The sequence below is a fragment of the Xiphophorus hellerii genome, chromosome 23 (assembly GCF_003331165.1).
Source record: "Xiphophorus hellerii strain 12219 chromosome 23, Xiphophorus_hellerii-4.1, whole genome shotgun sequence".
NCBI lineage: Eukaryota > Metazoa > Chordata > Actinopteri > Cyprinodontiformes > Poeciliidae > Xiphophorus > Xiphophorus hellerii.
The window spans coordinates 30238154-30299101 of NC_045694.1; the positions used below are offsets into that span (position 1 = coordinate 30238154).

Here is a 60948-nt window from a genome sequence, read left to right on the forward strand (position 1 = left end):
TGAGGACACAATGGAGCCAATGTTCTGACCACACACAAAGATGAAATAGGAAGAGAAACAGCAGAGGTGGACTCACTGATGGTACTGTACCTGCTGTTACGCCGTTTATCCAGGAGGAGGAGGAGGAAGTTCAAATAATCTCTTCCAACCGTCGTAACGGGACGTGTGGAGATTCTTTACGAAATGATGAACATTATGAACAACCTGGAGCATCCTCATCATCAAACTATCATACAACAGTGTCTTCAGTCAGAGGCTTCTTCAGATCTGCAGTAATACAGACTGCTACAGGAGTTAATCCCTACACAGCCATTAACATGTTAAATAACCTTGGATGATATACTTTTAAACAGCATTTGATCTGTTTAAAGTCACAGTGTTCATGAAATGTGGCCTCAGCCCAGACACATATTAAATTGAAAATTATGAAAATTTTCAATCATGAAAGTTGAGTTTTCATAGTTAATTGCGGTAATAATTAATACTATGATTAGGCCTGTTGCATAAACGATAAATCAATTAATCATACGATAAATTAAAACCATCGACATCATTTTAATTATCGGCACTATCGTCTCTTTCTGTTAATGACACTAAATGAAAAAAGGCTCAACTCCGGTGCTCTCCACTGACTCCTCCCTTCCTCATTTCCTTAGTGTAAAGCCCAGCGGACACACGATCTTAGAGCTGCCCATTGAGAGACAACACATTATTAGCCGACAGAAATCCTAGGTATAACGGTTCGTTCCTGCCATGTGGTGTCCAACAATGGGCACAAAATAATGGCTACAAGTTCAGTGAACTAATTTTAAAACCAGGCATTAATCAATGCTTTACTACAATCTACCTGCAATGCATGTGGCTAGTGTCAGCGTAAAGTCCTGACTGAATGAAAATCATTAGAACCTATTAATGTCACGTTAACGAAGAACAGCTGAAAAGTTACCGGGTTTATCAACTGCAGTAGCAATTTAGCTCCAACTCCTCCCCTTGTCATTTCTGTATTGTTTGGACAAAATGTTGAATAAACATTAATGTTGTTTCCACATATCATCTCCGATGTCCGCTGGACTTCGGGTTGCGCCGTGTCAGCTGTTTGGGATTCCCCTCCGTAATTTCCCCTCAGAAAGCACTGAGTAGAATCCACTCTTTCTGATTGGCTACCTGTCACATTCAACAGGCTGAGTTAAATCGTGCCGTGTGAACCAGACCTAAAACTCACAAGCTCTACTCCTCTCATCTAGTCTTGACCACCGCCCTAACGCTCTCTGACTCTGGTCGAGAGAGGAGATGACCTGAGGTCATGCCGTACCAGGCATATAGATGGATGTGAATCTATCTATACAGACACAGAGAGAGATGTTTGTATCTTTCTCTTGGTGTATAAATATGTGTTTCAACTGTATCTTTTTTTTTTTTTTTAAGGTGGCCATGTTCCATGTTTTGTGACTTCTGTGGTCAACATCCAGGACAGTTCAAGTGTTCTGTTTTTCATGTGGGTAAAATGTGCAGTTCTTGGCACAAGGTGAAGAGCAAATGAAAGAAAGTATCAATTTTATGGAAACCAATGATGCCATTCTAGACTGTTTGTCTTTCCTGCTGAAATTTTCCTTCATTTGTTATAATTTTGCTTTGTTGTTAGTCCCAGTTCTGGATGATCTGAAGCAAAGACACGTCTTTAGTGGCAGTTATGAGCAGATGTGTCTAGTGCGGTTTGTGTTCATGGGTTTGCTGCAATGTGACATTGATGAAAGGAAAGATGGACTACAAATACCATCAGACCTGTTCAACAGTCTCACTGGTAAACCGGATGTCATGTACCACCTACCTAACAAGGTTGTTTTTGTTGTTTTTCTTATTTATTTCATTAACATCTGGTTAATTTGTTGCCTGTTTGGCAGCTTTCAAAAATAATTTGTCAAAATAAAACAAAAATCAGCCATGTGTTAATAGTATGTCAATTTTATTTGCAACAATTTTTGATGACATAAAAATGTTCATTTCTAATATTTACATGTAAATACAATGAAGCATTACAACAGTTTTCATAACAGTTGGTAGTGACAGTTGAACAGAGCAGGTTTCACAAGTTAACATCTGCCTTCACAGGCCAACATCCACATTTATGTTTTGTGATTCTGTATTTGAACTTAATAAAGTCCAAAGAGTTTTTATCCCAAAGTCCATGTTTTTTTTGGAATTGATCATTTGTTTTGGGCTTTGGTATCTTGACAGTGTTTGAACAGGAAAGCGAGGTTTGGTCTGTCTCAAGGAGAATCCTAGCAGTCTGGTTTCTTCTTGTCGTCTGGTGCTGTCCTTTTCGCTGAGCTGAACTTCAAAGATTTCCTCTAACATTTCTGATGTCAGCTTTTCCACCCTTGTGCACATAAAGGGCCTGAACACAGAAGCATGAAGCTCCGAAGCATAAATGACATCCAGGGTTGAAAGGCCATCCTTGAATCTAGAAAACATTCAGAATAACCATCACTTTAATGATGCTAAAAAGAGCATGATATTAAATTGATGTTTTACAGTCACACATAAACATTAATATCTCTAATCTTGTTTCTTGTTTAGCACAGGTAATATTGCAAATCCACTAACTGGATAATTATTTGTCTGCTGGCTACTGTCAATTCTTACCCTACATTCGCTTGTTTTAACTGCAACAAAACAGTAACTAAATTAACATAGTTGGCAAATGTTAGTTTGTTATTGAAGGACCTACTTCACATGATCTCCGTCTCTTTATTCTGCGTCTCGTCCTCAGCTGTCCCCCTGATGCAACAGGAAACATCTTCTCTGGATTCCCAGCAGGATTTCCTGCGTCTCCTCAGTCCTCTGTGTCTTCTCTCTCCTCATTGGTCCAGTGATGTTGACTTGTCTCAGTCATGCTAGTGAACCAACACATGATCAGACACGCATTCCTTAATTTCTGTCGAAATAACAGATGACTGAATCAGACTTTCTGATCAAGTCATAATCATGGCCTCACCATTTATAAAATCTACTAGAACCAGTAGATCAGCAGGTCCTCTGCTCTATTCCTGATCCTCCTTCCATCAGCACAAAGCTCATCAAAGCTCTGCTGTTATGAAAGGACTCAATGAAAAAAATCAGACAAAACAAAAGGGTCAGTGAGGAGAAAGTACAGCAAAAAGTAGGAATCAGATTTGAGCATCAACCTCAACTTCATGCATATTGAAAACTTTTGGTTGTGTAAAAGTAAATGTTCTTACTTTTTTTGTCCACTGGGTTCTCTTATCTTCCTCCTGACTGGTGGTGTTGAAGGTGGAGGATTCCAGGTTCAGGAGATCCAACCTGGGATGATCAGAGACATTATTGATCTGCAGAATCTGAATCCAGGATCAGAAACCAGCGCTGGCTATAATGTTTCTAAAATTCTTTATTATTCAGTGTCTGACTCATAAACAGGTGAATTTTCAACATAAGATTCTGTGGCAATGCTTGGTTTGTTATTGAAGGACCTGCTTCACATGATCTCTGTCTCTTTATGCTGTGTCCCGTCCTCAGCTGTCCTCCTGATGCATCAGGAAACATCTTCTCTGGATTTCCAGCAGGATTTTCTGCGTCTCCTCAGTCCTCTGTGTCTTCTCTCTCCTCATTGGTCCAGTGTTGTCTTGTCTCGCTGATGCTGGAGAATCAACACACATTCAGTCTAAATAACAGATGACTGAAGGAGACTTTCTGATCAAGTCATCATCATGTCCTCACCTTTTCCACAATCTCTTCCAACCAGTAGAACAGCAGGTGGAGCAGGTCTTCTGCTTTAATTGTTGGTCAACTCAAGTCATGTGACATGAGTTGACGGAGAAATGAAAAAAAAAGAAAAGACAAAAGAGTTAAAAAGGAAAATAATCACGGACAGCAAACAGAACCGGTTTCTAACTTTCAGCTCAACTCTGCGCAGCTCCATCTGAAATGTTTCGTTATGTTTTGTAGATAGAAATGTTCTTACTTTTTTCGACCAACTGGGTTCTCTTATCTTCCTCCACCTGACTGGTGGTGTTGAAGGTGGAGGATTCCAGGCTCAGGAGATCCAACCTGGGATGATCAGAACATCAGAGATCTGAGCAGTCTGGACCTGGGATCAGAAACTAGTGTCAGTATTTTTTAAAGTCTATTCTCTTTTTGGGATCTTTCTGTGTTGTAACACATGAATATGGCCACATAAACTATTTGTTTTATGAGATTAATAGTTTATCTTTACTCCACATCCTCTCTATTTCCTTCCCTCCGATCCTGTTCTCTACTTTCCCTCTGGATAAAAGCTCTTAATTAAATCCCTCAATCATAAATTCTGTCTTCCAAATTTTTATTGACTTGCTGCTTTCATTTGGTCTCTAATACAAAATATTGTCAGGCAAACTTTCCTCACTTAATGTAAATTTTAACTCTATATGGAGGAACACTTTCTACTAATAGTGAATTTCTTTCTATATTTATTTATTAAAGCTGATGGTCGCCAATGCCAGCAGGAGGCCAGCAGTATTATGTGTTGTTGAATGCAAAAACTTACAAGCAGGAACCACATGGACAACGATGAAAGAATCCAGCGATGAGCAGCTAAAACCTGAAAGAGTAGAACTGGGAGAGTGGATTAGTGGAGGAACAGGTGAGAACAATTTACTATATTAGAGAGCACCGTGTGGGGAAGCACCGCTACTACACCCTGAAACATGGGAGAGTAGAGAGGAAAACAGAGACAGAAGCACAGAGAGAATCTTGGAAGAAGCAGTCTCACTGCCAGCTGCTCTGTCTGGGACTGATACTTACTTTTGCCTTAACCTGAAAGGTGACTGCAGCTCCTGGTGGTCCTCAGAATATGTCTATGGTGGTCCAAGTCACTGGACCAAGCCTTAACCAAATATTTATCTCTGTCTCTTTCTTTTATCCTTAAAGATTTTAATTTGTACTCCGCGGGTTGTTTTAATTCCTCTACATTTTAATTTGTCCACCATGACATCATATTAGTCCTAAAAGATTAAAATTCCTCATTACTTGAAAGATTTCATTTGTCCACAGAAGCGTTGTCTTCGTCCTTAGAGAGATGAATTTGTCCCGCAAAGCGTTGTCTCTTCTCGGTCCTAAGAGATTTTATTTTTGACACCCAGCAGCATTACCAACCTTTAAAACCATTATCACCCGAGTTTAAATGTTTTGCTCAACGACATTTTAACATGTGGACTTGAAGGTTTAGGAATCCAGCCACCAAATGATTGATCCGTGGATCAACGGTTCATATCCGGGATCCAAAGGTCCTGCCTATTTCTCTCTTCCTCTTGACATCTTTGAACGTTTGAATTAACTTCCGTTTTTACTGTCGCTGCCGTTGTTATTTCATACGTAAATTCGCGTCATTTCGTGTGGATTTTATAATGTCCAGACCAGAATGGTTATAACTTTAAAACTGCTGTTTCAATCCGTTTATACCGATTATAACCGATTATATTGTGTCTCCATTTGTGTTTTTTCATGTCTTAAAAATTAGAAGTGTCAGAAACGTTATTTAAATTTTAAAGAGTTTAATTTGCAGCAGTGATGTCTCAATTGTATTGATTCTAGTGTCCCGAGCCGCGTTGTCTTAATCGTTTTGAGGTTTGATTTTTACCCAGCAAGATTGTTTTAGATTTAGTATTAATCATTGTCTCATTCCTTTTAGCATTTATCTTTTACGCACCAGCCATGTCCGACTCCTTTTAGTGTTTTTTGTTCAGCAATATGGTCTTGTTTGTCATAAATTTAAATTAGCCTCCTCCAGCATTTAGTCATTAATTGATTAACAGCAAAAAAGTCAGCATTGCCTGTCCTGCTAGAATCCTTAACATCTAAAATAAAAAAATCTAGCAGCGGGATAAAGAAAAGCCCCGGCGCAAGTCGCTACCTAAGGCATCCTCGGTCCTGCTAGAATCCTTAACATCTAAAATCTAGCAGCGGGATAAAGAAAAGCCCGGGCGCATATCGCTACCTAAGGCATCCTCGGTCCTGCTAGAATCCTTAACATCTAAAATGAAAAATCTAGCAGCGGGATAAAGAAAAGCCCCGGCGCAAGTCGCTACCTAAGGCATCCTCGGTCCTGCTAGTGTCCTTAACATCTAAAATCTAGCAGCGGGATAAAGAAAAGCCCCGGCGCAAGTCGCTACCTAAGGCATCCTCGGTCCTGCTAGTGTCCTTAACATCTAAAATCTAGCAGCGGGATAAAGAAAAGCCCCGGCGCAAGTCGCTACCTAAGGCATCCTCGGTCCTGCTAGAAAGCCATTGGCTTTAACAAAAACAACAGAGAAATGATGATATACCAATGGGACTTCTCAGGTAGGTCTTCAGTTTTTCAAGATCCCAATCTAATCAGAGTCACTTGACAAGTCGTAGTGAGGTCTAAACCACGCTTGTCTGAAACTCTCTCTTACTCTAATTCCGTCTGGTCCAATCCCAGCTGTTGATGGTATTGGTTCCTCTTCTGTGTCCTCTTCAGACTCCACCCAGATACAGTCTTCAGGGGATGACAAACTTGAATCATTGCCATGTGCTGATGGTGAGAGACCAAGAACAGGGAAAGACAGAATGGGATCCTCAAATGCCAATGTAGGTGAAGGACTGAAGACACAGGCTGGCAAAATTAGATCCTCAAAAATTGGTTCCAATGGTGAGGGACTAAAGACAGTGGAGACAGTGGGTGACAGAAAAGGATCCTCGGGCAATATGTACTGTGAGGGACTGATGACAGGGGATGACAGAATGGGATACTCTTCAGCAACACTGTGCCTAGTCTTCTTGCCAGGGGGCTCCTCTTCAGCATCACTGCCCTTTGTCCTCTTTCTGCAGGTCACAGATGTCACATGACCCGGTTCCTCTTCCAAACCTAGCCTTTGTGGAGGACTGATGGCAGGGAATAACAGAAGGTAATCTTCATATGGAATTGGTGAAGAACTGAAGACAGAGGGTGGCAAAATTGGATCCTCCAAAATTAGATCCAATGGTGAGGGACATAAGACAGTGGAGGACAGAAAAGGCTCCTCATGCATTATGTACTGTGAGGGGCTGATCTCAGGGGATGACCAATCAAGATCCTCATGTGCCAATATACATAAGGGACTGAGGAAAGGATGTGACCAGATGGGATCCTCATGCACCATGTATTGTGAGGGACTGGTGACAGGGAATGACAAAACGGGATCCTCATGCGCCATGTATTGTGAGGGACTGGTGACAGGGGATGACAAAACGGGATCCTCTTCACCAACACTGTGCCTAGTCTTCTTGGTGGGGGACTCCTCTTCAGCATCACTGGCTTTTGTTCTCTTTCTGTTCATGCCAGTCATCACATGACCCGCGTCCTCTTCCAAACCTACCTGGTAAGGTTGAGAGGTCCCAATTTGTCTGGAGTCCTGTAGACGCAAAATGGGCTCTTGAGGCTGCTGAGCCATCCCGATGTCCCATGTGTATTTCAATTTTGGAGGGAGAACCTCAAGCAGCTCTAACACAGCGTAAGAACGGTCCACTGTCGGACTGGAGCTGGTAGTACAGTCATTACCAACCTCGTCTTCACTGGAGCTGCTAGTACAACTATAACTAGAGCTGCTGCTACTAGTACTGCTGCCACTAGAGCTGCTAGTACGGCTGCCACTGGACCTGCTAGTACGGCTGCCACTTGACCTGCTAGTACGGCTGCCACTGGACCTGCTAGTACGGCTGCCACTGGACCTGCTAGTACCGCTGCCACTGGAGCTGCTAGTACGGCTGCCACTGGACCTGCTAGTACCGCTGCCACTGGAGCTGCTAGTACGGCTGCCACTGGACCTGCTAGTACCGCTGCCACTGGAGCTGCTAGTACCGCTGCCACTGGAGCTGCTAGTACCGCTGCCACTGGAGCTGCTAGTACCGCTGCCACTGGACCTGCTAGTACTGGAGCTGCTAGTACTTTTATTACCAACCTTGTCTTCACTGGAGCTGGTAGTACTACTCACCGTGATTGGAGGTGAAGTCCTGTGTGACTCCTCTCCCTTGTCTTCAGAAACTGATGGGGAGTGAAATGTGAAATAGAATAAATAAACTAATCTTTAGTAACAACAAAACAGCAACAAAAAAAATCAACAACAACAACATATTTTTACATAAAAACAAGAACACATTAAAACTAATGATCAAACATTGTATGGACAACCTCCACTCTGAGAAACAAACTTTGGTACCAATCAATCATTAACAACAGCTAATCAAATTTAGACTTGTTGATAGTTCATCTCTAATCATAAACTCAACATATATTGAAGAGCTGTAGACTGTGTTGAGGACTTTTTAATAGCTAATAAAACACCTTTAATCTTAGATTGTACCATTAGTGTGAATAAAATAAAACACTTCAACAAGTTACTCAGTTTACCCTTCTGTAACAACCCATACTCACAAATCTTTGATGCTGCTGAACAGATATGTTTTATCTTTCTTAATAACCAAAATAAGATACACGATGCATTCATTACTATTAAACTTAAACTGTTACTTACATAACTTTAATATTTTATATATATTTTATAAGTATTACAATGGTTTCAAAAATATGTCTCCATTAGCATTTTTAAATGACTAAAATGTTAATAGTGGTTAATCAAATTAAATCCCTTTGACCTCAACAACTTCTCAGACTCTCAGTAAAAGCTACTCGGACAACCAGTCAGTAAATCCTACGGTATGAATAAATTCCTTCATACTTCCACATATTGCCAACAGCAGAAATGTATGTCTATAAAACTCAGAGTTTAAGGACTGGGGACCTAAATAAACAGCCTTTCCCGAGTTTCCAGTAACAAGGGGCTCCTACAAAAATAAAACTGTTTATCTGCTCTGATTTTTAAATCACAAAAATCCAATTAACTCACAAATATGTTTCATCCCAAAAATGCAAATTATACCTTCCTAAGCTATGTTTTCAAAGAGTCACAATTTCCTAAATTGAACACCAAAGTCATCAAAATTTATTTTAACTTAAATGTTTTTTCTTCTTTTCAGATCAGTTCACCAATGTAGGAAAACTAAACACGCATATTGAAGTCTATCATTAGAAAAAAAAATGTGTTTATATATTTTAAGTAATAAGCTTATTTATTGTATTCAGATCAGTGCATTCATGGAAAACAAACATGTTTGTCAGGGTGTATAAAAAAATTAGGTAAAGAACAATCTAGTTTTGCTTTTCTGTTTAAATCATTTTAAAAATGATTAAAAGTAATCTGATTAATCTTATTTTGTCTTCAAACAAAATAAGATCATCACCGTACGCATTCGTGACATTTCTAGAATTAGAGCTAAATAATTTAGGGATATTATAGAAGGTACATGTGTTTCTTTAAGTGTTTCTTAAAGAAACACATGTACATGTGTTTCTTTAATTTTTTATTGAAGTCATTTTACCAATGTATCCTTGGAGACTAAATACATTTGTTTGGGCATTTTTCAAAAAATGGACAAAGAACCAACCAGTCATCCAAGAACTGGACACCAAAGTCATCAAAGCTGATTTTCACAAAGAAATCATTATTTTGTTTGTGAAAACCAGCTTTCACTGATGATCACTACGACTAAACATGATTCATTGCCGAATGCGCACACACACAACCCCCCCCCCCCCCCCCCCCCCCCCACACACACACACACAACGTAGTGGTAGGAGTTTGCCCTGCAATGGCCCATCTCTGTCCTTGAGTCCTTGGTCAAGACACTTCTCCCACCTTTCCTGCTGGGTTTGGTCAGACGGGCCAACGGCCTGATATAACGGCTGTGGCTACAATCCATTAGCGTATCACCATGAACGTGTGCATGAATGCAAATTACTGATATTTTGTAAAGCCTCTTCCAGTGTCCTAATAAACCGGTTATTTCCATGGAAACCAAATATGTTTATGAGGGCATTTTTCAAAAAATAACATAGTAATGACCAAGAACCATCTATTTTTCCAAGAATTGGACATTTAACTGTTTTTTCAAACCAGCATAACATTTTATTCAAACACTAGTGTGTTAACATCACAGACATTTATCCACAAATTTCAGTAATCTAACACAGAAATTTTAAAAAATAAAATTAAATATTTAATATATTTCATTTAGCGTATCCATGGAAACTGATTGTTTATCACGCATTTTTCAAAAAATAACGGTCAAATTATAAGCTTAACATTAATTCAACTAATTTGACCATAATTAACTAAAAACATATATTTTCTAAATCACTACATCACAGTTGAACATTCCTGACATTTACAGCGAATTTCAGTCAAGAAAAAGGCTCATTAGATAAGAAGGATTTATGCTAGCAAAGTAATTATATTTTTTCTATATAGCAGTCGGAATTTCTTTAAAAACACACACAAACACAAAATAAACTAAACAACTCACTAATTTCTTAGTAATAACTTGCTTTCGTTTATTAAAAATAGTAGAAGAACGACATTAACCTTCCGGGTGGTCACCCTGCTGGTGCTTGTCCTGACCAGGATCCATCTTTCGTAGGTTTTTCAACCGCAGGCTTCGTCAGCAAGTGCGTTTTCAGCAAGTGCTTCTTCAGCGAGTTTTGCTAAGCAGACTTTCTCAACAAGCTCAAACCTTCCGGGGCTGTTAAGGCTCTTTCAGGCGTCTCCTTCAAAAGTCCAGTCGCAAAGGGGAAGAATTCCGACGGTCACGGCGATTTATAGGGTTGCTAACGCTAACGTCGTTTCCATGACTATCAGTGACGAACGCACGCGCTGCTGCGTGAGAGATATAATACAAGTATCGAGGTGTCTATGCTGCCACCTACTGGCCAACCAGTTTGAGTCCACAGTCAAATCTTTAAAACTCACATTACTGGTGCGATATTCTAGTTCTGCTTTCATTCTTAACTATGTCAGTTTCGGTCCTTCAAATTGGAAAACTTCTCTCTGCCGATGTAAAATCGGACATATTCAATAATGTCGTGGCCCGATTATCGCAGCCTGTTGAATGTGACAGGTAGCCAATCAGAAAGCGCGGTGACGTAAGAACGGAGGGGAATCAAAAACAGTTGACATGGCAACTGAGAGTCCGGTGGACATCGGAGGTGATATGTGGAAATGTTTATTACTATATGTAAAGGTCATTTTTATATATGTTTATTATATGTGGTTATGTTTATTCAGTTAAAAATGTTAACTATGAAAAAAACATAATTCACCTCCAAGTTATAGTGCAGCAAATAGAGCGGCTGCTCCCGCCATCTTTTATCAACCGCCTTTACTTTTTGTTATGTCTTTTATCCTTAAAATGAGGTCACAAACTATCACTGCTGCTTCTACATCGTCATCCGTGTTTGATTATTCTAAATCCATGTATGATATTGTAAGATGATTTATTTTTCCTTTTCAATTAATATGGTTTTATGTGAGATTGGTTATTTGCTGGGGATGTTGCATGGATGAGTGGGGGCGCTGTGCCTTCCAGAGGATATATTTCTTTCTTCTTCGGGGGTTTTTTCTGATGAGGGGGGGAGACGTTAGGCTGTTCGGTTAGACGGTTGAATAAAAGTCTGCAAAGCTACGCTATTCCCGCTCAGTGTCTGCTCTTTCTCTACCCACGACCTCTTATTTTCTGGTGACACAGTTCGAGATATCACTACGCAGTGTTACACTGGTGGCAGCGGGTTGTGGACGCTTTCAGCGATTGAAGAGGTGAGCACATGCTACGCATGCTAACCACAGATAGCTCATGCTGCACGTGCTGAGCGGCGTATATAGCGGCTGCTGAAGACGGACTTTTTTTTTTTTTTTTTTGCCCTGTCTCTCATCCTACTGCCGGTTACGGAGACGAATACACAGCTATGGCGAGTACTTTTTGGGATCAATTACCTTTTCATTCTACAAGTAGCCGCACCAGGCCTCACTACAGCCACATTTTCATGGGGGATGGAAAAGAGGATTTTTCAAAATGGTGCAGACGTTTTGAAGTGACTGTTGCTGCTGATCCTGATACCACTGAGGATAGTTTGGTGAAGCTGCTACCTACATGTTTAGGAGGTGCTGCTTTTAGTTACTGGGATAGCCTGTCTGATGCAGTAAAAGCTGACTATTCCGCCACAAAGGAGAAGCTGAAGAGCGTTTTTGGACAAACTGCTTATTTGTCGACTTTCCAGAGCTACATTAATGCACGCAGTCGCCTTCCTGGTGAAGCCCTTCCTGTGTTTGCTGCTGAGATTTGCCGTTTGGTTGAAGAAGCTTTTCCGACTTACGGTGATAATGCTAAACAGGGCGAAAAATTTCGACGCTTTATTGCTGGTCTTGACCCATACCTTCAGCTGCGATGTCACGAGCAGGGTGTTGATACACTGGAGACTGCTCTAAAGTTTGCTATGCAGATTGAAACTGCTCACCAGGCTAGTAGAGTGTTCACTACCACACCTCCTGTGCAGTCTTTGTCTACATCATCAGTTTACCCTGCTGTGTCACCTGTGTGGTCTACTCAGGTTCCTTCACCCACTCCTCTAGGAGTCCACTCAGCTACTGCAGATGATTTAAAGACGATGGCAAAGACTATTGAAACACTGTCGGACAGAGTTCAACAGCTGCAGCTGGCAGTTGACCGCCAGCGCGAGAACACACATCGCCAGGACAGGCGAGACTATGGATTTCGTCATCGGAGCCCCACTCCGGGTGAACGCCGGGGTGACCGATATTCATCAGATGGCTACTATGGATCTCCTCCACGACGTAGAGACTCATCAAACGACCGAAACACACCTAACCACAGTTCCAGTTCATATGTGAAGGATGGACACAACCAGCAGGGTCCACGTACCCTATCTGGATCATCTGAACGCTACACGCAGGGCTACAGCTCTTCAAACAGAGGCCGCTCTCCTGACCGCTATGAAAGGGGCCGACGTAATCACTCTCCCAGCCCAGGGCGAGTACGTTTCCGGTCTCCTTCACATTCGAACCATGATCAGGTAAACTAGGAGTAGCTGACAATGAGGGCAAATTGCCAGCTACTGACTTCGCCCTAGCCCAGACACACAATGACACCTACCATGACACCGTTACTAGTGACGTTACAGGTTTGGCTGATGTAGAGAAGAGATATGTGTCAGTGGTTATTGAGGACACTGTAGTGCATGCTTTTCTTGACACTGGAGCGGACGTTTCAGTCATTAGTGAGGACTTTAGAATGGCTACACCTGCTCTTCACAGGAAGCCCATTGTAAAACGGTTTATTCCTCTCACTGGTGTCACAGGTGACCCCCTTGACTCTGTAGGCTCCATTTATGTGAACCTAACTATTGCAGATAAGCTCATGACACACACACTTCAAGTTGTCAGAAACTGTACAAAGCCAGTCATTTTAGGTTGGGATTTTATGGTGGCAAATGGCATTACAGTGGACACTCGAAACATGACTTGCAAGGTAGCAGGTACAGCTCTGCCACTAGTTAGTCCACATCTGTATGTTCCCTGCCTGACTGCTGTTTCAGTATCATCCACTGTTAGCATTCCTGCTATGTCTGAGAGGGTCATCACTGCTACTCTGGATGCACCCCAGAAAGGGTTGTTACCTAGCGGCTACATGGGTGTGTTTGAACCACATTATACCGACCAGTCTGCTGCGGGTATTGCATGGACTGTGGCCAGGGTAGAACGAGGTTCTATTTGTGTTAAAGTAGCTAATGTTTCACATAGTGATGTCATGTTACATAGTGGTACACAGGTGGGCCACTTTCATGCTGTCTTAGCAGAGGGCCAGGGTGAATTCACCATTATGGACAGTTCTATCTGTAACATTAATACTCAGACACCTGACGGTCCCAGAATAATCCCTCTTACAGATAGTACAGACTCGGATCTGACACCTCTGCAGAAAAAACAACTGACAGAGACTTTGACTTCTTTTGCAGATGTTTTTAGTCAACACCCACATGACTTTGGCAGGACTGACATAGTGACACACAAAATTACTACGAACGGTGACACCCCAATCTCACAAAGAGCCTACCGCACCTCTCCGGCCATGAAGGCAGAAATTCGCCGTCAAGTTGAAACACTTAAATCACATGATTTGATAGAGGACAGTTCAAGCCCCTGGGCCAGCCCAGTAGTTATGGTGAAAAAGAAGGATGGCTCTTACAGGTTTTGTGTAGATTTTCGTAAACTGAACTCTGTCACCATTACTGACGCTCACCCCTTACCGAGAGTTGATGACAGTCTAGATGCGCTTTCTGGTTCGCAGTACTTTTCTACCATGGACATGTCTAGTGGGTACTGGCAAGTACAAATGGATCCAGCAGACAGACAGAAGACTGCGTTTACGACAGGTGACGGCTTGTACCAATTTAAGGTCATGCCAATGGGGCTTAAAAACTCACCTCCGACCTTCCAAAGGCTCATGGAGCTGGTTCTGAGAGGACTGCACTGGACGACTTGTGTCATTTATTTGGATGACATCATTTGCATGGGAAAAACCTTTGAAGATCACCTAGGCAATCTCACAGACATTCTCACTCGTTTTCGACAAGCTGGTTTAAAGCTAAACCCAAAGAAATGTGACTTTTGCAAACCTGCTGTGAAGTACATGGGGCACATTGTGTCTCGGGATGGACTGGCATTGGACCCTGTAAATAGTGAACGCATCAGAAACTGGCCTGTTCCACGCTCTCCAACAGAGGTACGTGCTTTTTTTGGGACTGTGTTCATATTACAGACGTTTTGTACATAAATATGCCTTTATTGCTCAGCCTCTGCATAGGCTTACCCAAAAACAAGTGGTGTTTGAATGGACAGATGACTGTTCTGCTGCTTTTCAAGCACTTAAGGATGCACTGACTTCTCCTCCAATAATGGCATTTCCCAACTTTGACCAACCATTCATTTTGAGTACGGATGCATCTAATTTTGCAGTTGGTGCTGTACTGTCTCAGACACAACAGGGACAAGAAAGGGTTGTATCTTTTGCAAGTCATGTACTTTCAAAAACAGAGAGAAAGTGGTCTACATATGACAAAGAACTGTATGCCATTGTGTGGTCAATTAGACACTATAAACATTATCTGAGTTGCAATCCTTTCACAATCATCACTGATCATCGTCCTTTACTCAGCTTAAGGAAGATGGACGTCACGCATGACCCTACCGGACGCAGGGGTCGTTGGGCATTGGAGTTGGACCCGTATCAATGGAAAATCACTCACAAAGATGGCAAGAAACACACAAATGCCGATGCCATGTCACGTATACCATTGGAGCAGGATTCAACTGAGGTGACAGTTTCAGCGCTGCCTGATGGTCACTCTCCTCCTTGCGATACAGAAAAATCTGTTTCGCCGGCTGAGTTGCCATGTTCAGGCCCTGAACGTTCAGAGATGACCAATGTTGTACCACAAGTGTGTTGTGTGGACAATGATAGAACACATGTCAATATGGGGTTTGCCACATTACAACAGACATTATCCAATCAAAACATGGACATTGTATGTGCACAACTCTCTGATCCTGTTTTCTTTGAAGTGTATACCTGGGTGAAAAACAAGAAACGTCCCTACCTCAGACAGGTAAAAGGTAGAGTTCAGAGAAAACTTTGGTGGCAGTTTCCTAAGTTATTACTATGTAATGATTTGCTTTGTCGCAAAGGTCAGAGTGCACCGGGGAAACCCGAGGTCTATCAAGTGTTAATTCCACCTGCACTTGTTACAGAAACAATGCATTTTCTGCATGGTAATCCTTGTTCTGGTCATTACAGTGCTGAGCGTACATTTAAGAAGGCATTGACAGTGTGTTATTGGCCAGGAATGAGATCTGATATTGAAAACTTCTGTAATCTGTGTAAGACATGTGAAGCTTTCCGAAAAGCTGTACCAAAGCACAGAGCCCCTTTGCAATCTATCCAGACTGACAGACCATTTCAGTTGGTCTGTACGGACATTACTGAACTTCCGGTTACCTCTCTTGGTAATAGATATGTGCTTGTGGTACAGGACCATTTTACCAAGTATGTAAACGCCTATGCTATGTCTGACCAAAAAGCTGCCACAGTAGCACAGTTACTGTGTGAACGGTATATACCTGAACATGGTGTACCTGAGGAACTGTTGTCAGATCAGGGACGACAATATGAATCTGAAATTATTCACACAATTTGTCAGAGACTACAAATGACAAAAAAAAGAACCTCTCCATATCACCCAAGAGGGAATGGTATGGTAGAACGGTTTAATCGGACTCTGAAAGAGCAGTTGGCCCGACTCATTCAGGACTACGGAGGCGAGTGGGACCACTACCTCCCTGCTGTGGTACTTTCTTTCAACTCTACTCCTCACTCGAGCACAGGGTACTCACCATATTTCCTTGCTCATGGACGAGAACCCCGACTACCTGCTAATGTCCATATTTCATCGCCAAAGGTTTCTGATTGCCCACAAAACTATGGTTCAGAACTGGCTACACGGATGGACGCTGCTTTTGAGACTGTTCTTCTCCATCGCGAAGAACAAAAACAAAAACGAGAGTACTATTACAACAAGGACACACGGTTTAGGCCTTATGCTTATGGTGATCTGGTATGGATAGATGACCCCACCACACAACGACAAAAGCTTTCTCCAAACTGGACTGGTCCATTTAAGGTTGTGTCTGTGGATGAAAAGGGGCTCCTTTACAAGCTGGTGGATGTAAAATATCCTCAGGCTGCGACCAGAGTCATTCACTATGATCGTTTAAAACCTTATCGTAGCTCCACAGACACATTACCCACAGATGTCTCCCAGTCTGTATTTCCTCCAAACAGGGACACACTGCCGAGGTATACTGCTTTGTCTGGTTCATTGCCCTGGCTTTTTGGCCAAACAGCGGCAGCCCAGACATCAGGAACCACTAGGTCGTTGCCATCTTCACCAAGGAACCCAACAGGACTCATTTCCCATCAGCCTACACAACCACCCCCCAGCTTGCCGCCTTCTGGGGGTGCAGTTATTACCAGGCATGGGCGTACTGTGCGGAAGCCACAACGACTGCTGTTATGAGATAAATGATCTACAGTTGTTGTTCTTATTAGGGGGGGTTAAAAAAAAAAAAAAAACTGGTTCCGTTAAACCCAAACATGTTGACCGTTGTTCTTTATAAAGGTCTTATTGTGAGTTTGTGTCCTTGGTTTTGTAACCCCCCCAGGTGATATGTGACAGTCTGGAAGGATTGTGCTTTGGTGAAATTATTTTTTTTTATGTAACAACTTCATTTTGAAATGAGGACATTTCATTTAAAGAGGGGGAAGTATGTAAGATGATTTATTTTTCCTTTTCAATTAATATGGTTTTATGTGAGATTGGTTATTTGCTGGGGATGTTGCATGGATGAGTGGGGGCGCTGTGCCTTCCAGAGGATATATTTCTTTCTTCTTCGGGGGTTTTTTCTGATGAGGGGGGGAGACGTTAGGCTGTTCGGTTAGACGGTTGAATAAAAGTCTGCAAAGCTACGCTATTCCCGCTCAGTGTCTGCTCTTTCTCTACCCACGACCTCTTATTTTCTGGTGACACAGTTCGAGATATCACTACGCAGTGTTACAATATGTTGGGAGTTTTACTGGATTTTTTTCCTGGAATCAGGATGTTGGTGACTGGAATCGGTTCGTGTGGTGGTGTGTTGCTCCTGCCGTGTGGCTGGACACACGAACCGATCGAACCTGTTGGACTTTTATCGGCTCTGCGGTCACAGAAGTTTGGAAAATCGTCCGACAATCCTTAAAGCTCCCAGTCGGTGAAAACCCCTGATTTAGATCGGAGCGGCAACGACGATCTACCGCAGGGTGCTCAAACTTTTCTAGACCAAGATCTACTTTTTCTCTCACCAGCCGGCTGAGATCTACCTCTCATGACAGGAAGACATAAAAATTGTAAATTAAACTTTATTGACTTATTTTATATGCGAATATACATCAGTTATAGCAGAAATAATAAAGTGATAGAAAACCTAATGCAGTATATTTCTTCCTCAGTGAGATTCTCCTACCGTTTTACACTCTCTCTCTCTTTTGTCGTTAAGCACGCCCGTTGCCGTGGCAACCGCCTGCGCCCCGCAAGCGGAGCTAAGACGTTAAAAACATAACATTCAGTCCGTTACGATGTCAAGTTTCCAGGCTTGATATTTATTTCTCGATTATTGGTTGATTAGCTAATGTAAACTCCTGCTCTGCTAGTCAGTCGGTCTTTGAGTCGCTTTTTTTTTTGCTAATGGAACTGAAACGCACTGAATTGCGCAACACGTTGTTGAAACAATAATTACTGAGAATATAAATTTTAACAGGTTTTGTTGATTATTATTTGTTGATATAATTCTTTAATGAAGCTACAAACGTTTAGGACCTTAGTGAATATTTTGATAAACGTGTCAGAAGAGGAAGTTCTGGTCTCATCGTCCTGGCGGTGTTCAGTTTGTCACCAACTGTCGAGATCAACTCAAAACCTTCCAGTGATCGACGTATTGAGCCCCCTGATCTACCGTAACACACCAAACACTACAGGATGATCGGTTACGAAATCGTAAGCGACAATGTTAGAACGGCCGGCGTTCTAACATTGTCTTAAGGGGAAAAATAGGGGCAAAAAAACCTTGTAGTGTGAATTATTGCATCAGGTAGTCGATGTGCCCATTTTCTCTATTTAAATCTAATTATTACTGAAGGGCAACATAGTATACAGACTTCATAATCTGCACTCTTTTGGTTGAATGCAGTATTTATTTCCACTTTGGCTTTATGTTGTTTAGTTTTTTTTCAAGTAAATTTTTTGTTAATGGAGACTGAGAATCCATTTTATTTTTGTTTTTGGTTGTTTTGTTTATTTTGTTTATCAGTTCCAGTGTTTAGTGTTCTTTTGAAATTAAAGTGTATCTATCTTTGGCAGGAAATCGCATGCATTATTACGTCATTTCCATTACATCAGTGAAAAAAGGTCTTCAAACAATATTATCGTTCATCGCAATAATTTCTGAGACAATTAATCGTTGAGCAAAATTTGTTATCGTGACAGGCCTAGGAATACCAAAGAATGACACGTGCCAGCTATGCTAACACTGATGTTTGAAAGCAGCCTAAAATGAACAGTAAAGCTCCTGTATCTGCGATGATAATAATGCTCCATACTCTAAAGTTCAACATTGAATTTCCGCCACTTCCTGGACACACAATTATCACGTTTAGACAAGGTACGTATCACGTCTAAGATAAGTATCACGCTATAGTGTGATAGCATTGAAAATATTTTTTTTCCTGTGTGATAGCAATGCGCTGCCATACAAATCAAACCAAAATTAATACTGTTCCATCTGAGGACAGTCGGGAATAAAACCCACTTCCGTTTTTCAGTTGAATGTGTTTGGCTCATTTGTCTACACTGGGCCACACATATATACAGGCATGAACAGCAGCACACGCCTAATAGGATTAAAGATAAAAAAAAGTGAGCAACACCCCCAGCCCCAAATGAAGGATTGTTTATTGGAAGTAAACCCTGAGTTTCACTGTAATAGCTGTATGCACAAACACACACACACACACACACACACAAAAAGGACAGTGTAAGCTACAAAAACACACTCTTACAACCAGAACGTTTCAACTAAAAATAATGTTCGCCTCTAAAAATATCAACTCTAATTCAAAACTATGCCCTAGTGTTTATATACAACAAATTCACAATTTCAATCGATTAAAAAATTAGAACCATCCTCATTTACAAAAGAAACATACCTTGTGCCTCTATCAATAGGGCCGCTAATCTTCTGTTCCTTTCTGCCGTTAAGCTGCCATTCTACTGTTATGAAGCGGTGTGGTGGAGTGGTGAGGCAGATGCAGCGGACCCAGGTATGATGAAAAATGATTAATTTAATGGATAAACTCAGTCCAACAACGAACAGCAGGCACAAGGAAACACTGACGACAAATAAGCTAACATTGACGAGGATCCGACGAGGAACAAGGAACACAGGTGGAGTTAAATACACGGGAGGGTAATCACAGAAACGAGACACACCTGGGAACAATCAAGGGGAGGACAGGACAACGAAGAGACTTAAGGACACAGAAAACTCTAAATAAACACAGAAAAACACAGATCCTGACAGTACCCCCCCCTCAAGGGCGGCTACCAGACGCCCACAAAACAAAAACACAACAAGGGTGGGCGGAGGGGCGCCGGACGGGGGGGCCAGAGTCCAGAAAAACAAAAAACAACCCACCATCGTGGGCGGAAACACAAGAAGGGCCAAGAGTCCATAAACAAACAAAAAACTACCCACAGGGTGGGCGGAGGCAAAGGAGGCGGGAACCACGGAAGTGGTCTGGCGGTCGTCCGCGGGAACCACGGAGGCGGTCCGGCGGTCGTCCGCGGCGCTGGAGGCGGGAACCACGGAGGCGGTCCGGCGGCCGTCCGCGGCGCTGGAGGCGGGAACCACAGAGGCGGTCCGGCGGCCGTCCGCGGCGCTGGAGGCGGGAACCACGGAGGCGGTCCGGCGGCCGTCCGCGGCGCTGGAGGCGGGAACCACGGAGGCGGTCCGGCGGCCGTCCGCGGCGCTGGAGGCGGGAACCACGGAGGCGGTCCGGCGGCCGTCCGCGGCGCTGGAGGCGGGAACCACGGAGGCGGGAACCACGGAGGCGGTCCGGCGGCCGTCCGCGGCGCAGGAGGCGGGAACCCCGGAGGCAGTCCGGCGGCCGTCCGCGGCGCAGGAGGCGGGAACCCCGGAGGCGTGACCCCCGGAGGCGGTCCAGCGGCCATCCGCGGCGCTGGAGGTGGCAATGGGGAGTCCCGGGGACCGCCCACAGACGGCGATGACGAGCCCCCCGAGGTAGGGTCTCTGGTGGAGCACAGGGGGTCTCGGTCAGAGCACAAGGGGTCTGAGTCTCGGGTGGAACACTGGGGGTCTGAGTCTCGGGTGGAACGCAGGGGGTCTGAGTCTCGGGTGGAACGCAGGGGGTCTCGGTATCGGGTGGAACGCAGGGGGTCTCGGTAGGAACGCAGGGAGTCTCGGTCGGAACACTGGGGGTCTCGGGAGTCGGGGTCTCGGAGGGAACGTAGAGGGTCTCGGGAGTCGGGGTCTCTGGAGGAACGCAGGGAGTCTCTGGAGGAACACAGGGAGTCGGGGTCTCAGGAGTCGGGGTCTCAGGAGGAACGCAGAGGGTCAGGGTCTCAGGAGGAACGCAGAGGGTCAGGGTCGGAACGCAGGGGGTCTCGGTAGGAACGCAGGGAGTCTCGGTCGGAACACTGCGGGTCTCGGGAGTCAGGGTCTCGGAGGGAACGTAGAGGGTTTCGGGAGTCGGGGTCTCGGCGGGAAAGCCGGCTGATTCGGCCTCCGGTGCGCCGGCTTGAACGCCGGCTGATTCGGCCTCGGATGCGCCGGCTGGAACGCCGGCTGGAACGCCGGCTGATTCGGCCTCGGGTGCGCCGGCTGGAGGTGAGCCGGAGCGGAGCCTCGGGGCCGGCTGCGGGGGCGAGCGGCAGCGAAGCCTTGGAAGCGGCTGCGGGGGCGAGCCGCAGCGAAGCCTTGGAAGCGGCTGCGGGGGCGAGCCGCAGCGAAGCCTTGGAAGCGGCTGCGGGGGCGAGCCGCAGCGAAGCCTTGGAAGCGGCTGCGGGGGTGAGCCGCAGCGAAGCCTTGGAAGCGGCTGCGGAGGTGACAGCTCCGGAAGGCGACGAGGGGCCGGGTCCACCGGCGGCTCACGTCGCTGTCTCCGGGCTGACCGTGGAGGTGGCGGCTCCGGAAAGCGACGAGGGGCCGGGTCTGCCGGCGGCTCACGTCGCTGTCTCCGGGCAGACAGCGGAGGTGGCGGCTCCGGAAAGCGACGAGGGGCCGGGTCTGCCGGCGGCTCACGTCGCCGTCTCCGGGCTGACAGCGGAGGTGAGGGATCCGGAAGGCGACGAGGGGCCGGCTCCACCGGCGGCTCACGTCGCTGGCTTCCCGGACGAAGGAATCGACGGGGGCCATATCCGGGGGGTGCTAACACCAGCCTTGTTCCCCGGAAAAGCTCCCGCTGCAGGTCGGCGAGAGCTTCAGCCAGCTCCCTGTCCTCCCTGCCGGACCTCCGCCTCGGGCCGCTCTTCCCTCTAGGAGGCAACCTCGCTCCAGCTGGGTCCATTTTAAGGCGAGCCTCACCGTTCGGTTTGGTCGGGTCCTACTGTCATGAAGCGGTGTGGTGGAGTGGTGAGGCAGATGCAGCGGACCCAGGTATGATGAAAAATGATGAATTTAATGGATAAACTCAGTCCAACAACGAACAGCAGGCACAAGGAAACACTGACGACAAATAAGCTAACATTGACGAGGACCCGACGAGGAACAAGGAACACAGGTGGAGTTAAATACACGGGAGGGTAATCACAGAAACGAGACACACCTGGGAACAATCAAGGGGAGCACAGGACAACGAAGAGACTTAAGGACACAGAAAACTCTAAATAAACACAGAAAAACACAGATCCTGACATCTACAACATATATAGAGCAAAATAAAAATAAAATAACATCAAATCAAAAACTGGAAGTCATGTGTCATACAAAATAAAATGAGATAAAGGAACAAAGCGCTAAAGATGTCTAAATGAGAGACAGTTTAACCTGAGTTCATCCAACACTTTTCCTCATCAAAAATGTCTTTTGATGAGGAAAACACTGTTGAGCAGATTTAATGGGAAACCAGGTGATTGTTTTTTGCATTGTTAAGCCTATTTAAATTACAGCCACATTGGCAGAAACTAGTCTAAATTGTTGGGAAAAGTTTCATCTGTCTTAATATGAATGAATTTATTTGGAAATGTTTTAATGGTTTGAAACATCTCCTTTACTAGAAGGTCTGAATCACTTCAGAGCTTTTCCTGGTTACCATAGCAATAGCAACTAATGTTACACTTCTACCTAACTGATGATGTCATTAGGATCAGATGCTTTGTGTCATAGGTCTATGACATCAGCTCTGAAACCTCTTAAATAGTTTGTCACTTGTGTTCTAGAGCCAGACCTGCAGAACCCAGCGGATTTATAGTGAATTGTTCTCTTTGCACCGTGAGACAGAAAAGGAAGATGGACTCCCCTCGTTTACCCAAGATTATTATTCCTATGGTAAGGACAAAGAAGATACAACCAAATGAAGAACTGTACCAAGCTTTGCGACTTCGAGAGCAGGAAGAATCTTCAAACACCGTTGTTTCATACTGGACCATACATACAAAACATGCAGAACATGAACGAAAAATGAGACAAAGAGCTGTGTCCACAGCTAATTGCAATGAGGTTACTGGGAAAGACAAACATGACAAACAGTTTAAGAAGCCTTTGTCATGTAAAAAGGAACAGAAACCCATCGTACAGGACCTGAAGAAAAAAGAACTTGCGAAAGACACTTTAGAGGAGAACATTTTTTCTAAAGAAATGGCTATGCGGGAGAAAAATGAAGACTTTCCTTCTATATCTGTGTTTCAACACCAGCGTGAGATGAGGCTTCCTGAAAAGGTCCTTTCGCAACAGGATTGTAAAAAGATTGTTTACGACAATCTAGACAAAATAAAGAGGAAAGAAGCTGCCAATTACATTCTTCTGGAGAACAAGCGTTGTGCAGAGAGGGCCAATCAGCAGTTACTCCAGAAGTTGCAAGACGAAGAAGAAAGGAAGAAGAAAGATGAAATGAAACAGTCTCTGACTGATACCTGGGATGCTCAAATTCTATATAAACAACAGAAGGAGGAGAAACAAGCTAAACTTGAAAGGCAATACAGGGCTGCCATGATGGAGTCAGATAGATTCCATCAAACTGAGGAAATTGAGACGAGGAGACGGAAGAAAGAGCAATGCCGGAAATTTTTCAGACAGAATGAGACTCTGCGTACCAAAGAAAAAAAGAAATCTAGTGATTACAGTTTAGAGGACGTACTGAAGAAATGTGATGTTCTTTTACAGGAAAAGCGTTGTGACATGTTTTACGAGGATGAGACTGCCACATTGTCACATAAAATACAGAAGCAACAGAAAACTCCAACGCAAAACCCTCTGGCTGATGAATTGGCTGCCAGACATAAACGCAAAGAGAAAAAGAAGAGGGAAATGGACAGGGCTGAAAGGCAAGGGATTCTTCCTGGATACCGAGGTGAGGAAAGTAGACAGAAGAAGGCGGCTCAGCAGAACCTGAAGACACAGAACAACGTTACTGAGCCAGGAAGAGCTGTTCATCATCAATCGGTCGTTCTAGATTGTGACAGTCACTGTGACATTGCTGACAACAACACAAGTCTTGAAATACGTAAAAAAATCGTGTACGACCAACTTTCACTGATAAAGAAAAAAGAAGATATGAAAAGGACTTCTATGGAGGAAAAGGTAATGGAAGACATTAAACATCGGGAAGCTGCACAGCAGAAGGTTGAAAAACTGGAGAAGGAGAAAAAAGCTGCAGCTAACATTTGTCTGATTGATTCGTGGGGTTCCCAGATACGACGCAAACAGCAGGAGAAAAAGGAACTTCGTGAGGCTGAGAGGAGAGACATGCTGTCCTTAATTGAGCTGGACAGAGTGTGTGGAGGTGAAAGAAGAAAAATCAGCCATCAGAAATGCAAACAGCCTGTTCAGGGGACTCTGCCAGCAGCAAGACCAGGGAGAAGCAGCTCCAAGTCCTGTGAGGGAAAAACCAGCAATGCTTGCAGATCTTCAATGAGTCGTCAGAAGGTTAGCAGTACCACGCCTGCCAGACTTCCCTCACTGGACTCTAGCTCTATACACCTCCCTGAGGATTGCCAAGAGACTGAGAATAACATTGTAAAACTCCCATCCATTCCCATACAAAATGAATAATTGTTTCTCAGCTGGCCAAGGAATGTGAGGGGATTCCCCTGGAGCTGAGGAGAGGGAAGTCTGGGCCTCCATACTTAGGCTTCCGCCCCCACGACCCGACAAGCAGAAGAAAATGGATGGATGGATGGATGGATGGTTCTTCAAATTTGTTTACATAACATCTTTGTAAGATTGTTAGCTACGTCAGACATATGAGGCCTTATCTTTGAAGGTAGCATACACGGTATTAGTAAGTTTAAGTTATTGGTCGTCATTTTAACAAAAGGTTTTCTCTGGGTGCTCCAGTTTTCCTACAAAAACGATAGACAGACCGATAGATAGATAGATAGATAGATAGATAGATAGATAGATAGATAGATAGATAGATAGATAGATAGATAGATAGATAGACCGATAGACAGATAGATAGATAGATAGATAGATAGATAGATAGATAGATAGATAGAGATAAATAATTGTCTTTATTAGTAAAATTAAGTAATCCTACTTCAAATATAAGTTTTCTCTGGGTGCTCCAGTTTCTCTAAAAACACAAGTCACAGACAGACATTGTAATTTGCTCTCTTAGTAAAATCAAATAATCTTGCTTTAAACAAAAGGTTTTCTCTGGGTGCTCCAGTTTTCCTACAAAAACGACAGACAGACAGACAGACAGACAGACAGACAGACAGACAGACAGACAGACAGACAGACAGACAGATAGATAGATAGATAGATAGATAGATAGATAGATAGATAGATAGATAGATGTGAGGCCTTTTAATTGTTATAATTAAAAAGCCTCAAACTTATGACATTAAAAGTGTCATAATAATGACACTTTATTATGTCATTATTATGACATAATAAATCATTATATATATATATATAATGATGTCATCATTATATATATATATGTAGACATATATACATATCACTCTTTCCAATTCTATATATATATATAGATATATATATATACATATATATATATATATGTATGTGTATAAACACATATCACTCTTTCCAATTCAATATATATATATATATGTATGTACGGTGGCCCTGAGGTGCAAAGCACAACAACATTAACGAAAACAGAACGACATTAACGAAAACACAACACATTAACGAAAACACAACGGAAAAGGTATGTCCCAGTGGGAGACCTAAGAAATCGCTGATTGGACTACAGCTCGTTTTACTTTTGAACCGGAAGTTATTCTGGCTACAACGTGTTTTTTAATAACATGAATGTTCTCGGTGATCCAAACCTTACTACTGCTATTCGAGAGTCTTTTGACTCAGGACATACATATGAGGTGATACTGGACATGCTTCGGACCAACCACAAAGTGTCAGTTAGTATGCGTTCACTAAAGACTTATTTAAAAGAAGTGGGGCTACATAGAAGACACAACTACTCTCCACTTCGGGAAGTGAGGCGTGCCATTACGGCCGAGCTGAGAGGACCAGGGCAATTATTTGGCTATCGGACCATGTGGCAAGTTCTCAAACAAAAACACAACCTGTGTGTCAAACGTGATGTTGTAATGAGACTGCTGAGGCAGCTGAACCCTCAAGGCATCGCTCTGAGGACTCGCAGGAGATTTACAAGGCGCACCTATCACTCTATGGGGCCCAATTACATATGGCATGTAGACGGCTACGACAAACTGAAGCCATTCGGCTTGGCCATCTCAGGATGCATTGATGGATTTTCGAGAAGAATGATGTGGCTTGTTTGTGGGGCAACAAACAACAATCCTTCTGTCATTGCCCAGCATTATATAAACTGTGTCAAGAGTCTTGGAGTGATACCAATGAGACTACGAACAGACCTCGGCACAGAGAACGGGACTGTGGCAGCAATACAGTGTACCCTCCGCCATGCGCACACGGATTATTATGCTGGGTCATCAAGCCACAGTTACGGATCATCCACAGGGAATCAACGCATCGAGTCATGGTGGTCTTTTTTCAGAAGAGGAAGGTGGGTACATATCTGTGTTTTTCAGATGTCAAGTACAGCGAAAGCTGATCACGGTCTGAAATCCGTGGAAGCATACAGTCTGAGTTTAAAAAGGATTTGTAAAGTAGGTCCAAACTCTTCGTGTGAAAAACAAGGTTCTGGTGACTTTAGTAACATACAGTACACGTAAGCTCTATGTTAGTTAAGCAAATTTTGCAGGTTCTGCAGTAAGTACTACAATACATATTTGTGATATTAATTTTAGTATTACACACAGGTGGGTAGAGTACTCAAAAATCGTTATGGAGTAATAGACGTTACATACTTTTACTGTTTATAAATAAAGGATGAGGTGAAAGCTACTTCTAAGCTTGTGGTTTGTTTATTGTTGTCATGGCAACTCCATAGGAAGTGCCTATGGAGTTGGCAGTCACATAGCTGTCGTTTTGCCAGTTAACATGCCATATTGAATTAGTTTCAAACATTTATTTTCATAAGGCTTTAGCAAATATTTTGTTTCCAAATTAGAATTTTTCATTGTTTGGTTACAGATGCTATACAAATTTTTAGTTTGTACTTGGAAAATTAGGATGCGATATTCAGTTTGACATAGATTTAGAGCATGCTTTCAATGTTATGGACATGGAGAAAGACAGACAATCTTTTAATCATTTTAAAATGAAAAAGAACAGAACCGTTTCTAATTCAATGTATCCTCAGGTCTCAGTTTTGGATGGACTTGTTTGGAGATTTAAGAGACTCCGGAAACTTCAACGGAAGCGTTGAGCACCAGTGCTTGCTCAGATTCTGCTTCACCAGAGTTCTGCAGAAAGACCTGGATGAATGCAAAAATCTCTGGAATAACCACAGGATCCGGCCAAGCAGACTTGCATCATGTCCTGGGGGGATTCCAAACGAACTCTATCTCTTGCCTCACAGGTAATTGACATCTTCACAAATAGAAATAATGCTTGACATTACATAATAATGCAGAAGTGTTGTTAGCACAAGTTAGGATATCTATTATCTATGTACAAGTATGTACAAGTAACCTATAGCTGTTAATGTATAGTGTATCACAAAAGTAAGTACACCCCTCACATTTCTGCAGGTATTCAAGTATATGGGATGACACCAACAAAATGACACTTTGACACAATGAAAAGTAGTCTGATTACCAAGCATGTCTCCAGACCTAAACCCAATAAAACATCTTTGACATGTCCTCCAAGCCCAGGAGAGTTAAGGCAGTTTTGGTAAATAATGGTGGCCACACCAAATATTGACACTATAGAAATCTTCACTAAGGGGTGTACTCACATTAGTTGCCATTAGTTTAGACATTAATGGCTGTATATAGTTAGTTTGCGGGAAGAATAAATGTACATTCTTACATAAGCTGCACTCAGACTACTTTTCATTGTGTCAAAGTGTCATTTTGTCAGTGTTATCCCATGAAAATATATACTTAAATATCTGCAGAAATGTGAGGGGTGTACTCACTTTGTGATACACTGTATAAGCTGTCACTGATAGTGCTCACTTATACTGTGTCATATAGCCAGCAAACCCCCCCCAAAAAACAGACAATTACAAGTACTTGTACTAAATATATAAAATATTTGTCACAATTCTATTACTAATTATATTCTGACTTTGCAGATATGGTTCAAGAGATTGTGGATTTCCTGTTGAGGACAGTGATCTGGATGTTTTCCCAGAAGCAAGTCAGGTGACAGATTTGTGTGGTGATAAAGACATCGAGGAATACCTACAGCAAGTCATGCAACAACATGGACAACAGCAGTCACAAAACTGGGAGTCAGCTATGGAACTGTATTTATTCCTCAAACACATAGCAAGGCTGTAGACACAAACAACCTGAATAAATTTTTTTTTATATTTTGTGTCCTGTTCATTTTACTCAAATGAAAACTCATTGTTATGGTAAGAACATATAACATAAAATATTATCTATTTTTAGATATTTTCATATGATAGCAAAATCATATGAAAATCATATGAAATCATGCTGATAACTATGAATAAACTGCCACTTTAGAAGGATAGCCCTTCTAAAGTGGCAGTTTATTCATAGTTATCAGCTCATGAAGTCAACAATCCCTTTGGGCAAATTCTGTTATTTGAGACTGGTGTATGTCTGGTTTAGGCTCACGATACGGGCATTTGTCAAAGCTCTACAATATAAAATTTTGTATCATTTTAAAAGGGAATACACTCGGCTTTCATTTAAGCCAAGCTTCGAATCTGACCAACTCGGAGGTCACCACAGCTTGTTAAACAGAAATAACACAAACTCTTTTTGCCTTACCAAGAAACATTGTTTTTAGTCCAGTGGTATCCAGGGACATCAGGGACACAAGAGTTGACAACTGAAATACTCAGACTAAGAAATCTGGAAATGTATACCATATACTGTTTTTTAGATTAGTCCACCATTATGTAATCCATAATAACCACATAAAAACATGACTGCATGGTAGTATAGATTTGGTACATTTCAGGATTTCTTAGTCTGAGTATTTCAGTTGTCAACTCTTGTGTCCCTGGATACCATTGGATTACAAACAATGTTTCTTGGTTAGGCGAAAAGGATTCATGTTATTTTGTTTTAACAAGCTCTGGTGACCTGAGTTGGTCAGATTCAAAACTTGGCTTAAATGAAAGCCGAGTGTATCCCCTTTTAAGATGATACAAAAAACTATATTATGGACATATTAGAAATGCCCGGACCGTGAGCCTAAACCAGACATACACCACTCTAAAAAAAAATACAGAATTTGCCCTAACGGATTGTTGTCTTCATGAGCTGATGTCCCTTTCAAAGCTATCACTTTGAAAAGGACATCATATTATCTAATCTTTTCAGAAATTATGGCAAGGCTTTGCCACCCAGAAATGGAGAACAACATGGACCCATGGAGCAACCATCACAAAATTAGCTGAATGCCAACAGCATTAGAACAAGACTGCCAAGAAATCTCTTCTTTCAGTTTCAGTAGCATCCGAATCCCGGAGCATTTTGTATTCCAAAGTCCATGTTAGCCCTAAAAGCAGCGTAAGATTCCAAAAGTGGCAGTTTCAGTGTATTTGCACAGGTGTTTGCAACAGGAAAGGGTGAATCACTCAAAAACTCAAGATGTGGGGATGGCATCATGCCTGCTGGTGGAATCGCTGTCAGACCTGTAGCAAACATCAGGACTTCCTCTAGACATACAGCAGTGTTTTTCTCTGAAAAATTAAAAGCAATGTAGTTAATAGATAATGCATTGCACAAATGATTTATTTTTATGTATGCTTTCCTCCTAATAAAACAAAGGAAAAAAAACAATTTTAGAATAAAACACAATCCGTCCTTACTAACCTTCGCAATCAAGCAAATAATCTGCCCAGAAGACGATAGTTTTGCCCTCCTTTTGCCGCCTATTGGTTCCTACTGGGCTGAGATCTGGTTTGAACATGGTCTCCAAGTCTGAAGCAGTCAGGGCCTTGGCAGAGAAACATAGGACTGGGGACAGGACACTGGAATGCTGTTGCAGTGCAGCGAAAAACCCCAGACTTGCCAGTCCATCTTTGAATCTGTTAAGGATAAAAACATACACACTGCACTTTATTCATAGCATAGATATGAGGTATTCTAAGTCCTGTGTAAATGTGAACCACATTGTAGTACAATATGTCTAAAAAGAAAAGAAAATTAAATATACAAAGTAAAGCTAACCTTTCACAGTGCTCAAAAATCATCATTAAAAGTAAAAATTTATCATTTCAAACTTTAAAAAAAAATGTTTTCACTGTGCAAAAAAAAACAAAATTGTGTCATGCAACAGTATATTTTTAGAAATCACATTGAAAAATTATTCATGTGCCATACCTATGATTAATCTGACAATGATTAAAAAAAAATATATATATATTTATGATGACAAAAGAAGATTATACCTATTGTACATAAAATTCTGAATGGATGATAAAAGTGGTGAAACTCAGAATTTGGAAAGTATTGCTCAATATATTACAACATTTCACATAATTATTCAGAAGGACACACAAAGATGTTACCAACCAAAGATAAAAAACAAAATCAATTAAGGAAAGAAGCTTGTTAAATTTGATATCTGATCAAGTAATTTCATATCTATAATTTGATCACAATTTTTTATACCCAATTAGTTTTTCATAATAAATTACAACGTCATGATATCAGTGGCAGGTGTGAACAACTGGAAATATGTCATTGATCTTGAGTATTGAGCATCGAATTTTAGAATAGTTTTAAAATCTTTATAACATAATATAATATTAATAGCTCACTGTTTAGTAATTACCGTTGAATGGCACTGTGGTTTCTGTCAAGGATGTACCATCTGAGATACTCCTCTACAAAAGTTTTCTTCTCAGAAATCTTCACACTTCTGAAGCAACCAGCAGTTTGGAACATCCCGCTGTTTTGAAAAATTATATTTAGCAGAGATTCATCTGATTCAGCTTCCAGGACCTATAAAACAAGCAGTTTATTATAAGAAGAAGTACAGAACTATCAATTTGACAACTTCTTCGTTATGAATACAAAAATAGCATAAACATTTTGTGCATTTGTGATTTCACATTTCTTGAGATAGGCTGAAATCAGGCCTTTCAAAACAAAAAGATTTGTCAAGCTTTGAGAAAACGAAATTACTATTTTGTTATAATAATTTCCTAATCTTAATCTGAACGTGAAAATAATCTCCAGTTGGCATACAATAAATCTATTTCCTAAACCTAGGTCATTTCCTACCTGCTTTAGAACTTTCCCTATCTCCTCATCTTGAACATCTTCAACAGTGGCGCTGAAACTTGGATTCCCTATCATGTAGTTGACCAGGTTCTTTGAGAGAAAATGTGGTGCCGGTCCCCCATGTACAATCGATACAGCAATCATCTTTCCTGCTAAAAAATACTCATCTTCCCTGGCAGCTGTTGTACAGAGCAAATTATTACTGTGGGTAATTAAATCTTAGATCTGCTTATGACAGACACATAAGCACATGTTTCTGCAAATTTTTATTTTAGAAGTACTACCACTTCACTAACTAAGGCTAGGGTTAGGGTTAGGGAGAACATTTTCAGTTTTTGTGCTCTTAGTCGACTACTATGGTTTTATTATTTGCTTATGTTGAGTTTGGATGGTACATTTTTTAGATATATAATAGTATTAGACAAAATGATATATATGGAAATTTAAATAAATCCTACTTATAGATTAACAGTAAATAAATAAATGTGAAGAAAAATTTTTGTTTGTCCTACATTTCACATTTTTTTAGGGATTTCTGTGTAGGAAATTTTTTATCTTTTATAAATAGTGTTCTGTGATCAATATTATTTCACTATTATTTTGTTAATGTGGGCTGCCAGTTAAGCTATAATATATTCCTATCTTATAAGTAGCATATCTTATAGGAATATTAAGCTATAAGAAAGAAGGAAGAACATGCTAACAAAAATGCACCAAACAAATTCTCTGTAAATGTGGGTATTTTAGTACAAAAAACTTCTCATGAATTCAATGCTTGAGTCTAACGCAACCTCACCTGTTCTTGGTCAGGTGCTTCTGTCATGACATGGGGGTGAAGATGGTGAGGATAAAGCGGAGAACCCATGTGATGTGGTTTAATGATGAAAAAAGGACAAAACTTCAGGCAGCACAGAGGAGCAAACGCTAGTACCTAGACTCTGGTAGCAACTGGTAAACAGTAATAGGCCGACAGCAGACACAAGACAACTACAGTTTAGACAAGGACCTGACAGAGAACAAGAAACACAGATGGGTATAAATACACAGGGGGTAATCAAGGGAACTAGACACAGTTGGGATTAATCAAGGGTAGACAGGACAACATGGGAACTCAACTGACACAGATACCTATATAAACACACAGAAAAACTAATCCTTTCACAAAATTTATTTACAGAAAATGAGAAATGGTCAAAATAACGAAGAAGATGCAGTGCGTTCAGAACTCAAATAATGCAAAGAAAACAAGTTCATATTCATTTAGAAATAACTATATTAATGTTTTAATTCAAGAAGAGTTAATAAATCAATATCTGGTAGAATAACTAAGGTTTTCAATAGGGTTCAATGCAGTGATCTATGAATTTTTCCAGGGCTGTATATATATACACATTTACAATAAAAATCTTATAAGCTGGTATGTATATTTGATCATTTGAAACTCATCATCAGTAGTGAACCGCAGGATCCCGGGGTGTTTTGGCCATTACCACAATCCCCCTCCCAATGATAGTCAAACCAAGATTGATCAAGGTTTATAACAAGCCACTTAGGGGTCTATACATTAAGTTAAAGCATTGTTTAACCCTCATGTGTATCAGTCTGAAGCAATATACACTGCTCAAAAAAATAAAGGGAACACTTAAACAGGTGTTTAACACTTAAAGTGTTCCCTTTATTTTTCTGAGCAGTATAGTTGATGCTGACTCAGGGTCCGAGCAGACCCCACCAAAGCGAAAACGACAGTTACTTCTGATGCTGGGTAGAGAAGTGGGGCATGGTTGAGCTCCTCACTGAAGTGAAAATGACACAGTTGATGCTGACGCTCTGGTGTAAGGGTCCGATTGGACTCTGAGGCGAAAACGAAACAGGAGCTCTTGCATCCCAAACAGTGAAAAAACGTACTACTACATCTTCTGTGTTACTGGCTGTAACACAGAGGAAGCCAATCTGCTGCTGCAACACTGATGTAGTGCAACACAAAATACAAAGACCAGAGTTTACGTTAGATGCCTTCATGCAGTCGAGTGAACACAGTTAGATAGCTCCTCTGTGTTCCTGGCTGTAACACAGAGGAAGCCAACCTGATCCTTGTTATGAATTAATACCACCACAACACATAACAGCATGCCAGTAGGCCGTGTTAAGTGGGGTTTGATACACCACCAGCATTGTTAAGTAGGATCTGACCCTCTGTAAAACAGAAGGAGACCTAACACAATCCCAAGTGGACGGATTAGGGTAAATACTGAAGAATTAAGCGGTTATGTGAGGATTTGGATTTTGTGTCTTTTCAGTTAATTGAGTCTCTTTGTTGTTGCGTCTTCCCCTTGATTGTTTCCAGCTGTCCCTTGTTTTTCCCGATTACCCCCTGTGTATTTAACCCTGCTTGTGTCACTTGCCCCTCGTCAGATCCATGTTTTGTGCATCTACTTGGGTCTATGTTCCGTGTTTCCTGCATTTTGTGTACTTTATCATTAAAATCAGAATTTCACACTACAACCTGGGTCCAACCATGTCAATCCTCAACACTACAACTCTGCCATTCATGACAGAAGGATCTGACCAAAAGTACTACGGTGAGGATTGCTGTGTCAAATGACCAGAAATGGATACAGACCGAGAGAGATGGATCCTGCAGCAGTTGGAGTTGGTCCAGAAGGATTTATACCAGGATGCTGAGATCTTGCCTTCTCCACTGCTGCTGGAGGAACTGGGACTGGAGTCAAATTATGATCAGCTGAAGAAAGTGTTTCCCACCCCTCAACAGGATTACTTCACCCCTTCAACAATCACGGCGGCTTCCACTGACATTTCCCCGGTGCATCAGAACATTTTTGATTTAGCTTCAGAGGAGGATTTTTGTCCACTCTTTGAACAGTTTAAAAATGACTCTTTTATGTTAGAAACAGTTTTCGAGTTCTATGACTGATTCGTTCAGCGAAAACTATTGAAGTGGAAAATTACAATAAGGTCACATCTGCTAGTTGTATTGCCATATGTTAATTCTAAGTTCCTGTATGGTCGAACAAACATAAAACTATTTGGGTTACATGTACAGGGTTGGGAGTTGTTTTCCACAGCTGCATTAGAACCAGACTGTCTTGCCTCTTGTTTTGGAACCTTTATCCTTGGTATAAAACTCATATGTTGTCTCTGCCTGGTAGAGCTTTTCATCCAGAATTGCTTCATTATTGATTGTCCTACGAGCTCTCTGAGTTGTGCACAATTCATAAGTAAACCTGATTGAGTGATTTTACCTGAACAGTGTTTGGCAATAGTTTTTTCCACAACTCTATCAACAACAGAAACCTCGTCTTCAACTGCTCCAGATTCCTCATCTCTTGCAGCTAAGGTCTCCGTGTCACCTGCAGCAGCAGAAACGCCAGCCCTGGTAAGCGGGCATCCAGCTAAGCTTCTTCCCAGCGTTCTTTCCGAGACCCCCAGCGCTCCTCCCAAGCCATCATTTTTGTTGTGCAGGCAGAGCCTGCGTTCTGCCTGCGGCTAGCTCCTCCGAGCCTTCCTGCGCTGGTTCAAACCAGCCTCCGGACTGCCTTCCAAGGCCCGAGCTCCTCCATCGCCAGCCACCAGAGCCGCCGACTACCCTCCACAAGCTGCCAGAGTAGTTAGCTACCCTCCACATGTCCGTGCATATACCTGTGCAGTCTGCCAGCATTCTAGGTCCTCCTAGAACCGGGGGGGACGTGTCCCCCACAATACTGGAGGCAGGCACATTTGTCCCCCCTAATAATTTCACAGCAGTTGCGAAAAATATTTGATTTTGAAATTTTACTGCTAACTTTGTCTAAAAACATAGCTACTCTAGCCACAATGTTCTATTTCATCACAAGGAAATGAAACAGCAGCAAAATTTGCCTTTTTTGTTGTTGTTTAAAGTTTAATGTCACTGTGAGCAATGGCCACACAACACCTGATAATACTGATCACTTAACATGTGAATTATATTGTATTATATTATATTTGATATTCAGGAGAATAGCAGTGCTAGAATAGTGATGCTGTTGAAGAAAGGTGAAGCGACCGAGGAAGCTCTGGTGAGGTCTTCAATTAGTTTATTGAATATTAACTGGTTTTAATTTTTAAATAAACTAAACTATTTTATTATGAGAAAAGCAGGTCAGGGATAGTTTGTGTGTATACGTTTCTGTGAGGCTGCTTATCTGAGCATTATAGTTTTCTGTACATTCTTCCTGCTAAGATATGGGGGAATTTTTCTGCCATAATTTGAGAGTCAATATTTTCAATTTGAAAGCAGGATTACATGTCTTTTTTTGTCAAAATGTGTAATGTTTGTACACCAACCTTTGTTCTTGTGCTCTCACAGAACTCTGCTCATCAACGAAACATTCTCTGCTTGCTTTTTGAACAAAGATGTAAGTGTTGTACTGGGTGCATTTGTTTCCTTCTAGTGGGTGTGCCTGTGTGGCTACTATTGATAGCCAATATTAAAGAGCACACATTTTCAGGTTGGCTTGATATCATGTCATGACTATGCTGTAACACAGTTGATCAGAATACTGTTAGCATCTGCTGGTGGGTGTTTAGTTTAACATGGAGCAGAAAGCGGAAGCTGTTTCTTCCTACATCTGGTGAGTGGTTCAGGTTGCTACAATTGAAAGTAGCCATATTCACCCATACACAGGCTCACCTGTGCTTGAAGGAAACAAATGCATCCAGTACACTTTTTTTCTATTCACTGAGAGGCTGCCAGGTGATGGTGCCTTTTTGTTCCAAAAGCAAGCAGAAAGTTTTGCGTATGCTAGCATAGAGTTTTGCAGGAGTTTGAGGAGCAAGGTTGGAGACCAAACACTACAAGTTTTGAGACAAAATACATGAAGTCCTGCTCTAGGTTCCTCTCACAGTCAGGTTAATTGGGTTTTCTAAATTTCTCGTTTGGTGTGAGTGTGCATGGTTGTGTTTCCTGTCTGTGATGCCCTGCAACAGACTTGTCCAGGGTGTACTGTGCCTGTTGCTAATTGGCTGCTGCAGATAGGCACCAGCAGCATTCCTGATCCTAGTGGGATAAAGGTGTAAGAGAATGAATGGATTAAATTAAACGCAAAGAGAAAAAGAAGAGGGAAATGGACAGGACTGAAAGGCAAGGGGTTCTTCCTGGATACCGAGGTGAGGAAAGTAGACAGAAGAAGGCGGCTCAGCAGAACCTGAAGACACAGAACAACGTTACTGAGCCAGGAAGAGCTGTTCATCATCAATCGGTCGTTCTAGATCGTGACAGTCACTGTGACATTGCTGACAACAACACAAGTCTTGAAATGCGTCAAAAAATCGTGTACGACCAACTTTCACTTATAAAGAAAAAAGAAGATATGAAAAGGACTTTTATGGAGGAAAAGTTAATGGAAGACATTAAACATCGGGAAGCTGCACAGCAGAAGGTTGAAAAACTGGAGGAGAAAAAAGCTGCAGCTAACATTTGTCTGATTGATTCGTGGGGTTCCCAGATACGACGCAAACAGCAGGAGAAAAAGGAACTTCGTGAGGCTGAGAGGAGAGACATGCTGTCCTTAATTGAGCTGGACAGAGTGTGTGGAGGTGAAAGTAGAAAAATCAGCCATCAGAAATGCAAACAGCCTGTTCAGGGGACTCTGCCAGCAGCAAGACCAGGGAGAAGCAGCTCCAAGTCCTGTGCGGGAAAAACCAGCAATGCTTGCAGATCTTCAATGAGTCGTCAGAAGGTTAGCAGTACCACGCCTGCCAGACTTCCCTCACTGGACTCTAGCTCTATACACCTCCCTGAGGATTGCCAAGAGACTGAGAATAACATTGTAAAACTCCCATCCATTCCCATACAAAATGAATAATTGTTTCTCAGCTGGCCAAGGAATGTGAGGGGATTCCCCTGGAGCTGAGGAGAGGGAAGTCTGGGCCTCCATACTTAGGCTTCCGCCCCCACGACCCGACAAGCAGAAGAAAATGGATGGATGGATGGATGGATGGATGGCTCTTCAATATAGTTGACCGAACACGGTACTATCACTTAGTAGAAGTTAAATTGGCTTGTTTTGTCTTTTTTTCCTTGTTTATCAGTTGGAAAATTGTCAGACTCGTCCGATTCCGACCCGGAGGTTGTTATTAGAAAAAACTCCGAGTTTGATCTTGCTGATACACTGGTAAGTACAACTTAAAATGTATTTGGTCTTTTGTTTGTATTTGGTTGAGTGACCACAACAAGAGCATTTTACCTAAGCTTCATAGGACTATGCCGATGTTTTTATGTGAAATTGTGTTTCATTTTCTTCAGCCATGGGAACCTATGGATGAAAGCAGTCCTTTGCAAAAGGTGGCAGAAACAGAGTAAGTTATATTTTAGGTACATGCCATAGCATGGTGTGTGTATGTGTATCAAAAGTATTATAGCCTTCAGTGAATTTTCATACAGTACGTACTGGTGACATGTTGAATGTGGATATTTTTAAATTATGTGGTTATGGGAACATGTCCTGGGAAGCATTTGTATTTTTTTTCAAGATGTTTGTTTTTAAATGTTGAATATACTGGCGTGGAAATAATTATTACACTACCCTTGCTTTCTTCAATGTCTTATACATTTTACAAGTATACAGTTGTTTAGATAAATATAACAAAAAGGTTCACAAGAGTTTCAGCAAATAACTTTTGTCAAATAGTTTTGCATGTTTTTTGCGATAATGAGTAAAATCACTTTGCTTCTATAAAGATGGCATTGTACTGCCAAAACTGCTTTTAGGCATTCCATGTTTTAAATTATGTCTGTTTTAGTCAGATGACGGACAGAGGAGTTACAGTGCAATAAAATGATTGAGACATTGAAGAAAACTGGGTGATCCCATAATTTATACTTTGACAGCATATGCTCAAAATACCCATTAATATGTTTTTTCATTGTCCTCTAAGGAATGGCGTTGGGGATCTTGTACTTGCAAATGAAGTACAACAGGTACAAACTTTTTATTATCTCACACAACAATCCACAGATTTTTATCTCAAACCTTTAAGTAAAATATTTAAATATTAAAAGAACTGCAGGTTAGTCAATCATTAAGTTTTACTCTTGTCTTTTCTCTGTTTTCAGGTTATGGACTTGGATAACAATGGCAACAATCCAGGCACCAGTCAATGTCTCACTGTCCAGAGCTCCTGTTAAAGGTGTGTAGGGGCTTCTGTCATAAAAAAGAAGTGTGTTTGTAGTGTCATCATGACAAAGTAATACTGATACATCTATTGTAAATTTATGTACTTTGGATGTTGTATATGTAATTTCTGACATAAATTGAATGTTTTGTGAAGGAAAGTTGGAAGTACACCTTTATGCTTTTTTTTTTTTTTTTACCTCATCTATATTGTGCATGTTTTTTCTCCACAGAGACTACACCACTCTCTTTGAGCCCATTGTTATTGATGATGATGATGATGAGATTGAATATTTTACAGAAGACAAAAAGCAGGACCTGCCCCCAGAAGAACATTTGTTAGTAATTTCAATATTTTGTATTAAATTAATCTGCATCCTGGTCCTGAACGTAATTACATAATGCTAAGTGTGATCAATCAACTGTTTTAAAATAAGTTTATTTTTTCTAGACAAACAAACGTGCAGCCACATGATATTATTGCAGAACTGGCCAAGAATATTGACCACAAGAAAGTCAGCCGGTTCAACATATGTCGTACTGATGTGTGGGATGGAGCTGAGCTGTTCGGGGCTTTCAGAGGAGCACATACTCCGACAAGAATGACATGTTCATCAAATTTAACGATGATGCTGGCTGTTTGGAGGAAGGGTTGGACACAGGTGGCCCGAGGCGTGAGTTTCTCACACTTCTTATGGCCATTCTGAGAAATCGTCCTATCTTTGATGGACCCCCAGAAGCTCGTTACGTTGGGTGCAATTCGAGAGGTGAGTCATTTTTGGGTTAGTGAACCTAACTAACCTTAGTTAGTGAAGTGGTAGTACTTCTAAAATAAAAATTTGCAGAAACATGTGCTTATGTGTCTGTCATAAGCAGATCTAAGATTTAATTACCCACAGTAATAATTTGCTCTGTACAACAGCTGCCAGGGAAGATGAGTATTTTTTAGCAGGAAAGATGATTGCTGTATCGATTGTACATGGGGGACCGGCACCACATTTTCTCTCAAAGAACCTGGTCAACTACATGATAGGGAATCCAAGTTTCAGCGCCACTGTTGAAGATGTTCAAGATGAGGAGATAGGGAAAGTTCTAAAGCAGGTAGGAAATGACCTAGGTTTAGGAAATAGATTTATTGTATGCCAACTGGAGATTATTTTCACGTTCAGATTAAGATTAGGAAATTATTATAACAAAATAGTAATTTCGTTTTCTCAAAGCTTGACAAATCTTTTTGTTTTGAAAGGCCTGATTTCAGCCTATCTCAAGAAATGTGAAATCACAAATGCACAAAATGTTTATGCTATTTTTGTATTCATAACGAAGAAGTTGTCAAATTGATAGTTCTGTACTTCTTCTTATAATAAACTGCTTGTTTTATAGGTCCTGGAAGCTGAATCAGATGAATCTCTGCTAAATATAATTTTTCAAAACAGCGGGATGTTCCAAACTGCTGGTTGCTTCAGAAGTGTGAAGATTTCTGAGAAGAAAACTTTTGTAGAGGAGTATCTCAGATGGTACATCCTTGACAGAAACCACAGTGCCATTCAACGGTAATTACTAAACAGTGAGCTATTAATATTATATTATGTTATAAAGATTTTAAAACTATTCTAAAATTCGATGCTCAATACTCAAGATCAATGACATATTTCCAGTTGTTCACACCTGCCACTGATATCATGACGTTGTAATTTATTATGAAAAACTAATTGGGTATAAAAAATTGTGATCAAATTATAGATATGAAATTACTTGATCAGATATCAAATTTAACAAGCTTCTTTCCTTAATTGATTTTGTTTTTTATCTTTGGTTGGTAACATCTTTGTGTGTCCTTCTGAATAATTATGTGAAATGTTGTAATATATTGAGCAATACTTTCCAAATTCTGAGTTTCACCACTTTTATCATCCATTCAGAATTTTATGTACAATAGGTATAATCTTCTTTTCTCATCATAAATATATATATATATATTTTTAATCATTGTCAGATTAATCATAGGTATGGCACATGAATAATTTTTCAATGTGATTTCTAAAAATATACTGTTGCATGACACAATTTTGTTTTTTTTGCACAGTGAAAACATTTTTTTTTAAAGTTTGAAATGATAAATTTTTACTTTTAATGATGATTTTTGAGCACTGTGAAAGGTTAGCTTTACTTTGTATATTTAATTTTCTTTTCTTTTTAGACATATTGTACTACAATGTGGTTCACATTTACACAGGACTTAGAATACCTCATATCTATGCTATGAATAAAGTGCAGTGTGTATGTTTTTATCCTTAACAGATTCAAAGATGGACTGGCAAGTCTGGGGTTTTTCGCTGCACTGCAACAGCATTCCAGTGTCCTGTCCCCAGTCCTATGTTTCTCTGCCAAGGCCCTGACTGCTTCAGACTTGGAGACCATGTTCAAACCAGATCTCAGCCCAGTAGGAACCAATAGGCGGCAAAAGGAGGGCAAAACTATCGTCTTCTGGGCAGATTATTTGCTTGATTGCGAAGGTTAGTAAGGACGGATTGTGTTTTATTCTAAAATTGTTTTTTTTCCTTTGTTTTATTAGGAGGAAAGCATACATAAAAATAAATCATTTGTGCAATGCATTATCTATTAACTACATTGCTTTTAATTTTTCAGAGAAAAACACTGCTGTATGTCTAGAGGAAGTCCTGATGTTTGCTACAGGTCTGACAGCGATTCCACCAGCAGGCATGATGCCATCCCCACATCTTGAGTTTTTGAGTGATTCACCCTTTCCTGTTGCAAACACCTGTGCAAATACACTGAAACTGCCACTTTTGGAATCTTACGCTGCTTTTAGGGCTAACATGGACTTTGGAATACAAAATGCTCCGGGATTCGGATGCTACTGAAACTGAAAGAAGAGATTTCTTGGCAGTCTTGTTCTAATGCTGTTGGCATTCAGCTAATTTTGTGATGGTTGCTCCATGGGTCCATGTTGTTCTCCATTTCTGGGTGGCAAAGCCTTGCCATAATTTCTGAAAAGATTAGATAATATGATGTCCTTTTCAAAGTGATAGCTTTGAAAGGGACATCAGCTCATGAAGACAACAATCCGTTAGGGCAAATTCTGTATTTTTTTTTAGAGTGGTGTATGTCTGGTTTAGGCTCACGGTCCGGGCATTTCTAATATGTCCATAATATAGTTTTTTGTATCATCTTAAAAGGGGATACACTCGGCTTTCATTTAAGCCAAGTTTTGAATCTGACCAACTCAGGTCACCAGAGCTTGTTAAAACAAAATAACATGAATCCTTTTCGCCTAACCAAGAAACATTGTTTGTAATCCAATGGTATCCAGGGACACAAGAGTTGACAACTGAAATACTCAGACTAAGAAATCCTGAAATGTACCAAATCTATACTACCATGCAGTCATGTTTTTATGTGGTTATTATGGATTACATAATGGTGGACTAATCTAAAAAACAGTATATGGTATACATTTCCAGATTTCTTAGTCTGAGTATTTCAGTTGTCAACTCTTGTGTCCCTGATGTCCCTGGATACCACTGGACTAAAAACAATGTTTCTTGGTAAGGCAAAAAGAGTTTGTGTTATTTCTGTTTAACAAGCTGTGGTGACCTCCGAGTTGGTCAGATTCGAAGCTTGGCTTAAATGAAAGCCGAGTGTATTCCCTTTTAAAATGATACAAAATTTTATATTGTAGAGCTTTGACAAATGCCCGTATCGTGAGCCTAAACCAGACATACACCAGTCTCAAATAACAGAATTTGCCCAAAGGGATTGTTGACTTCATGAGCTGATAACTATGAATAAACTGCCACTTTAGAAGGGCTATCCTTCTAAAGTGGCAGTTTATTCATAGTTATCAGCATGATTTCATATGATTTTCATATGATTTTGCTATCATATGAAAATATCTAAAAATAGATAATATTTTATGTTATATGTTCTTACCATAACAATGAGTTTTCATTTGAGTAAAATGAACAGGACACAAAATATAAAAAAAAATTTATTCAGGTTGTTTGTGTCTACAGCCTTGCTATGTGTTTGAGGAATAAATACAGTTCCATAGCTGACTCCCAGTTTTGTGACTGCTGTTGTCCATGTTGTTGCATGACTTGCTGTAGGTATTCCTCGATGTCTTTATCACCACACAAATCTGTCACCTGACTTGCTTCTGGGAAAACATCCAGATCACTGTCCTCAACAGGAAATCCACAATCTCTTGAACCATATCTGCAAAGTCAGAATATAATTAGTAATAGAATTGTGACAAATATTTTATATATTTAGTACAAGTACTTGTAATTGTCTGTTTTTTGGGGGGGGTTTGCTGGCTATATGACACAGTATAAGTGAGCACTATCAGTGACAGCTTATACAGTGTATCACAAAGTGAGTACACCCCTCACATTTCTGCAGATATTTAAGTATATATTTTCATGGGATAACACTGACAAAATGACACTTTGACACAATGAAAAGTAGTCTGAGTGCAGCTTATGTAAGAATGTACATTTATTCTTCCCGCAAACTAACTATATACAGCCATTAATGTCTAAACTAATGGCAACTAATGTGAGTACACCCCTTAGTGAAGATTTCTATAGTGTCAATATTTGGTGTGGCCACCATTATTTACCAAAACTGCCTTAACTCTCCTGGGCTTGGAGGACATGTCAAAGATGTTTTATTGGGTTTAGGTCTGGAGACATGCTTGGTAATCAGACTACTTTTCATTGTGTCAAAGTGTCATTTTGTTGGTGTCATCCCATATACTTGAATACCTGCAGAAATGTGAGGGGTGTACTTACTTTTGTGATACACTATACATTAACAGCTATAGGTTACTTGTACATACTTGTACATAGATAATAGATATCCTAACTTGTGCTAACAACACTTCTGCATTATTATGTAATGTCAAGCATTATTTCTATTTGTGAAGATGTCAATTACCTGTGAGGCAAGAGATAGAGTTCGTTTGGAATCCCCCCAGGACATGATGCAAGTCTGCTTGGCCGGATCCTGTGGTTATTCCAGAGATTTTTGCATTCATCCAGGTCTTTCTGCAGAACTCTGGTGAAGCAGAATCTGAGCAAGCACTGGTGCTCAACGCTTCCGTTGAAGTTTCCGGAGTCTCTTAAATCTCCAAACAAGTCCATCCAAAACTGAGACCTGAGGATACATTGAATTAGAAACGGTTCTGTTCTTTTTCATTTTAAAATGATTAAAAGATTGTCTGTCTTTCTCCATGTCCATAACATTGAAAGCATGCTCTAAATCTATGTCAAACTGAATATCGCATCCTAATTTTCCAAGTACAAACTAAAAATTTGTATAGCATCTGTAACCAAACAATGAAAAATTCTAATTTGGAAACAAAATATTTGCTAAAGCCTTATGAAAATAAATGTTTGAAACTAATTCAATATGGCATGTTAACTGGCAAAACGACAGCTATGTGACTGCCAACTCCATAGGCACTTCCTATGGAGTTGCCATGACAACAATAAACAAACCACAAGCTTAGAAGTAGCTTTCACCTCATCCTTTATTTATAAACAGTAAAAGTATGTAACGTCTATTACTCCATAACGATTTTTGAGTACTCTACCCACCTGTGTGTAATACTAAAATTAATATCACAAATATGTATTGTAGTACTTACTGCAGAACCTGCAAAATTTGCTTAACTAACATAGAGCTTACGTGTACTGTATGTTACTAAAGTCACCAGAACCTTGTTTTTCACACGAAGAGTTTGGACCTACTTTACAAATCCTTTTTAAACTCAGACTGTATGCTTCCACGGATTTCAGACCGTGATCAGCTTTCGCTGTACTTGACATCTGAAAAACACAGATATGTACCCACCTTCCTCTTCTGAAAAAAGACCACCATGACTCGATGCGTTGATTCCCTGTGGATGATCCGTAACTGTGGCTTGATGACCCAGCATAATAATCCGTGTGCGCATGGCGGAGGGTACACTGTATTGCTGCCACAGTCCCGTTCTCTGTGCCGAGGTCTGTTCGTAGTCTCATTGGTATCACTCCAAGACTCTTGACACAGTTTATATAATGCTGGGCAATGACAGAAGGATTGTTGTTTGTTGCCCCACAAACAAGCCACATCATTCTTCTCGAAAATCCATCAATGCATCCTGAGATGGCCAAGCCGAATGGCTTCAGTTTGTCGTAGCCGTCTACATGCCATATGTAATTGGGCCCCATAGAGTGATAGGTGCGCCTTGTAAATCTCCTGCGAGTCCTCAGAGCGATGCCTTGAGGGTTCAGCTGCCTCAGCAGTCTCATTACAACATCACGTTTGACACACAGGTTGTGTTTTTGTTTGAGAACTTGCCACATGGTCCGATAGCCAAATAATTGCCCTGGTCCTCTCAGCTCGGCCGTAATGGCACGCCTCACTTCCCGAAGTGGAGAGTAGTTGTGTCTTCTATGTAGCCCCACTTCTTTTAAATAAGTCTTTAGTGAACGCATACTAACTGACACTTTGTGGTTGGTCCGAAGCATGTCCAGTATCACCTCATATGTATGTCCTGAGTCAAAAGACTCTCGAATAGCAGTAGTAAGGTTTGGATCACCGAGAACATTCATGTTATTAAAAAACACGTTGTAGCCAGAATAACTTCCGGTTCAAAAGTAAAACGAGCTGTAGTCCAATCAGCGATTTCTTAGGTCTCCCACTGGGACATACCTTTTCCGTTGTGTTTTCGTTAATGTGTTGTGTTTTCGTTAATGTCGTTCTGTTTTCGTTAATGTTGTTGTGCTTTGCACCTCAGGGCCACCGTACATACATATATATATATATATTGAATTGGAAAGAGTGATATGTGTTTATACACATACATATATATATATATATGTATATATATATATCTATATATATATATAGAATTGGAAAGAGTGATATGTATATATGTCTACATATATATATATAATGATGACATTAAAAGTGTCATTATTATGACACTTTTAATGTCATCATTATATATATATATATAATGATTTATTATGTCATAATAATGACATAATAAAGTGTCATTATTATGACACTTTTAATGTCATAAGTTTGAGGCTTTTTAATTATAACAATTAAAAGGCCTCACATCTATCTATCTATCTATCTATCTATCTATCTATCTATCTATCTATCTATCTATCTGTCTGTCTGTCTGTCTGTCTGTCTGTCTGTCTGTCTGTCTGTCTGTCTGTCTGTCTGTCTGTCTGTCTGTCTGTCTGTCGTTTTTGTAGGAAAACTGGAGCACCCAGAGAAAACCTTTTGTTTAAAGCAAGATTATTTGATTTTACTAAGAGAGCAAATTACAATGTCTGTCTGTGACTTGTGTTTTTAGAGAAACTGGAGCACCCAGAGAAAACTTATATTTGAAGTAGGATTACTTAATTTTACTAATAAAGACAATTATTTATCTCTATCTATCTATCTATCTATCTATCTATCTATCTATCTATCTATCTATCTATCTATCTATCTATCTATCTATCTATCTATCTATCTGTCTATCGGTCTATCTATCTATCTATCTATCTATCTATCTATCTATCTATCTATCTATCTATCTATCTATCTATCTATCTATCTATCTATCTATCTATCTATCTATCTATCTATCTATCTATCTATCTATCTATCTATCTATCTATCTATCTATCTATCTGTCTATCGGTCTATCTATCTATCTATCTATCTATCTATCTATCTATCTATCTATCTATCTATCTATCTATCTATCTATCTATCTATCTATCTATCTATCTATCTGTCTATCTATCAGTCTGTCTATCGTTTTTGTAGGAAAACTGGCGCACCCAGAGAAAACCTTTTGTTAAAATGACGACCAATAACTTAAACTTACTAATACCGTGTATGCTACCTTCAAAGATAAGGCCTCATATGTCTGACGTAGCTAACAATCTTACAAAGATGTTATGTAAACAAATTTGAAGAACCATCCATCCATCCATCCATCCATCCATCCATCCATTTTCTTCTGCTTGTCGGGTCGTGGGGGCGGAAGCCTAAGTATGGAGGCCCAGACTTCCCTCTCCTCAGCTCCAGGGGAATCCCCTCACATTCCTTGGCCAGCTGAGAAACAATTATTCATTTTGTATGGGAATGGATGGGAGTTTTACAATGTCATTCTCAGTCTTTTGGCAATCCTCAGGGAGGTGTATAGAGCTAGAGTCCAGTGAGGGAAGTCTGACAGGCGTGGTACTGCTAACCTTCTGACGACTCATTGAAGATCTGCAAGCATTGCTGGTTTTTCCCTCACAGGACTTGGAGCTGCTTCTCCCTGGTCTTGCTGCTGGCAGAGTCCCCTGAACAGGCTGTTTGCATTTCTGATGGCTGATTTTTCTTCTTTCACCTCCACACACTCTGTCCAGCTCAATTAAGGACAGCATGTCTCTCCTCTCAGCCTCACGAAGTTCCTTTTTCTCCTGCTGTTTGCGTCGTATCTGGGAACCCCACGAATCAATCAGACAAATGTTAGCTGCAGCTTTTTTCTCCTTCTCCAGTTTTTCAACCTTCTGCTGTGCAGCTTCCCGATGTTTAATGTCTTCCATTACCTTTTCCTCCATAGAAGTCCTTTTCATATCTTCTTTTTTCTTTATCAGTGAAAGTTGGTCGTACACGATTTTTTTACGTATTTCAAGACTTGTGTTGTTGTCAGCAATGTCACAGTGACTGTCACAATCTAGAACGACCGATTGATGATGAACAGCTCTTCCTGGCTCAGTAACGTTGTTCTGTGTCTTCAGGTTCTGCTGAGCCGCCTTCTTCTGTCTACTTTCCTCACCTCGGTATCCAGGAAGAATCCCTTGCCTTTCAGCCCTGTCCATTTCCCTCTTCTTTTTCTCTTTGCGTTTATGTCTGGCAGCCAATTCATCAGCCAGAGGGTTTTGCGTTGGAGTTTTCTGTTGCTTCTGTATTTTATGTGACAATGTGGCAGTCTCATCCTCGTAAAACATGTCACAACGCTTTTCCTGTAAAAGAACATCACATTTCTTCAGTACGTCCTCTAAACTGTAATCACTAGATTTCTTTTTTTCTTTGGTACGCAGAGTCTCATTCTGTCTGAAAAATTTCCGGCATTGCTCTTTCTTCCGTCTCCTCGTCTCAATTTCCTCAGTTTGATGGAGTCTATCTGACTCCATCATGGCAGCCCTGTATTGCCTTTCAAGTTTAGCTTGTTTCTCCTCCTTCTGTTGTTTATATAGAATTTGAGCATCCCAGGTATCAGTCAGAGACTGTTTCATTTCATCTTTCTGCTTCCTTTCTTCTTCGTCTTGCAACTTCTGGAGTAACTGCTGATTGGCCCTCTCTGCACAACGCTTGTTCTCCAGAAGAATGTAATTGGCAGCTTCTTTCCTCTTTATTTTGTCTAGATTGTCGTAAACAATCTTTTTACAATCCTGTTGCGAAAGGACCTTTTCAGGAAGCCTCATCTCACGCTGGTGTTGAAACACAGATATAGAAGGAAAGTCTTCATTTTTCTCCCGCATAGCCATTTCTTTAGAAAAAATGTTCTCCTCTAAAGTGTCTTTCGCAAGTTCTTTTTTCTTCAGGTCCTGTACGATGGGTTTCTGTTCCTTTTTACATGACAAAGGCTTCTTAAACTGTTTGTCATGTTTGTCTTTCCCAGTAACCTCATTGCAATTAGCTGTGGACACAGCTCTTTGTCTCATTTTTCGTTCATGTTCTGCATGTTTTGTATGTATGGTCCAGTATGAAACAACGGTGTTTGAAGATTCTTCCTGCTCTCGAAGTCGCAAAGCTTGGTACAGTTCTTCATTTGGTTGTATTTTCTTTGTCCTTACCATAGGAATAATAATCTTGGGTAAACGAGGGGAGTCCATCTTCCTTTTCTGTCTCACGGTGCAAAGAGAACAATTCACTATAAATCCGCTGGGTTCTGCAGGTCTGGCTCTAGAACACAAGTGACAAACTATTTAAGAGGTTTCAGAGCTGATGTCATAGACCTATGACACAAAGCATCTGATCCTAATGACATCATCAGTTAGGTAGAAGTGTAACATTAGTTGCTATTGCTATGGTAACCAGGAAAAGCTCTGAAGTGATTCACACCTTCTAGTAAAGGAGATGTTTCAAACCATTAAAACATTTCCAAATAAATTCATTCATATTAAGACAGATGAAACTTTTCCCAACAATTTAGACTAGTTTCTGCCAATGTGGCTGTAATTTAAATAGGCTTAACAATGCAAAACACAATCACCTGGTTTCCCATTAAATCTGCTCAACAGTGTTTTCCTCATCAAAAGACATTTTTGATGAGGAAAAGTGTTGGATGAACTCAGGTTAAACTGTCTCTCATTTAGACATCTTTAGCGCTTTGTTCCTTTATCTCATTTTATTTTGTATGACACATGACTTCCAGTTTTTGATTTGATGTTATTTTATTTTTATTTTGCTCTATATATGTTGTAGAATGGCAGCTTAACGGCAGAAAGGAACAGAAGATTAGCGGCCCTATTGATAGAGGCACAAGGTATGTTTCTTTTGTAAATGAGGATGGTTCTAATTTTTTAATCGATTGAAATTGTGAATTTGTTGTATATAAACACTAGGGCATAGTTTTGAATTAGAGTTGATATTTTTAGAGGTGAACATTATTTTTAGTTGAAACGTTCTGGTTGTAAGAGTGTGTTTTTGTAGCTTACACTGTCCTTTTTGTGTGTGTGTGTGTTTGTGCATACAGCTATTACAGTGAAACTCAGGGTTTACTTCCAATAAACAATCCTTCATTTGGGGCTGGGGGTGTTGCTCACTTTTTTTTATCTTTAATCCTATTAGGCGTGTGCTGCTGTTCATGCCTGTATATATGTGTGGCCCAGTGTAGACAAATGAGCCAAACACATTCAACTGAAAAACGGAAGTGGGTTTTATTCCCGACTGTCCTCAGATGGAACAGTATTAATTTTGGTTTGATTTGTATGGCAGCGCATTGCTATCACACAGGAAAAAAAATATTTTCAATGCTATCACACTATAGCGTGATACTTATCTTAGACGTGATACGTACCTTGTCTAAACGTGATAATTGTGTGTCCAGGAAGTGGCGGAAATTCAATGTTGAACTTTAGAGTATGGAGCATTATCATCGCAGATACAGGAGCTTTACTGTTCATTTTAGGCTGCTTTCAAACATCAGTGTTAGCATAGCTGGCACGTGTCATTCTTTGGTATTCCTAGGCCTGTCACGATAACAAATTTTGCTCAACGATTAATTGTCTCAGAAATTATTGCGATGAACGATAATATTGTTTGAAGACCTTTTTTCACTGATGTAATGGAAATGACGTAATAATGCATGCGATTTCCTGCCAAAGATAGATACACTTTAATTTCAAAAGAACACTAAACACTGGAACTGATAAACAAAATAAACAAAACAACCAAAAACAAAAATAAAATGGATTCTCAGTCTCCATTAACAAAAAATTTACTTGAAAAAAAACTAAACAACATAAAGCCAAAGTGGAAATAAATACTGCATTCAACCAAAAGAGTGCAGATTATGAAGTCTGTATACTATGTTGCCCTTCAGTAATAATTAGATTTAAATAGAGAAAATGGGCACATCGACTACCTGATGCAATAATTCACACTACAAGGTTTTTTTGCCCCTATTTTTCCCCTTAAGACAATGTTAGAACGCCGGCCGTTCTAACATTGTCGCTTACGATTTCGTAACCGATCATCCTGTAGTGTTTGGTGTGTTACGGTAGATCAGGGGGCTCAATACGTCGATCACTGGAAGGTTTTGAGTTGATCTCGACAGTTGGTGACAAACTGAACACCGCCAGGACGATGAGACCAGAACTTCCTCTTCTGACACGTTTATCAAAATATTCACTAAGGTCCTAAACGTTTGTAGCTTCATTAAAGAATTATATCAACAAATAATAATCAACAAAACCTGTTAAAATTTATATTCTCAGTAATTATTGTTTCAACAACGTGTTGCGCAATTCAGTGCGTTTCAGTTCCATTAGCAAAAAAAAAAGCGACTCAAAGACCGACTGACTAGCAGAGCAGGAGTTTACATTAGCTAATCAACCAATAATCGAGAAATAAATATCAAGCCTGGAAACTTGACATCGTAACGGACTGAATGTTATGTTTTTAACGTCTTAGCTCCGCTTGCGGGGCGCAGGCGGTTGCCACGGCAACGGGCGTGCTTAACGACAAAAGAGAGAGAGAGTGTAAAACGGTAGGAGAATCTCACTGAGGAAGAAATATACTGCATTAGGTTTTCTATCACTTTATTATTTCTGCTATAACTGATGTATATTCGCATATAAAATAAGTCAATAAAGTTTAATTTACAATTTTTATGTCTTCCTGTCATGAGAGGTAGATCTCAGCCGGCTGGTGAGAGAAAAAGTAGATCTTGGTCTAGAAAAGTTTGAGCACCCTGCGGTAGATCGTCGTTGCCGCTCCGATCTAAATCAGGGGTTTTCACCGACTGGGAGCTTTAAGGATTGTCGGACGATTTTCCAAACTTCTGTGACCGCAGAGCCGATAAAAGTCCAACAGGTTCGATCGGTTCGTGTGTCCAGCCACACGGCAGGAGCAACACACCACCACACGAACCGATTCCAGTCACCAACATCCTGATTCCAGGAAAAAAATCCAGTAAAACTCCCAACATATCATACATGGATTTAGAATAATCAAACACGGATGACGATGTAGAAGCAGCAGTGATAGTTTGTGACCTCATTTTAAGGATAAAAGACATAACAAAAAGTAAAGGCGGTTGATAAAAGATGGCGGGAGCAGCCGCTCTATTTGCTGCGCTATAACTTGGAGGTGAATTATGTTTTTTTCATAGTTAACATTTTTAACTGAATAAACATAACCACATATAATAAACATATATAAAAATGACCTTTACATATAGTAATAAACATTTCCACATATCACCTCCGATGTCCACCGGACTCTCAGTTGCCATGTCAACTGTTTTTGATTCCCCTCCGTTCTTACGTCACCGCGCTTTCTGATTGGCTACCTGTCACATTCAACAGGCTGCGATAATCGGGCCACGACATTATTGAATATGTCCGATTTTACATCGGCAGAGAGAAGTTTTCCAATTTGAAGGACCGAAACTGACATACTTAAGAATGAAAGCAGAACTAGAATATCGCACCAGTAATGTGAGTTTTAAAGATTTGACTGTGGACTCAAACTGGTTGGCCAGTAGGTGGCAGCATAGACACCTCGATACTTGTATTATATCTCTCACGCAGCAGCGCGTGCGTTCGTCACTGATAGTCATGGAAACGACGTTAGCGTTAGCAACCCTATAAATCGCCGTGACCGTCGGAATTCTTCCCCTTTGCGACTGGACTTTTGAAGGAGACGCCTGAAAGAGCCTTAACAGCCCCGGAAGGTTTGAGCTTGTTGAGAAAGTCTGCTTAGCAAAACTCGCTGAAGAAGCACTTGCTGAAAACGCACTTGCTGACGAAGCCTGCGGTTGAAAAACCTACGAAAGATGGATCCTGGTCAGGACAAGCACCAGCAGGGTGACCACCCGGAAGGTTAATGTCGTTCTTCTACTATTTTTAATAAACGAAAGCAAGTTATTACTAAGAAATTAGTGAGTTGTTTAGTTTATTTTGTGTTTGTGTGTGTTTTTAAAGAAATTCCGACTGCTATATAGAAAAAATATAATTACTTTGCTAGCATAAATCCTTCTTATCTAATGAGCCTTTTTCTTGACTGAAATTCGCTGTAAATGTCAGGAATGTTCAACTGTGATGTAGTGATTTAGAAAATATATGTTTTTAGTTAATTATGGTCAAATTAGTTGAATTAATGTTAAGCTTATAATTTGACCGTTATTTTTTGAAAAATGCGTGATAAACAATCAGTTTCCATGGATACGCTAAATGAAATATATTAAATATTTAATTTTATTTTTTAAAATTTCTGTGTTAGATTACTGAAATTTGTGGATAAATGTCTGTGATGTTAACACACTAGTGTTTGAATAAAATGTTATGCTGGTTTGAAAAAACAGTTAAATGTCCAATTCTTGGAAAAATAGATGGTTCTTGGTCGTTACTATGTTATTTTTTGAAAAATGCCCTCATAAACATATTTGGTTTCCATGGAAATAACCGGTTTATTAGGACACTGGAAGAGGCTTTACAAAATATCAGTAATTTGCATTCATGCACACGTTCATGGTGATACGCTAATGGATTGTAGCCACAGCCGTTATATCAGGCCGTTGGCCCGTCTGACCAAACCCAGCAGGAAAGGTGGGAGAAGTGTCTTGACCAAGGACTCAAGGACAGAGATGGGCCATTGCAGGGCAAACTCCTACCACTACGTTGTGTGTGTGTGTGTGGGGGGGGGGGTGTGTGTGTGTGCGCATTCGGCAATGAATCATGTTTAGTCGTAGTGATCATCAGTGAAAGCTGGTTTTCACAAACAAAATAATGATTTCTTTGTGAAAATCAGCTTTGATGACTTTGGTGTCCAGTTCTTGGATGACTGGTTGGTTCTTTGTCCATTTTTTGAAAAATGCCCAAACAAATGTATTTAGTCTCCAAGGATACATTGGTAAAATGACTTCAATAAAAAATTAAAGAAACACATGTACCTTCTATAATATCCCTAAATTATTTAGCTCTAATTCTAGAAATGTCACGAATGCGTACGGTGATGATCTTATTTTGTTTGAAGACAAAATAAGATTAATCAGATTACTTTTAATCATTTTTAAAATGATTTAAACAGAAAAGCAAAACTAGATTGTTCTTTACCTAATTTTTTTATACACCCTGACAAACATGTTTGTTTTCCATGAATGCACTGATCTGAATACAATAAATAAGCTTATTACTTAAAATATATAAACACATTTTTTTTTCTAATGATAGACTTCAATATGCGTGTTTAGTTTTCCTACATTGGTGAACTGATCTGAAAAGAAGAAAAAACATTTAAGTTAAAATAAATTTTGATGACTTTGGTGTTCAATTTAGGAAATTGTGACTCTTTGAAAAACATAGCTTAGGAAGGTATAATTTGCATTTTTGGGATGAAACATATTTGTGAGTTAATTGGATTTTTGTGATTTAAAAATCAGAGCAGATAAACAGTTTTATTTTTGTAGGAGCCCCTTGTTACTGGAAACTCGGGAAAGGCTGTTTATTTAGGTCCCCAGTCCTTAAACTCTGAGTTTTATAGACATACATTTCTGCTGTTGGCAATATGTGGAAGTATGAAGGAATTTATTCATACCGTAGGATTTACTGACTGGTTGTCCGAGTAGCTTTTACTGAGAGTCTGAGAAGTTGTTGAGGTCAAAGGGATTTAATTTGATTAACCACTATTAACATTTTAGTCATTTAAAAATGCTAATGGAGACATATTTTTGAAACCATTGTAATACTTATAAAATATATATAAAATATTAAAGTTATGTAAGTAACAGTTTAAGTTTAATAGTAATGAATGCATCGTGTATCTTATTTTGGTTATTAAGAAAGATAAAACATATCTGTTCAGCAGCATCAAAGATTTGTGAGTATGGGTTGTTACAGAAGGGTAAACTGAGTAACTTGTTGAAGTGTTTTATTTTATTCACACTAATGGTACAATCTAAGATTAAAGGTGTTTTATTAGCTATTAAAAAGTCCTCAACACAGTCTACAGCTCTTCAATATATGTTGAGTTTATGATTAGAGATGAACTATCAACAAGTCTAAATTTGATTAGCTGTTGTTAATGATTGATTGGTACCAAAGTTTGTTTCTCAGAGTGGAGGTTGTCCATACAATGTTTGATCATTAGTTTTAATGTGTTCTTGTTTTTATGTAAAAATATGTTGTTGTTGTTGATTTTTTTTGTTGCTGTTTTGTTGTTACTAAAGATTAGTTTATTTATTCTATTTCACATTTCACTCCCCATCAGTTTCTGAAGACAAGGGAGAGGAGTCACACAGGACTTCACCTCCAATCACGGTGAGTAGTACTACCAGCTCCAGTGAAGACAAGGTTGGTAATAAAAGTACTAGCAGCTCCAGTACTAGCAGGTCCAGTGGCAGCGGTACTAGCAGCTCCAGTGGCAGCGGTACTAGCAGCTCCAGTGGCAGCGGTACTAGCAGCTCCAGTGGCAGCGGTACTAGCAGCTCCAGTGGCAGCGGTACTAGCAGCTCCAGTGGCAGCGGTACTAGCAGGTCCAGTGGCAGCCGTACTAGCAGGTCCAGTGGCAGCCGTACTAGCAGCTCCAGTGGCAGCGGTACTAGCAGGTCCAGTGGCAGCCGTACTAGCAGGTCAAGTGGCAGCCGTACTAGCAGGTCCAGTGGCAGCCGTACTAGCAGCTCTAGTGGCAGCAGTACTAGTAGCAGCAGCTCTAGTTATAGTTGTACTAGCAGCTCCAGTGAAGACGAGGTTGGTAATGACTGTACTACCAGCTCCAGTCCGACAGTGGACCGTTCTTACGCCGTGTTAGAGCTGCTTGAGGTTCTCCCTCCAAAATTGAAATACACATGGGACATCGGGATGGCTCAGCAGCCTCAAGAGCCCATTTTGCGTCTACAGGACTCCAGACAAATTGGGACCTCTCAACCTTACCAGGTAGGTTTGGAAGAGGACGCGGGTCATGTGATGACTGGCATGAACAGAAAGAGAACAAAAGCCAGTGATGCTGAAGAGGAGTCCCCCACCAAGAAGACTAGGCACAGTGTTGGTGAAGAGGATCCCGTTTTGTCATCCCCTGTCACCAGTCCCTCACAATACATGGCGCATGAGGATCCCGTTTTGTCATTCCCTGTCACCAGTCCCTCACAATACATGGTGCATGAGGATCCCATCTGGTCACATCCTTTCCTCAGTCCCTTATGTATATTGGCACATGAGGATCTTGATTGGTCATCCCCTGAGATCAGCCCCTCACAGTACATAATGCATGAGGAGCCTTTTCTGTCCTCCACTGTCTTATGTCCCTCACCATTGGATCTAATTTTGGAGGATCCAATTTTGCCACCCTCTGTCTTCAGTTCTTCACCAATTCCATATGAAGATTACCTTCTGTTATTCCCTGCCATCAGTCCTCCACAAAGGCTAGGTTTGGAAGAGGAACCGGGTCATGTGACATCTGTGACCTGCAGAAAGAGGACAAAGGGCAGTGATGCTGAAGAGGAGCCCCCTGGCAAGAAGACTAGGCACAGTGTTGCTGAAGAGTATCCCATTCTGTCATCCCCTGTCATCAGTCCCTCACAGTACATATTGCCCGAGGATCCTTTTCTGTCACCCACTGTCTCCACTGTCTTTAGTCCCTCACCATTGGAACCAATTTTTGAGGATCTAATTTTGCCAGCCTGTGTCTTCAGTCCTTCACCTACATTGGCATTTGAGGATCCCATTCTGTCTTTCCCTGTTCTTGGTCTCTCACCATCAGCACATGGCAATGATTCAAGTTTGTCATCCCCTGAAGACTGTATCTGGGTGGAGTCTGAAGAGGACACAGAAGAGGAACCAATACCATCAACAGCTGGGATTGGACCAGACGGAATTAGAGTAAGAGAGAGTTTCAGACAAGCGTGGTTTAGACCTCACTACGACTTGTCAAGTGACTCTGATTAGATTGGGATCTTGAAAAACTGAAGACCTACCTGAGAAGTCCCATTGGTATATCATCATTTCTCTGTTGTTTTTGTTAAAGCCAATGGCTTTCTAGCAGGACCGAGGATGCCTTAGGTAGCGACTTGCGCCGGGGCTTTTCTTTATCCCGCTGCTAGATTTTAGATGTTAAGGACACTAGCAGGACCGAGGATGCCTTAGGTAGCGACTTGCGCCGGGGCTTTTCTTTATCCCGCTGCTAGATTTTAGATGTTAAGGACACTAGCAGGACCGAGGATGCCTTAGGTAGCGACTTGCGCCGGGGCTTTTCTTTATCCCGCTGCTAGATTTTTCATTTTAGATGTTAAGGATTCTAGCAGGACCGAGGATGCCTTAGGTAGCGATATGCGCCCGGGCTTTTCTTTATCCCGCTGCTAGATTTTTTTATTTTAGATGTTAAGGATTCTAGCAGGACAGGCAATGCTGACTTTTTTGCTGTTAATCAATTAATGACTAAATGCTGGAGGAGGCTAATTTAAATTTATGACAAACAAGACCATATTGCTGAACAAAAAACACTAAAAGGAGTCGGACATGGCTGGTGCGTAAAAGATAAATGCTAAAAGGAATGAGACAATGATTAATACTAAATCTAAAACAATCTTGCTGGGTAAAAATCAAACCTCAAAACGATTAAGACAACGCGGCTCGGGACACTAGAATCAATACAATTGAGACATCACTGCTGCAAATTAAACTCTTTAAAATTTAAATAACGTTTCTGACACTTCTAATTTTTAAGACATGAAAAAACACAAATGGAGACACAATATAATCGGTTATAATCGGTATAAACGGATTGAAACAGCAGTTTTAAAGTTATAACCATTCTGGTCTGGACATTATAAAATCCACACGAAATGACGCAAATTTACGTATGAAATAACAACGGCAGCGACAGTAAAAACGGAAGTTAATTCAAACGTTCAAAGATGTCAAGAGGAAGAGAGAAATAGGCAGGACCTTTGGATCCCGGATATGAACCGTTGATCCACGGATCAATCATTTGGTGGCTGGATTCCTAAACCTTCAAGTCCACATGTTAAAATGTCGTTGAGCAAAACATTTAAACTCGGGTGATAATGGTTTTAAAGGTTGGTAATGCTGCTGGGTGTCAAAAATAAAATCTCTTAGGACCGAGAAGAGACAACGCTTTGCGGGACAAATTCATCTCTCTAAGGACGAAGACAACGCTTCTGTGGACAAATGAAATCTTTCAAGTAATGAGGAATTTTAATCTTTTAGGACTAATATGATGTCATGGTGGACAAATTAAAATGTAGAGGAATTAAAACAACCCGCGGAGTACAAATTAAAATCTTTAAGGATAAAAGAAAGAGACAGAGATAAATATTTGGTTAAGGCTTGGTCCAGTGACTTGGACCACCATAGACATATTCTGAGGACCACCAGGAGCTGCAGTCACCTTTCAGGTTAAGGCAAAAGTAAGTATCAGTCCCAGACAGAGCAGCTGGCAGTGAGACTGCTTCTTCCAAGATTCTCTCTGTGCTTCTGTCTCTGTTTTCCTCTCTACTCTCCCATGTTTCAGGGTGTAGTAGCGGTGCTTCCCCACACGGTGCTCTCTAATATAGTAAATTGTTCTCACCTGTTCCTCCACTAATCCACTCTCCCAGTTCTACTCTTTCAGGTTTTAGCTGCTCATCGCTGGATTCTTTCATCGTTGTCCATGTGGTTCCTGCTTGTAAGTTTTTGCATTCAACAACACATAATACTGCTGGCCTCCTGCTGGCATTGGCGACCATCAGCTTTAATAAATAAATATAGAAAGAAATTCACTATTAGTAGAAAGTGTTCCTCCATATAGAGTTAAAATTTACATTAAGTGAGGAAAGTTTGCCTGACAATATTTTGTATTAGAGACCAAATGAAAGCAGCAAGTCAATAAAAATTTGGAAGACAGAATTTATGATTGAGGGATTTAATTAAGAGCTTTTATCCAGAGGGAAAGTAGAGAACAGGATCGGAGGGAAGGAAATAGAGAGGATGTGGAGTAAAGATAAACTATTAATCTCATAAAACAAATAGTTTATGTGGCCATATTCATGTGTTACAACACAGAAAGATCCCAAAAAGAGAATAGACTTTAAAAAAATACTGACACTAGTTTCTGATCCCAGGTCCAGACTGCTCAGATCTCTGATGTTCTGATCATCCCAGGTTGGATCTCCTGAGCCTGGAATCCTCCACCTTCAACACCACCAGTCAGGTGGAGGAAGATAAGAGAACCCAGTTGGTCGAAAAAAGTAAGAACATTTCTATCTACAAAACATAACGAAACATTTCAGATGGAGCTGCGCAGAGTTGAGCTGAAAGTTAGAAACCGGTTCTGTTTGCTGTCCGTGATTATTTTCCTTTTTAACTCTTTTGTCTTTTCTTTTTTTTTCATTTCTCCGTCAACTCATGTCACATGACTTGAGTTGACCAACAATTAAAGCAGAAGACCTGCTCCACCTGCTGTTCTACTGGTTGGAAGAGATTGTGGAAAAGGTGAGGACATGATGATGACTTGATCAGAAAGTCTCCTTCAGTCATCTGTTATTTAGACTGAATGTGTGTTGATTCTCCAGCATCAGCGAGACAAGACAACACTGGACCAATGAGGAGAGAGAAGACACAGAGGACTGAGGAGACGCAGGAAATCCTGCTGGAAATCCAGAGAAGATGTTTCCTGATGCATCAGGAGGACAGCTGAGGACGGGACACAGCATAAAGAGATAGAGATCATGTGAAGCAGGTCCTTCAATAACAAACCAAGCATTGCCACAGAATCTTATGTTGAAAATTCACCTGTTTATGAGTCAGACACTGAATAATAAAGAATTTTAGAAACATTATAGCCAGCGCTGGTTTCTGATCCTGGATTCAGATTCTGCAGATCAATAATGTCTCTGATCATCCCAGGTTGGATCTCCTGAACCTGGAATCCTCCACCTTCAACACCACCAGTCAGGAGGAAGATAAGAGAACCCAGTGGACAAAAAAAGTAAGAACATTTACTTTTACACAACCAAAAGCTTTCAATATGCATGAAGTTGAGGTTGATGCTCAAATCTGATTCCTACTTTTTGCTGTACTTTCTCCTCACTGACCCTTTTGTCTTGTCTGATTTTTTTCATTGAGTCCTTTCATAACAGCAGAGCTTTGATGAGCTTTGTGCTGATGGAAGGAGGATCAGGAATAGAGCAGAGGACCTGCTGATCTACTGGTTCTAGTAGATTTTATAAATGGTGAGGTCATGATTATGACTTGATCAGAAAGTCTGATTCAGTCATCTGTTATTTCGACAGAAATTAAGGAATGCGTGTCTGATCATGTGTTGGTTCACTAGCATGACTGAGACAAGTCAACATCACTGGACCAATGAGGAGAGAGAAGACACAGAGGACTGAGGAGACGCAGGAAATCCTGCTGGGAATCCAGAGAAGTTTCCTGTTGCATCAGGGGGACAGCTGAGGACGAGACGCAGAATAAAGAGACGGAGATCATGTGAAGTAGGTCCTTCAATAACAAACTAACATTTGCCAACTATGTTAATTTAGTTACTGTTTTGTTGCAGTTAAAACAAGCGAATGTAGGGTAAGAATTGACAGTAGCCAGCAGACAAATAATTATCCAGTTAGTGAATCTCCAGTTAGTGGATTTGCAATATTACCTGTGCTAAACAAGAAACAAGATTAGAGATATTAATGTTTATGTGTGACTGTAAAACATCAATTTAATATCATGCTCTTTTTAGCATCATTAAAGTGATGGTTATTCTGAATGTTTTCTAGATTCAAGGATGGCCTTTCAACCCTGGATGTCATTTATGCTTCGGAGCTTCATGCTTCTGTGTTCAGGCCCTTTATGTGCACAAGGGTGGAAAAGCTGACATCAGAAATGTTAGAGGAAATCTTTGAAGTTCAGCTCAGCGAAAAGGACAGCACCAGACGACAAGAAGAAACCAGACTGCTAGGATTCTCCTTGAGACAGACCAAACCTCGCTTTCCTGTTCAAACACTGTCAAGATACCAAAGCCCAAAACAAATGATCAATTCCAAAAAAAACATGGACTTTGGGATAAAAACTCTTTGGACTTTATTAAGTTCAAATACAGAATCACAAAACATAAATGTGGATGTTGGCCTGTGAAGGCAGATGTTAACTTGTGAAACCTGCTCTGTTCAACTGTCACTACCAACTGTTATGAAAACTGTTGTAATGCTTCATTGTATTTACATGTAAATATTAGAAATTAACATTTTTATGTCATCAAAAATTGTTGCAAATAAAATTGACATACTATTAACACATGGCTGATTTTTGTTTTTGTTTTATTTTGACAAATTATTTTTGAAAGCTGCCAAACAGGCAACAAATTAACCAGATGTTAATGAAATAAATAAGAAAAACAACAAAAACAACCTTGTTAGGTAGGTGGTACATGACATCCGGTTTACCAGTGAGACTGTTGAACAGGTCTGATGGTATTTGTAGTCCA

The 60948-nt window shown here is 40.6% G+C and overlaps 1 protein-coding gene and 5 long non-coding RNA genes across 8 annotated transcripts; 3 read left to right on the forward strand and 3 right to left on the reverse strand.

Moving 5' to 3' along the window:
- Positions 1–2004: 2004 nt before the first annotated feature.
- LOC116714725 (uncharacterized) lies at positions 2005–3285 on the reverse strand. The gene is made up of 3 exons (XR_004338113.1): positions 2996–3285; positions 2729–2894; positions 2005–2461 (listed from the first exon to the last, which is right to left on the reverse strand). It is a non-coding gene; the product is annotated as an uncharacterized LOC116714725 (long non-coding RNA).
- A 22947-nt stretch (positions 3286–26232) lies between these two features.
- On the forward strand, positions 26233–28752 carry LOC116713905 (uncharacterized). Its single transcript, XR_004337943.1, has 2 exons — positions 26233–27720; positions 28444–28752. It is a non-coding gene; the product is annotated as an uncharacterized LOC116713905 (long non-coding RNA).
- Positions 28753–28847: 95 nt separating this feature from the next.
- LOC116713904 (uncharacterized) lies at positions 28848–31868 on the reverse strand. The gene is made up of 3 exons (XR_004337942.1): positions 31131–31868; positions 30167–30381; positions 28848–30033 (listed from the first exon to the last, which is right to left on the reverse strand). It is a non-coding gene; the product is annotated as an uncharacterized LOC116713904 (long non-coding RNA).
- Positions 31869–38947: 7079 nt separating this feature from the next.
- LOC116713891 (G2/M phase-specific E3 ubiquitin-protein ligase-like) lies at positions 38948–42568 on the forward strand. Of its 3 annotated transcripts, none has more exons than XR_004337935.1 (4): positions 38948–39071; positions 39185–40286; positions 41126–41249; positions 41383–42568. XR_004337935.1 is itself a non-coding variant. In XM_032554164.1 (4 exons), exons 1-4 carry the CDS (start codon positions 39459–39461, stop codon positions 41616–41618), a joined length of 663 nt encoding a protein of 220 aa, XP_032410055.1. In that variant the 5' UTR covers positions 39320–39458; the 3' UTR covers positions 41619–42568. The 3 variants fall into 3 exon arrangements, 1 of the variants encoding a protein (XP_032410055.1); XR_004337934.1 differs by having other exon boundaries at positions 38970–39071; positions 41035–41249; XM_032554164.1 differs by lacking the exon at positions 38948–39071 and having other exon boundaries at positions 39320–39500; positions 40117–40286; positions 41035–41249.
- Positions 42569–42663: 95 nt separating this feature from the next.
- LOC116713892 (uncharacterized) lies at positions 42664–43950 on the reverse strand. The gene is made up of 2 exons (XR_004337936.1): positions 43696–43950; positions 42664–42972 (listed from the first exon to the last, which is right to left on the reverse strand). It is a non-coding gene; the product is annotated as an uncharacterized LOC116713892 (long non-coding RNA).
- Positions 43951–59555: 15605 nt separating this feature from the next.
- On the forward strand, positions 59556–60682 carry LOC116714714 (uncharacterized). The gene is made up of 3 exons (XR_004338110.1): positions 59556–59695; positions 59797–59959; positions 60242–60682. It is a non-coding gene; the product is annotated as an uncharacterized LOC116714714 (long non-coding RNA).
- Positions 60683–60948: the final 266 nt, after the last annotated feature.

Bases quoted from the DNA above. Each gene is read 5' to 3' on its own strand.
- LOC116713891 (XM_032554164.1), top strand. From the start codon at position 39,459: ATGGACCCCCAGAAGCTCGTTACGTTGGGTGCAATTCGAGAG. The intron at 39,501-40,116 runs GTGAGTCATTTT...CTTGTTTTATAG, and splicing joins CGTTGGGTGCAATTCGAGAG to GTCCTGGAAGCTGAATCAGA. The intron at 41,250-41,382 runs GTTAGTAAGGAC...TTAATTTTTCAG, and splicing joins TTATTTGCTTGATTGCGAAG to AGAAAAACACTGCTGTATGT.